The sequence below is a fragment of the Diceros bicornis genome, chromosome 11, assembly GCF_020826845.1.
Source record: "Diceros bicornis minor isolate mBicDic1 chromosome 11, mDicBic1.mat.cur, whole genome shotgun sequence".
NCBI lineage: Eukaryota > Metazoa > Chordata > Mammalia > Perissodactyla > Rhinocerotidae > Diceros > Diceros bicornis.
The window spans coordinates 63,701,118-63,772,423 of NC_080750.1; the positions used below are offsets into that span (position 1 = coordinate 63,701,118).

At 49.4% G+C, this 71,306-nt stretch overlaps 1 protein-coding gene across 1 annotated transcript; it reads left to right on the plus strand.

Annotated features, from left to right (window-relative positions):
* The first annotated feature begins 27,545 nt into the window (after positions 1-27,545).
* RP1L1 (RP1 like 1) lies at positions 27,546-39,430 on the plus strand. The gene is made up of 3 exons (XM_058549798.1): positions 27,546-28,154; positions 32,512-32,653; positions 34,212-39,430. The coding sequence occupies exons 1-3, from the start codon at positions 27,546-27,548 to the stop codon at positions 39,428-39,430; spliced, it is 5,970 nt and encodes a 1,989-aa protein (XP_058405781.1).
* Positions 39,431-71,306: the final 31,876 nt, after the last annotated feature.

Genomic DNA, 71,306 nt, shown 5'->3' on the forward strand with positions numbered 1-71,306 from the left:
GTTCCAACATGCAGCCAGGTTTGAGAACTGCTGCCACAGCATCGCCAGAGCTCTCCTGGTCACCAGCTTCATGGCATCCTCGGGGAGTCTGTGAAGTAGGCCAGGATTCTGTTTTTATTTTATCGATGGAAAAGGACGATGAGGCTGAGGCCCAGAGAGGTGAGTGGACCAACAGCTAGAGAGGGAAAGGGCTGGTTTCACGTCTCTGTTCATGGACGTTGTAACCGTACCCTGATCCGGTCAACTCACAGTTCCCCGTAGAGCTGAGAGCAGGGCTGCCTCAGACCTGTGTGGCCTCGTGTGCACCTTCAAAGGGCAGGGGTGCGACAGGGATGTATAGGCGTGGGCTGTCCTACTCTGGCAGCTGCAATTCAGGAGAGATGCTGGCTTCCTGTAGAATCACAGAATTTCAGGATGGACAGCTTCTTCAGGGGCCACTTTGTCCAGCCTCCTCACTTTTCGGAGAAGAAATCAGAAGCCTAGAGATGTAGTGTGAAATTGCTGAGTCCCCAGTGCCCCAGTGAGACAGCATCCGGGTCCCCTGGCCCCAGTCCCGATCACTCCTAAGATACCAGTTGCCTGGTCCTTGAACGGATCTTGGGGCCTCCTGGGTAAGAGGGCCAGGGAGCAGCCACAAGCTTTCCCAGAAGGCAGAATTGGGTTGGATGCTCTCAGGACCCAAGAGGGCCTCCTTACATCTCAAACAGTCCCTGGCAACATACCCCCTTGTTGACAGATGCTGGAAGGTTCTGCTACCCTCCTTGACCACCTCCCAATCTCCTTCCACCCACCCCTGGCCATGTTTGCCAGACTGACACAGACTGCACCCAGTTTTATTGCTCTGGTCTTGTAAATCAGTTTCTCATAACATTCCAGTTGCTTCTAGTCTCTGAATTTCTGTGGATCTATCAACACGTTCCTAGAACTGAACGCTCTGCCGCGCACCACCACCTGCCCAGGTGAGCGGTAGCCAGCAAGCCCCCCGGCGAGGAAGGAGCATTTTTCCAGCACCCACATTAGGTTGCAAACTGAACCAAGATCTTCTCTTTCCTGGTGCAGGGATTAGCTTTCCTCTTCCAGGCAGGAAGGACCACATTCCAGCTTTTTCCAGACTCTTCGTTACCTGGCAAAAGAGACAGAAGGGAAGACAGCATTCTCCCCGCCACCCCAAGACATTACTATAAATGCATTTACCTCCTTTCTGAGAAGCTGAGAATGTGTCTCGCTGATCCCCAAGTGTCACTGGTCCCCAAATCTTTCAGGCAGCTCACAGCAGATTGGCTGTCCTGTGGAAGAAGTTGGATTAGGAGCGGTCAGAAGAGGGGAAGAACTAACGTTGAGCGCCTACTGTATGTCAGGCATCGTCACATACGTGCTCTTCTTGTAGAACGTGGGATCGTTTTTATTTTCTTTTGCAGATGAGGAAACTGAGGGTTGGGGTACTAGTTAACTTACCCCAAATTACATAACAGGTAAGCGGGGAAAGAACAAAATTTTACTGGGGCTGTGCAACTCTAAGCTTCATTGTGCCTTGTTTGAAGCTCTGCATTAAAAAAAAAGGAGAAAAAAAACCTCCCTGACTTTCCTCTTAAAGACTATTTTTTGTACTTTTTGAAAGTGGACCACAGTTTTGCTAGAGCAGAAGGTCTGCTCACGCCTTCTAAAAGCATCCTGCTTTCTTGTTATCTTCACTTAAGTTATTGAGCACCTAGCTCGGGAGCCCCTGAGTTCACAGACGATTCTTGTGTAACCCAAATAAACCTGGGCTGCCTGGTGGCGCGTCTCAGCATGCTGTCAGAATCACAGAAACACTGTTCTGATATTTAAAAACATTTTTAAAAGTCAAATCTTTATTGAAACCTCCCTAAAATGCTTTAAGGGAGTAATTTCATAGCAAAACATCCAATAGATCTTCTTCATCAATCTTCCCCCCCCCATTTTGCTAGAAGCTTCTCAAAAATTTTCTTCTCTGAATCTTAGCCAGTATTATTCATTATTCTCTCCTCTTTTCCTTCACTTTCAACTTGCCAATTATTTTTGTTCCTCTTAAGTTTATTGAGAACTTTCTAACGTAAATGAATCAAGGCCTTCTCTGCTCTTTTAACTCTGCAGACTTACTTATTGTCCCTTAAGTGCAACTAGAAGCACAACAATCACCTTTCCTCTGTGTGTGGGAGGATGGTTGGGACTGGGCAAGGAGAGATGAGGCAGAGAGAAATGTGGTGAATTAAATGGTAACAAATTAGGATTAGGTTTCACTGCAGGTAATGGAAAATCAGATTTCAGAGGCTCATATGAGAAACTCAGAGGTAGTCCAGGGCTGGGATGATCTCTCCATGGCCATTGGCATCTAAGCTCCTCCTATCTTTTATCCTTAGTACTGAATTCCATTGCGGTGGTAAAATGGTGTCTGTAGCTCCAGCCATTGTGTACCTGCTCCAGTCATCTGTAAGGAGAAAAGAGCAAGGGGAAAAGGGTTTTAGCAACCTTGAAAGAGGTTTCCTAGAAGCCCTTCAAACGACTTCTGCTTAAAACTCCTTGGTCATTCCCATTAGAAAGGAATTTGGGAAATGTAGTTTTATTAACTGGATATATTGCAGCCTCCAATATATGGGACTTCTGTGAGTAAGAACAAAAGGGAGAATGGATATTAACAGTCCTTGCCACATATGGTAATAATTTTTATCTCTGTCACTCGTGGGACTTTTTTTAAAAACTTTTAAAAAAAAATTTAACCTTTTATTTTGAGATATGTAGTTGTAGATTTATATGCAGTGTAAGAAATAATACAGAGAGACATACCACACCATTTACTCAGGTTCCCCCCATGGTAACATCTCAGAAAACTACAGTACAGTATCACAGCCAAGACATTGACGTTGATACAGTCAAGATACAGAACATTTCTTTCACCACAAGGATCTCTCATTTTGCTCTTTTACAGCCACACCTCCCTCCCTCTTTAACCCCGGCAACCATTCACCTGTTGTCCGTTTCCATAATTTTGTCATTTCAAGAATGTTATGTGAATGGAATCATACAGTATGCAACATTTCGCGTAACACTTTGTTGTGTGCATCAATAGTTTGTTCCTTTTCATTGCTGAGTAGTATTCCATTGTATGGATGTCCCATGGTTTGTTTAAACATTCAGTCACTGAAGGACATCTGGGTTGTTTCCAGTCTTTGGCTAATGTGAATAAAGCTGCCACGAACACTTGTGTATGGTTTTTGTGTTTTAAGCTTTCACTTCTCTGGGATAAATGTCCTGTAGCACAATTGCTGGGTTGTAGGGTAGTTGCATGTTTAGTTTTATAGGAAACTGCCAAACTGTTTTCCAAAGTGGCTGAACCATTTTACATGTCCACCCGCAATGTGTGAGTTACCCAGCTCCTCCACATCCTCACCAGCATTTGGATGGGTCACTATTTTTTATTTTAGCCATTCTGATAAGTAGGTAAAGATATCTCATTGTGATTTTAATTTGAATTTCCCAATGGCTGATAATGATGAACATCTTTTCATGTGCTTATTTGCTATCCATATCTCCTCTTTGAAGCATCTCTTTGCCCATTTTCTAATTGGATTCTCTGTTCCCTGTTGAGTCTTGAGATTTCTTTATATATTGTAGATACCAATTCCTTGTTGGATATGTGGTTTGTAAATATTTTCTCCCACTCTGTCACTTCTCTTTTCATCCTCTTAACAGGGACTTCTGCAGAACAAAAGTTTTAGATTTTGATAAGGTCCAATTTAATCAATTTTTCTTTTGCTGGATCATGTGTTTGAATCTAAGAACTTCCAGCTAGCCCTAGATCCTGATGATTTTCTCCTATTTTTTTCCCTAAAATTTTTATTTTTTTACGTTCTATGTTTAAGTCTGTGATTCATTTTGTGTTAATTTTTGCATACGATACGAGGCTCAGGTTAAGGTTGAATTGTTTTCTGACTGTGGATGTCCAGTTGCTCCAGCACCATTTGTTGAAAAGCTATCCTCTCTCATTTTGCATCTTTGTCAAAATCAGTTGAACATATTTCTGTGGGTCTTTTTTTGGGGGGTTCTCTAGTCTGTTCCACTCATCTCTGTGTCTATGCCTCCAACAATAACTTTTGGGGCTTTTAAGAGAAAACTATTTTTTCCATTCAGAGTAATATATTGCATTATAGAATATTGAAAATATACAAAAAAGTTTTTATTTTTTTTAAACTACCTGTAGGTACCATCATATAATAACAGAATTATAAACATTTTGGAGTGTTTTCTCCATGCATCTTTTAAAAATGTGCATTTTTATTTTTGTCCTTCTCATGTTTATATTATGTATTAGTGTGGATAGGCCAGGTTACGCTGCAGTGACAAATCTCAGCAGCTTAATCCAACAAAGTTTATTTCTCATTTATGCAGGATCGTTGTCTATCCAGGCCACTCTCTGGGGCTATCCTGTAAGTGGTGACTGAGGGACCCAAGCTGCTTTGATTGGCTCTGCTGTCCCAATTCAATGCCTCCATACTCACCAGCTTGGCAGAGTAATGACACACGTCATGTCTGTTCACATTTCATTGGCAAGAGCTGGTCACAGGACCCACCTAACCACAAGGCACTGGAAGTGTGGTCATATACTTGAAAGGAGGAATACGACACAGGATTGGATGAGCCATGGCATTGCATCTGCTACATGCTGCGTGAAAAATGTTGCATTTTATTTCAGAGGTTAACGTTATAACAGTCTCTTTCCCACCTACAAATTTTTCAAAAAATTTTTAGAATGATTTACAGCATAGAAAAAATTTTCATATTTTATGAAGTAAAACTTTTGTGACCTGGAACATTGATTTATGTAAAATGGCTCATTCTCCAACTATGTGAGATCTACGAGGTTTCATTGTCAGAACAGTATCATCACTAAGACATGAGGGACAGAATTGAGCATTTAGATCATGCAGCTTTACTTCCTGGCCCAGTCTAAGGCTCCTGTCAATCTCACTCTAAAATCTTTCAGTTTCCATACTTTCTTCTCTATGACTGGTATCATTCCAAGGTATTTATTTTTTGTTTTGTTTTTAACTAAAGACAAACAAAAAAACCCTTTAATAAATACATCCCATGCAATATTCTGCCGACACCATCCCCTATAAGGAGGGAAATGCCACAGGGCCTTTGCCCATGCTGTCCCTTCTACTTGAAATGCTTTTCACTCCATCTTTGCTAAGTTGAATGCCATTCATCTTTCAGATGTGTTGTGTGGGGGGTGTCTCGATGCATTGGTAGTCTAAGTACAGTTCAACCAAGCTTTCCCTGGGGTCATGAAACAGAAAGGCTCACAAGAAGATGCTCAAATAGCATGGTTTATTAAATAAATTGGAAACATCAGCAAGAAGCAAAGGGAAAGAGATGGGGCAGGTTAACACACTTAGGATAGAACTGCATTACCTGAATCCTGGGTTACACAAAGTCCGTGTGTCCTCTCTCTCTCTCTCTCCTGCATCACCTTTCCAGCTGAGGATGGGGTTACAAGGACCAGAACTGAGGGTGAGCAGAGGGCCTTAGCAGAAGTAATGCATGCTTGCTCTATCAGAGAGCAGAGGCAAGAACACGTGGCCCCAACTGCCCAGGTGTAGTGCCTCCGTTAATCAGTTGGGCAGCTAATGGTTTTCATCTGAGTCTTTCTCTCCAGACTCCTTTATTTGTCCTCAGCTCTGGTTCTAATAATTCCAACCCTCAAACAATTTGAGTAGAAATTTTTAATCTAATTTTGTAAGGAAAAAAAGTCAAGGGAATGAATTATTGCAATTCTTCCTTCAATTTATTTTTCGTGTGAAACTGTCTCAAATTCCTGTTTAAGTCCCCAGCATCCCTGGGAAGTTCCTGTTTCATCTTTCCATTTATACTTTTATCATCAAGGCTAACCAAATGGATTTACGATTCGGTGAGACCTGGATGGGAATCACAAGCGCCTGTGGATAAATGAAAATGGGTTTGGGACCAGCCCCGAGGCATAGTGGTTAAGTGCGTGCGCTCCACTGCTGGCGGCCCGGGTTCGGATCCTGGGCGTGCACTGATGCACTGCTTGCCAGGCCATGCTGTGGCGGCGTCCCATATAAAGTGGAGGAAGATGGGCACAGATGTTAGCCCAGGGCCAGTCTTCCTCATCAAAAAGAGGAGGATTGGCATGGATGTTAGCTCAGGGCTGATCATCCTCACAAAAAAAAAAAAAAAAGAAAATGGGTTTGATTGGGTGTTTAACTTGCATAGGCAAGCTTAGCCAATATTTTTGTGTTTACATGTGTAATCGACATAAGCCAAACCTGAAACTAACAAAATATTACAAAGCAGGGTATTTTCCAATTGTTCTTTCCTAACGTGGACTTAGGCATGTTCTCTGGGTCTGTCCGTACCTCCTAAGCTGCTCTGGCCTCTCAGGCCACCAGCTCCAGGAGTGGGTGCCACTGCCTGCTCTTGCTGTAAAGGGGACCTGGTCCTGGGGTTGCAGACAGGAGGGTGGGGCCATCCCAAGAATTCGTTCCTTATCAGGAGGATACAGAGTCCTGAAAATCCCCCCACCCCCGGCTTGTATTTCCTTTTGGATCTCTGAGCATCTTTTGATCTTGAAACTAATCCACTTTTCCTCTCTCTCTTCCTATATCCCCCCCTCTCTTTCCCCTCCTGTCTCAACCAACTTAGGGAAATACGCGCCAAGGTGGGAGATAAGTTACCACAAATAACAGCTACATTAACTATTTCCTTGCAGGAAATCTCAGCTGAGTTGTTATTAATTGGAGCATCTAGTACACATCAAGTGGGTTGGCTGACTAAAGAGTTCTTTTGACTGTATTCTTTATTGATATGTTTATTCCTCCATTTAATGCCAAAAAGACCTAGAAAAGTCTTCTGATCTCCACATAACATCACACACAGTAAGTGCTCATTAAATTTATCACCTAATTGGCTTGATTTCAGTGCATTAGGGAAGTACTGACGGAGATCGGGGCTCTACTCAGGGGCGAGAGGGCCCTGTCACTCAGCAGATTCCATGACAAGCCTGGAGGTTGGGGAATGCGAAGCTGATGCCTCTGACTGTGCGAGCATTCAGTTTGGGTTTAGAATATGACCCAGGAGGTCTGCTCTCTCCTGACCTGCTCTGTGGGCCCTGAGCAGGACTTGCTCCTCTCTGCGCCTCATCATCTTTTGCTCTAAATGCTCTACATGTTTGTCTCCCTCACAAGGCTGCTGTAAGGGTCAGCTGAGAGTAGGTGAAAGGGCTTTGTAAAGAGCTTCCCCAAATAGGGCCATTTTTCATGGCCACAGGTCCCCAGGCTGGGCCAGCCTGGGAGCTGTCTCAGGGATCAGGACAGGCTGACCCTCACCCTGTTCACTCCAGCTCCATCTGGGTGTGTGGCAGCTTCCTGAGGGGCATCTGTGCCCAGGCAGCCTCCGTGATGGCGAGGATGGGTTGGTTCTGACCTGCTGCGGGCATCAGGCCCAGCTTTGAATTACCTAATCCCAGCTAAGAGCATTTCTGATTGCTTGACCGCTGACCTCCTGCAGCTGGATTATCAGATGTGGCTTTGGGGAATAGCCTTGTTTATAATGCCCTAGACAAAGGGAGGAAACGCAGAGCAGTTAAAACAACAGTCCTTCCTGTTGCCCCAGCGCCTTTCATCCAAGGAGGTCATTCCGAAGCAGGCTCCTCGGGGCTGGCGGGCCCTAGATGCGACTGGGGGGAAGGGGAAGAAGGAAGGCGTTGACCGCGCGGGAAGGGCTCAGGCAATCCCCCACAGCCCTGCAGGGCAGGCGTTGATGTCTCCACTTTACACAGGAGTAGTGACCAGGCTCAGACAGGTTCATTCTTTCATCCGGGTTCAAGGCTTTACAGCTGCTAAAGGGTAACACTGGGACTTTGAGGGGATCTGGCTGACTCCAAAACGGCTTCTCTTTCCTTTGCCTCATGTTGCCGTGTTCATGCTGGACAAAGCAAGCCTTAACCTGCCCCAAATGCCCCCAGCACCCCCTTTCAAGGTCCAAAATGAGGTGTCCTGGAGCCCTGGTTACAGCCTCAGAAAAGCCCAGAGAGGAGCAGCAACTCAGCCACATCCACAACAGCACTCAACACCGTACCTGGCAGAAGGCAGGTCATCCAGAGAGAGTTGTTGAATCAGTGATGGAATTAGTGGCGGAGCTGGACACCAGGCCACGCCCCATCTCGCAGTCTAGCTCTCTCAGCCTATGCTGCCCTCTTTAGGGGAAAAGTTTTGTCCGCAGGTCAATGTGGTGGCCTGACCTGGGGGTTGGTGCCTGCTGCCTCCAAGCATTCCACCTGCTGGCTTCCGCTGATACTGAGTCCCCACTACTCGTGCTTTTTAAGTAACCACTATTTATTTTGAAGTAGTTCCAAACCTATGAAAAGTGGCAAGAACAGTACAAAGAGCTCCCACATCCTCCACCATCTCCACAAGCACCCATCACCCTCACCCACTGTTTCCTTGACCACCAGCTCTGTGCCAGGAGGGGAAGGGAAGATAGGAGAGGAGGAGATGGGAAGCACTTAGTGTAGTTGAAATCAAAGGCTTTTCCCTTTCTCAGCTTCATAGTTGCCTGGAGAGAACCCTGTCCTGAGAAGCCTTATTTCTTGACAGTGCCCAGGACTTAGTAAATATCAGTAGGTAATTGTGGAATGAATTGGTTTCATATGATAACATGAGTTTTATTAGTTATGTTTCTTTAGGACACTCAAGAGAGAACAGAGAGTATGTGAGGCGTTGGTTCTCTAGGGAGGGGTTGGGGATAACAAGGCATGACAGGGTGAAGAGGACCAGAGGTTAACGTGCGGGAGTTGCTGGATGCCCAGAAGGGTCTCTTTTGGAAGAGGTAATGAAATTACGGGCTCCTAAAGCTCTGGGGTCACTTAGAAAGCACCTGGGCCTCCATCTCCTGCCCAACTTTTCCCGGTGAGGCAAAGCGTCTTCCTTAAGGACGAGCATCGGTCCATGGCATAATTAGGATGAAGACCTAGTCTTCTGACTCCCAAGCCTTTGCTTGTCTCTCCTCCTCCCCAGTTCAATTGCTCTGTGCCTTTATGATTTTTGGCCCATGTTAATGTAGCAAAGAGGAGACAAAAAGCTTACAACACTCTGCATACTTTCACCCAAGCATGGCAGGAAAAAAGTGACTAAGAAGGCCCAACAGTGCCTAGGGCCTGGGTGGCTGCATTCCTGAAGGAGGTGGGCCCCTAATTCCTGGTGAAGAGGGTCCCAAGAAGATTGGAGAAGCCATGCCTATGGGTGTCCCTTGAGGAGGGGGAATCCCAGTTGGGGTTGGGTGGGCTCATACCAAGTGGAAGAACCATAATGCCTGGAGGCAGATTTGCCTTGCCCACAGATAGGGTGGGGTCTTTGGCCTGGTGGGTTCTATGTGGGGTCTCTAGTAATGCTGGAAGTAGCAGCAACTGCAGCAGCTGCCACCATGCCTGTAGATTCGATTCCTGTTGGGATGTCCCATAAGCCCTTGGATGACCCTCTAATCAAGCAAGAGCCCAGAGACTTAGTACTCTTCTGCCAGCCACTCTGCCAAACGCAGAACCTCCTTCAGCCCCAGCACGTGGTACCTGAGCAATTCCAATAGCTTTAGGGGTGGGCCTGGACTTGGGACTGGTCGGGAACCAAGTTCTCCCCATGCAGCAACACCAGACCCAACACCCACCTTCTAGGCTCTGGCTGTTTTGCTTTCTTTGATTTGATCTTCCTTAACTTGTCACAATCCCGAGGATCAGTTCATATGCTTGTAGAAGCCTCAAAGACGCCAATGAAGATGGAGTCATCCTGTAGGGTATATCTCATCCTGTGGTTCATGTGCTGAGCATCTTGCTGGTCTTGCCCCACAGCCGTGGTTGCTGCTCTTTCGTGGATCCAAGGAGAGCAGCATGCATTCTGAACTGTTTGCAGAAGACAGGAGTAGATGTGTGGTTGAGCTCCTGTAGGCAATGAGTGAGTGGGGTGGTGTCAGAGAGGAGCTGAGGGTACCTTCCCCTCTCGGTAGGTGCTCAGTGGCATGAGCACTCCACACCATTTCGTGTACCCATCACCTCTCTTCCTGCTCAGACGGGTGTGGTGTCGTCCAGCCTGACCCTCTGAGCCCTGTCTGTTCTGCTTCAGGAGCCTGAGGCCGCCTCAGGCCTGCAGTTGGGGAGTAGGGTGAATTTGGGACACTGGTCAGGCCCTCAGCCACCCTTCTTCACAGGCAAAGAGAGGGCAAGGTTTCTAGAGTCATGAAGGTTGGGTTCCCTTCACATCTGTTAATCAATTTTCTCATCTGAAAAATTGTGGGGAGGGTGGAAAGGGATATTAGCTCTTGCATCTCTGATGGGACTATGTGGGGATTTAATATGAAAATGTCTCATAAACAGTGACCCACCATGAATTAGTGGTTAGTGAAGTACATCTGATCTTGATGTAGGTCTGAAGAACTTTCTGAGGTAACTTGGGTCACAGTCCGGAGGTTTGGAGCCCCTCCTGATGCTCTAGGTTGACACCAGATTCAAGAAGGATAAAAAACATGACACTGCTTCTCTCCCAGGACTGTGGGCTCCTGCGGGCAGGCTTATGACTCCCCACTCCTCCCCAGTATGTGGCACATAGGAGGGTGGTGGGAGGTATTTATGGAGCTGAAATGCACTCAAGGTCTCAGCGATGCTACTGGTGCCCCTGACCAGGGTTTCCTTTTGCTGGAAGCTGGTCTTATTTGGGGTGTTTGGCTTGTTAAATCTCCGTCTGCCCCTCCAGATCTATTCTTAGTCCTTTGACCTAGGAGTTTCACCTCCATAGATTGCCTCATGGGCTCCTGTGCCCTCTGGCTTCTGGTTGGTTTTGGCCAGTGGGAGGCACCAGTGGGAGATCAGAGGGTGAGAGGAGAGAGGTCGGGGTATTTGTTTCCCCGTCCCCTGCCAGGCCATAACTTTGGCAATATCTGCATTCCTCTGTTCAAGGCCATCGGGTGGCTGCTCTGTAGCTTCAGCTCTCACTGGTGCAGCAATGCTATTTCTTCCCCTCACCCCTTCAGGCACAGGGGCAGTCATAGCTTCCCACCGTTGCTGTCTCCTAGGCACATCTCTGTCCTTGTTTGATACAGAATGTTGGACACTCTATCCATGTTTCTTCCCTAAACTCTCTTCAATTAACCCTTTGACTGTGCCCTGTGTTTCCCACAGGGATCCTGACTGACACAGGTGGGTACCAGCTGATGCTGACTCTCGCTCTCAGAATGACTCGTGGCGTTCAGTGGCTCCAGGCCCTGAGCTTCTAGGGGGCCCAGCATAATAGAGACAAGCAAGGGCAGTGGCTGGGATACCACTCATTATACATCACAGTCTCAGCCTAAGGACGGGTGAGTAGAGACTGGTGACTCTGATGGATGGGCTAAGCAGTTTCAAAGGGTAGGTCACTCTTGGCTCTAAATAGTGTCAGAACCATGAAAGGGTCCTTAAATGCTTTTAAATCCTAATATTGACCTCATTTATCCTATATCAGGTCAACCTCATAGTGTGAATCATATGGCCATTCGGTTCAATGAATGTTCATCCAGGCACTCAGCAAACATTTCCTAAGCATTACTATGTGCTGTTCACTGTTCCATGTACTGGGGACCCCGAAATAAATGGCCTAGTTGTCACCCACGACCATCTCCTAGTGTAGTAGGAGCAATAAGCTGTGACACATGACAAATATGTAGTCAGCACGAGAATGAGACAGGAAGAGGTAAAGTGCTGTAGGAGTTCGGGGGGGAAAGAGGAAATCAGGATGAGATAGGGCACCGTCTCCTCTGAATTTTGTGGACAGAACCGCATAAATCAATAAATTAGATTGTATAGCCAGGAGCTGATGGTTTACCAATATGCTAAACCAAAAAGGAGACCTAATCTTTACTGATGTCCTATTATGTGCCAGGTGCTCCATAACCATCATCTCAAACCTCCTGGTAAACACTCTTATCCCCACTGTGCAGGGAAGGAAACAACTTTGAAGGTTGGATGGTTGCCAGCAAGCTCCAGATTCAAGGTCTATCTCTCTGCAGTCTCTTCTATATCCATACGTTAAAGACAGATTTCTTCCATCCATTTCCCGGAGGAGAAAAGGCTGAAGTGGAATGTTCTATCTCCATCCCAATGAAGGGTCATCGAGTAGAGTGCTAGCCAGTTGCAACTAAACCTGAGCAGGGAACACAGGGATTTCCCGCTGTTCTGGCATCCCGCGGTTGCCCCACGTTATTTTACCTCATGAGTTTGAACCAATGTGTGATGGTTAATTTTACGTATCAACTTGACTGGGCTAAGGGATGCCCAGATAGATGGTAAAACATTATTTCGGGGTGTGTCCATGAGGGCGTTTCCAGAAGAGATTAGCATTTGAGCTGGTAGACTGAGCAAAGCAGGTGGACCTCAGCAATACCAGTGGCGTCACCCAATCACTGAGGGCCTGAAGAGAAAAAGGAGGCGGAGGAAGGAAGAAGCCTTGCTCTCCTTCAGCTGGGACCACCATCTTCTCCTTCCCTCAGATGTCGGTGCTGCTGTTTCTTGGGCCTTCAGACTCTACTGGGACTTATACCATTGGCTTCCCTGGTTCTCAGGCCTTGAAATTTGAGCAGAAGTACACCCCCGGCTCTCCTGAGCCTCCAGCTTACAGATGGCGCCTTCGCAGCCTCCACAATCGAGTGCATGGATCCCTCATGATAAATGTCTATGTATCTACACATATCCTATTGGTTCTGGTTCTCTGGAGAACCCTGACTAGCACACAGGGACAGAACTGTGAAAACAGAGCCCTCTCAACCTACACCCCTAAGCCTCCTCCTCAGGCTAGGTCTGTCCCCATCTTTTCTCTCTTTCCTTCCTCGATAGGTCCTGTCCTCTGGTGGCCCCTCACAGGCCCCCACCCCCACGGTCTCCCACTGTGTGAAGCATGATGACAAAATGACAAAAACATTCTCAAGGAAATGAGCTGCCCTCGCTCACGGAGGCCACCGTAAGTGTCAGAGAAAGCAGGATTTGGAGTTATTCATTCTACTTCCATGGAATCATTCCAAATCTGCTCTGTGCCGGTTTCCCCCTTCCTGTTTTTGAATCCAGACACTTGTGGTCGCGGTACCTTCCCCGCGGTGCAGAATCTTTAAGGGCTGGTTGTCCTTGGTTTTCATTTCATCCAGAATGGACTGCTTCTCTTCTGCCTTCAACTGGCCCTCATCAACGCACTGAGGCAGCGCTGGGGGAGGAGAGCGCCGTGTCTGCAGTCTGAAGGCCCGCTAAGCCCTGCCTCTGTCACTCACGACCCGGAGGCCGAGGGACAAACAAAGCCTGGAACTGTGCCAGCCCTCTGATTTCACCTTTGTTCTGGGGGGTTTCCCGGCCTCCCCTCTCCTTGTAGGTTACTGCAGGAACAGTGAGATCATACTTATGTGTATATATATATATATTTATATTTATATTATATAAATACTATATTTATATAGTTTTTAAATATACTTATATATGCATAACTACTAATTTATATATGTATTTATATAATATTTATATATATAATCACTTTGTAAACTGAAAAGAGCTTTACACATGTTGGCTTAAAGGGTTCTTTTTTAAAAAAATTTTCTGTTTGCTGGGTGTTTATTTCAGTGTTGTGTATGATAACTACAGTGGGAAATGCCTACCCATAGGGAATGTATTTGACGAATCTATTCAATGGAATATCATGAAGCTTTTTTTTTTTTTTTTTTTTTTTTTTTTGTGAGGAGATCAGCCCTGAGCTAACATCCGCCAATCCTCCTCTTTTTTTGCTGAGGAAGACGGCCCTGGGCTAACATCGGTGCCTATCTTCCTCCACTTTATATGGGACGCCGCCACAGCATGGCTTACCAAGCAGTACTTCGGTGCGCGCCCGGGATCCGAACCAGCGAACCCCGGGCCGCCGCAGCGGAGCGCGCGCACTTAACCGCTTGCGCCACCGGGCCGGCCCCTATCATGAAGCTTTTTTAAAAAATTAAGCTGTATTTTTATTGAAGTATAATGTACAGACAAAAAAGCATATGAATCAGGACTGTAGAGCCAGATGAGTGATCACTAAGTGAACAAATAAACCACTACAGGTCAAGAAACAGAAGAGCACCAGCGCTCCAGAGCCATCCTCAAGCGCACTGCCAGTCTTGAATTGCTCTCGCTCCCGTGAACAGAACGCCTGTCCTCTCCTCTAACAGCGTAGATTCATTACACCTGCTTTGAACATGGAAGATTACATACTGTATGATTTCTTATGTATAGTTAAGGATTCTTTAGGCTCTGTGAACTCTTGCTGATCTGGGGTTGTACATTCATTATGTGTTTTAAAGAAGTGCCCCCTTCCCATTGTGTGTGTGTGTGTGTGTGTGTATGTGTATGTGTGTAGGCACTGTTGCCACGACAATAGCCCCACCTGGGGCTTACTCCCCATAGGCCCTCCAATCCACCCTGCTGGTTGACCTTGGGTGATCACCACTTTCGTAACATCATGCCCCTGCTCAGAAGTCCACCATGGCTCCGGACTGTGGTGGCTGCTTTATACTCAGCCCCTCGAGTCTTACACGAGGCAATGCCCTTCACTCCTGAGAGTGGGTGTTCACTCCATCAAGCAAGGCCCCTCTCACCAAGTTGCTGCAGGCCTTGTCCTGCTCTGTCATATGCATCTTCCCATCCCCCAAAGGCCTACCGGGAAGTCTCAGTCACATTCTCTGGCTGCGATGACAGTCTCTCCTCTTATGAACCTCTGTTGTACTTAGACTTAACATCATGTGGGTTGTCACGCAACCTGCATCCGATTGTGTCTGGGTGTTACTTTAGCTCAGTGGTTTGCAACACTGGCTGAGAATCAGCTGGGGAACTTTTTTGAAAAAAAGAAACTGAAAACCTTTTAAATACTAAAAAACTGGGGGCCAGTCCCATGGCGTAGCAGTTAAGTGCATGCACTCTGCTGCTGGCGGCCCGGGTTCGGAGCCCGGGCGTGCATAGAGGCACCATTTGTTGGGCCATGCTGTGGCGGCGTCCCATATAAAGTGGAGGAAGATAGGCACAGATGTTAGCCCAGGGCCCGTCTTCCTCAGCAAAAAGAGGAGGATTGGCATGGATGTTAGCTCAGGGCTGATCTTCTTCACACACACACAAAAAAATGGTATGGGCCTCAGGCTCTAAGTCTCCGAATGTGGAGTCTGTGTGTCAGTACTTTCAAAAGCTTTCCAGGAGTTATGGACTGAATTGTGTCCCCGCCGCACCCCCTCCCCTGCCACATTCCTATGTCGAAGTCCTAACCCCCAGTGCCTCAGCATGTGACTGTATTTGGAGACAGGGCCTTGAAAGAGGTGATTAAGTTAAATGAGGTAATTAATTACTGTGGGCCCTCATCCAATATGACCGTGTCTGAATAAGAAGAGGCAGTAAAGGCACAGACACACACAGAGGAAAGACCATGTGAGGACACAGGGAGAAGATGGCCGTCTACAAGCCAAAGAGAGAGGCCTCAGAAGAAACCAACCCTGCTGCCACCTTGATCTTGGAATCCTAGCCTCTAGAACTGTGAGGACACAAACTTCTGTTGTTGAAGCCGCCCAGTCTGTGGTACTTTGTTATGGCGGCCTGAGCACCTATGTGCTAAGGTGCTAAAACACTAAGGTGATTCTGCTGCACCAGGTCATTCTAAGACACCAGGTGATTCTACTGCATATCCAGGTGCAGGCCTTCTGCTAGTCACACTGATCTCCCCCAACCCCACCTCCCCAGCTGGTCATAATCTCCCTGAGGCCAGGATGGAGCTGTACCTTTTGATTCTCTTGATATATATCTGGCTATTGACCCATCAGTAACTAACAGCTTATTATGCCATAGGACGTGGCATCCACGTGCTGCTCTCCACGGTCCTTTACTTCTTATGCCCCCACCGTACTTGAAGATGCTTTGGACTTTTATTTTTCCCACATTGTCTCTATGCTTATTATCTTGGCCAGTTGTACATCATAAACAACTTCTATCATTTTCTGTTTAAAGGCCTTTTTCTATTCCAGAGATCCTGACCTTTGTTGATATGTTTCATATTTTCTCTTATTTTGGGGAAACATCTGACTCCTCTGACCCTCTTTATGTTCTATGCTTGGCCCACGGGCACTAGATAATTGCCACTTCCACCAACGACTTATTCCTGGTAGGATTTTAAGTCTTATTCGGTGCAGCCACTGGCCTTGCCGCTCTCCCATCTCTCTGGGTCATCATTCTGCTCACTTCTCCCCATTGTGCACGTGAGAGAACCTTGCCAAAAGGCCCAGCCAACTCCACACGCCTTGTGTGGCTCAAGACCATCACGCCCAGGAAAACTCCTCTTTTCAGAAACTGGACTGCATTGAAAATCACTAGATTTGGGGTTTGGAAGTGAACTTGGAGGTCATTTTACTGACGGGAAACTCAGGCCCAGAGGAGGAAAGTGATTTGCCCACGATCATAGAGCCAGGCAGTGGCCAAGCCTGTGTTGGAGGCTGCCTGCCAGATAGTGAGAGCTCTGTTCTCTGACCCACATTGCTATGCTGTAGATGGGATTTCTTTTCCTGGGAGACAGTGTGGGCGTAAAGTGAAAGCAAACCCTCCATTCTCCAGAATTTGTCTTGAACTTTTCTCTCAATCTGTCCTTCATAGCCCTCAAACTTCATGCCACTTTCTCTTTTCTCCACATGAATGCCAACAATGGCCAGAGTGGTCATCACTGCCATACCTCATCTCCCTGCCTGCTGCTGGCATCATTTCCAGCTCCCTGTGCAGAAAGCCATGGCCACATAAGTAAGTTCTGCAGTGGGATGGGGGAAGAAGCTCTTAGATGAAAGTTTCAGGTCAACTTTCCTCTCAGTAAGTTCAATAACTCAGTAAGTGCCTCTGCCTCCCCACCATTCCTCTGGCCCGAAATGTGGATGGGTGGCAAAGAGAAGGACGGCTCAGAGCTGGAAGAAAGCAAGACAGTGTTCTGATTCCCAGGTCTCCACTCTCGACTGCCAGCTTGGAGTCAAGTAGGGGAGTACTGGTGGTGGGGGAGAAACATCTGGATCAGGTGAGAGACACTCCAACAGCAAAGGACTTTTGTCCAGCCAAACTCATGACTGAGCTCTAAAGAAGACCCCTTTTGGACCCCCCTTCCCACTCCCACTTGGGACAGGGCCTCATCCAGGTATGTTTGGAGGAATGAATTGGAGGAGACTGACTTTTAGCTTTCCTGAGCTACTTGGGTGCCATGGGGTATGGACAGGACCATGCAGGAGCTCAGGGGCTGGCTGTGAAGCTGTGGAAGGTGGTCTTCGTAAGCACGAAGTCTGAGGAGGCAGGCCATTAGTGCCAGATTGAATGGATCCCAGTCAAACTCAGGGCACTTAGCAGCCATCTTATGACTATGAGGAAACTTGAAGAGGAAAATCAGCAGTAAGGCTAACAGGGCAGAAATATGGAAGGTGCCAGAAATATTGATGGCATCTTGGAGCTTCTGTATGAGCTTGAGTGTGTCTATCTCTAAACTTCTTTTATGTGGTAGAAAAATAAATTTCTACCTGGTTTAAGTCATTTTGGGAGGAGGCTCTTTGTTACTTATAGTCAAAGGCCATTTCTGATAGAGCAGTCATCTTGGGATCACTCCAGTTGTTTTAAGAGTCATTTCCTGAGTTGAGCTGAGGTCTGCCTCAGGGCCCTGGCCATTCTTAACTTCCAGTTCTGCCCCCTAGGGTCACCCCAAAGAAATCCAGTCCCTTTCTTCTCTCCAGCATCTCCCCGGTTCCTTCCTATTGACTTTTTCCTCTTGATGTTCTTTACTCCATCTCTTTTACCTGCAATTGTGTGTTTGTTGGAAAACAGGCCCCTTTTGTTGCTTTCTCAGCTGCTCAGGGCCATGGGCAGCCCAAGGGTGTGCATCCTGTCTGTGCGCTTCACAGACCCTCCCAACTACCTCCAGCCCATGGCAGCTATTGGATTTGCATTTTCCTTGGCTGTTTATATGTTCCCTCCATGCACTGGCCCATGGTCGGGCAAGAGAGCTTTCTGCCCTTGGGCTATCCTGCCCCATTTTATTATTGTCTTATTCTTTGCTCACTGTGCTCCTCACCACATTCTTACCACTCCATGGTCTCTCAAGCATCATTTATTCTGCAAACGTTTGTCAAGTGCTTATGATGTGCCAAGCACTGCCCGGGGCAGCAGGGACAGAACCAGAAGCACCTCCTGCCTTCAAGGAGCTCAGACATCCCACTGTGCACTTTGCATTTTAAGCCCTGTAAACCTAGGCCATCTCATTAGCCTGCTTCCCTTGTTGACAAGCTGTCCAGAGAATATTAGCAAGTGTGTGGGGGTGCCAGGAAGATGCTCTAATGCTGTTCTTTTTTTTAGATAGTTTCCAAGAATTTTACTTCCTGTGTCAATATCAGGGATCTTAGAGTCCTAAGTCTCTTTTCCTGAGCTGTCATAGCTGTGTCCTTCCTCTGTCACCAGGAAGAAAGGGAACCATTTTTGGGAAAACTTTTCCAGTAACTACAGGTTGAACGAAAGAGTCTATATTCACAAACACAGTGTCTTTCCTTCTTTCTAAGTCACACTATCAGCATATGCTGGTCAGCCCAGAGCGCCATGGGCTTTCTCTCTATTGTCCCTCCTCCCCTCAGTTTCCTCATCTTCAAGGGCTACATCATATGTTTTTGTGGTTGTTGTTGACAACATTTAAGTTCTACTCTCTTAGCAAATTTCCATTACACAATACAGTGTTACCTACTATAGTCACCACGTTTTACATTACATTACATCCTCAGTCCTAGGTCAAAGTTCTTAACCTGGGCTTCAGGGATCCTTGGAAGGCTTCTATGGGTGAGATTCAGAGACCCATGAAGTCATATGCAATATTTTGTGCCTATGGGAATGTGCTCATTTTTCTGGAGGCGGGTGTTATTCGAGGTATTCACATCACAGTTTTGAAAGGGGAGGGTATTACCCGGAAAATTTTAAGAACTAATGCCTCTGATATTTTCTCAAGAGGTCTTCCAGATTCAAGGGTAATCATTTGTAGTGCAGCATCATGTGCTATCTTTTCCTACAAACTCCTAGTGTAACCTCAGTGGCAATTGAGTTTAGCACCTTCGTTTTATGATTAAAGTAACTGAAGCTCAGAGAAGTCAAGTAGCTTGCCCACAGCCATCAGCTAGTTACTGGCAGAGCCAAGGTAGGCTCTTGGGCCTGGGGCCCTCCAGAAGCAGCAGGGACATTCATGTGCCAAAGGATGAGGAGTCAGGTGCAGAAGTTCTGTCTTCTTTCCTGGATTATAAATTCCGTGAGGCATGAGCCCATCTCATTACGTTGTGCCTCATTCTCTGTGTCTCATCAAATGTCGGGCACATAGTAGGTCTCAGTGTTTGCTGCTCCATTGCTTTACACCTATGAGTCAAAAGTCCTTCTCTCATTAGACCCTCTTTCCCTCTCACTCTGTTCGTTCTCCTCCTGAATCCACCACTCAGAGCCTTGAGCACAGGGAGTTCTGCTGCATGGAGTCAGCATGGTTCTGCCCACACTCCTCACTGCCTTGGCACCGGATTTGGGAAGTCTTCACCCACTAATCGCCTTTCTTAAAGGACAATTCATCCCACCCCCTCCTTTTTTATTTTTCCATTATTTTATTTTATGTTCTTTACTGTGGTAAAATATACATAACATAAAATTTACCATTTTAACCATTTTTAAGTTTACAGTTTAGTGGCATTAAGTTCATTCACATTGCTATGCAACCATCACCACTAACCATCTCTGGAACTTTTTCTATCTTCCCAAACTGAAACCCTGTCCCCATTAAACACTAACTCCCCATTCCCCCTTCCCCCAGCCCCTGGCAACCACCATTCTCCTTTCTGTCTCTACAAATTTAATCACTCTAGGAGTCTCATGTAATTGGAATCTTACAGTATTTCTTCCTTTGTGACTGACTTATTTCACTTTGCACGACGTCTTTAAGGTTCATTGATGTTATAGCATGTGTCAGAATTTCCTTCCTTCCTATCCAAATATTCATTTGTATGGATAGACCACATTTGGTTTATCCATTCACCAATCAATGGACACTTGGGTTTCTTTCACCTTTTGGCTGTTAGGGATAATGCTGCTATGAACATAGGTGCACAAATATCTGTTCAAATCTCTGCTTTTAATTCTTCTGGGTATATACCCAGAAGTGAAATTCCTGGATCATATAGTAATTGTACATCTAATTTTCTGAGGAACTACCGAACTGTTCTCCACAGTGGCTGTGTCATTTTTTATGCCCACCAGCAAAATCTCCACATCCTTGTCAACACTTGTTGTTTTCCATTTTTTTGATAATAGGCATCCTAATGGCTGTGAAGTGGTATCTCACTGTGGTCCCCCTTTTCTCTATGAGTCACACTTACGCATCTGATCGTCATGGCATGACCATCAGATTGTAGCACACTGCCTCCCTGATGCTGTCATCACCCAAAAGTCAGTTGAAATCAAACTAGAATAAGTGCCGTGGCTTTTTCATGGATATGTGTACAACCTATGCTTAGCTCTTTGTCATATTGTATTTCACTGACTTAAATACACACAGATTCCACCCCCCGCCCCGTGTTTTAATATCTCTGAAATCAGGATGCATCTTGCAGTTAATAGCATATCTTTGTCTTAGTTTGCCACCATATTTTTCTTTCTTTCTCCTTGGCAAATTGGAGTCACTGAAAGATGGTGTTGAAAATGGCTCTAGACCCCACCCAGCCTGTGTAGACCCGTGTGACAGTGGAGGAGCCTACGAAAGGCTCAGCTGCCTGCTGAGTGACAGCGGTGCCTGCTCTCTCTGAAGGCTCCGTGCTGTAAGCGTTTTCCTCTTGGGACGTGTACTGTTCACCTCACAGTTGCGTCTTTCAGCTTTTACGTGTGCTATCAATCAACCCTTCAGGGTTTCAGCCACAGCAGCCCCCTCTTTGCACACTTCTTCTTAGGTCTAGCTTTGGTGTCATTGCCACCTGCAGCTTCTCTTCTGCAAAGCCCAGCCTGCATCCTGCCAGCGGACTTCTCTCCCTTTATTTGTTCTCTTCCGGAATCAGTCACTCTTGCTGCCTGCTCCCCCTCCAGCCCCTCGCCCTGGTCTAGCCCGCTGCCAGGACCTCCGACAAAACTGTTTCCTCCCTGGCAGGCCCACCCTGCCCAATTCCTCCACCAGAGCTGTCACCTTTTTGAGCATTTCCTGTGACTTCTATTTTTTTCCCCTTTTGCCCCTTAATCTGTTTTTCTTTGCTTCCCTCCCCCACCCACACACAGCTGGAATGCCTCCTCTGCTTTCTTGCCTTGCTTCCTCCTGAAATCCCCTGGCACCCCTCCCCCAAACTTTGCTGCCCTAAACCAGTCCCACAGTTGCTCAGCCTGGTGCTGTGGGCTCTGGGGTTTGCTGAGACCCGTTTTGCACTAGTGATTCGCTCCCCAGTCTCTGTGCTCACCAAGACCACCTACCACAGCTTGACAGCCAGCCCCTGAGCTCCTGCATGGTCCTGGCCACATCCCATGGCACCCAGGTGGCTCAGGAAAGCTGAACATCGGAGCCTCCTACAGTCCACTCTGCCTGTCCCGAGGGGGTGGGGTGGGGAACCAGACAGGAGGTCTCCCTTAGAGCTCAGCCATGTGCTGGCCGTGGCTGCGCAACAGCCCTCTGCTGCTGGAGTGTCTCTCACTTCATCTAGATTCCCCCCCACCCAGTGCTCCCCACTTGACTCCCAGCTGGGAGTGGAGAGTGCAGAGCTGGGAACCAGACCTTATTGGCTGCCCTCCAGCTCTGCACCCTATTTCTCTTTGCCCCTTCTCCCTAACAGTTCCTCGCCCCCAGAAGGGTAAGGCTCCTCCCTTCCTTCCTACCCACCTCTTGCTACCCTCATCCTCTTGTGAGCGTTAATGGGAGAGGACTGTCTTTTCTCCGCTGTGAGGGAGGTTTGTGATCATGTGGCAAAGAGGAGCTAATAAACTCAGGACACCCTCTCTCTGGGCCAGGTCTGGTATCCCATCTAGTTTGTCTTGTTAAAGAGGTCAAGTCCTTTCCTGATCCTGCTTAGGGAGAGAAACTTCATGATTTTAAAAGCAGGAAAGCAGTGAGGGAAAAATCAATATATGCAACTTTATGTATCAGCTGACCATTAATCCTTTGTCCCACATCCGAGGGCCCATATTATATTCTCTCCCCCTTATACCCTCACTGACATGTACGGATGGGACAGTTGTCTCCTATCGGGGACAAAATGGGAAGACCTGGCAGGGACCTCAGAGCTGCCCCCCCAACACCCCTCCAGGGGCCTTCCTAACTCAGAAATCCAGCTTCGTCATTCCAGAAAGGCAGGACACTCAGGGTGCTGCTCCCTGGCGGGTCCAGTTCACTTTCTGTTTCAAATGACAGAAACCCCAACTCAGTTCCACTCAGCTAAGAAGAGGATTGTTGGCTCACGTACTGGAGAGTCCGGTTTTCCAGGTGGGTTCTGGTTTCAGGCCTTACAGCATCCAGGGGCTCAGCCAGGTCATCAGGACTTCGTTTCCCTTCCTTCGTGCTGGCATCTTTTTCTGGCTCCACTAGGCAACCCCTGGCAGTGCCAGCTCATCTCAGCCTCACTGCCAGCAGGGCCAGTGCCAGAAAGAGGCCACCTGATCCCAGGAACCGGTCCGGGCCCCACGCTGAAGGCAGCAGCCTGACAGGGTGACCAGCCGTCCCAGTCAGCTGGGGACAGGAGATGGCGGGGGAGTGTTGGGTCCCGGCATGGGGGACTTTCAGTGCTAAAACTGGGGCAGTCCCGGGTAAACTGGGACTGCGGCCCACCTTAGCCCACAATGACGCCTGCTTCTTGTTTCTTGTCTCATTTTTGCCAGCCTCTGTTGCCATCCCCCTCCTCTTTATTTACCTGTTCTTCGATCTAATGTAGGAACACCCTGTGTTCGCTTTTGCCAAGCTGTTCGCCTCTCAGACTTCAGTGGGGAAGGGCTTTGGTTCTGCTGCTGAGGGATCTGGGGCCAGAGCTGATCTTACGGTGTCTGTGCTGTTTCATCCTCGCGGGGTGTCCATCAGCTCCCTTAATAAAGCCGTGTCAGATGCACTCGTGTGCAGAGCCTGCTCTTGAGAGAGGACGGCCCTTCCCACCGCTGCCTCACCCCTCCGTCCAAAACTTCTCCTCCTTCTGCTCCCTCACTGGGTGAGTAGAGAGTGCCACCTCCCACTCAGGTCCAGAGCCTGAAACCGGAGAACCAGGCAGGACCTCGCCCTCCTGCGCAGCTCCCCCCATAGCGCATTGGTCAGTCGATCACCCAGTCCTGCTGGTCCCTTCTTCTCAGCCTCTGCTGGATCAGTCCCTGTGTCATTCCCCTGCTGTTGCCCTCATTCACCAATAACTTTCCCAGCTCTCCCAGCCCATTTTCCCTTCCACTGCCAAAGGGCTCTTTCTAGAATATCAGGATGACATCCACGGAAGGACCTACCTGAAGGCCCAAATTTTCTTCCTCCATGTCCTTTTGAGCATACTCCTCCGCCTAGAACACTCTGAGCAGAGCAGGGATGGCAAGTGTCTGGCTCTTGTCTGGCCCTTCTCTGCTCTGATGCTGTGGCAGCATTGCTAGCTGATCACAGATACAGGAAGCCTGGGCACCTTCTCCTCTCGTCCTTCCAGCCACCCACCCCACTGGGTCAGAGTTGGCACTAGGCCATATTTATTTGCCTTGCTGGTCCCAACTTCTTCTCTGGCTAATCCCCAAGTTGTCGTTTAGGTCTCAGCTCAGGAGGCTCTACGTCATCTCCTCCAGAAAGTCTTCCCTGACTTGCCATTCCTCTTAATCTGCTTTCAGTCATACCCTGTGTGTATTATATACACATAGAACACTCCGGATGCTGCATTTTAATAATGTACCTGCTTGCCACACTAGAACATGAAGTTTGTAGATGAGCGCTATGTCTTAGTAATCTTTGTATTCCCAGGACCCAGCGTAGAGCCTGGTATACCATAGATGCTCAGAGATCTTTGTTGTATACACAAATGAGTGATTGAGTGAATGAATGACCTGGTGGGACCAGGTTGTTTTGAAGGTGAAAGAATCAAAATTCATCACGCCTCTTTGAAAAAGAAAATAGATTTGCTTCTCCCTTGCCTGTGGCTCAAGGGTCATACTTCTCAGTGATTCGCCGTGGAGAAGAAACTGACCCTGTGTGTTTTACTGATGAGGCTGGAGAGCAGGCAGGCGCCTCATCTTCCTGGAGGAGTGGCCTGATGTTTGAGTCTTATGTGCCCTCACCTTTCAGTCCACAGGGCCAGGCCACCCTTGCTTCTTCAGCTCATTCTCCTGGGTCTTAACTTTTTTCTAACTTCTGTGTGTGTGTGTGTGTGTGTGTGTACACGTGTGTTTGTATATGTGTGTGTGGGCCCCGAATATGTGTGTGTATGTCTGTGTGTGTGTTTATGCGTGTGTACGAGCCACCTGAAGTTACATGCAGGATCTTGTCAGTTATATGAGTGCATATGGATGACCAATAGTCTCCCTCAGCTTCCCTGGGGGCCGAGTGCTTGGTCTCCTGTAGGGAAGGAGCCTTCGTGGTGAACTCCGACTGCTCTCAGCCTGATCTTTGGTACTTAGGATCCCTTGAGTCACATTTCTCTTTATATTTCAAAAATCAAGTTAGATTGAGAATTCCAGTTCAGAAGAGGTTATTTTCTAGAATATCTTCTGGTTATTTGCCAGAAGATAGGGGCAGTCAGGCGCTTGAGCGTATGTTGTGATGTCACACTTTTGCCTGGGTCCTCCAGGAGCCACTGGATGGTCTTTGCCTTTGCTCCAGGCCAGGTTCCTGCTTTCCCCTTGAACGCACACCTTTGCCTGCAGGGCTGCTATCCAGAGCTCTCGAGAGGCCCTCTCTGCCCAGAAATGGGCTGCAAGGAGCAGACGCCCTTGGAGGCAGTGGGGATGCTGTGGGGACATGGCAATGCTGGAAGACACAGTGACACTGGGGGACATGGTGACACTGGAGGACACAGTGACATTGGAGGACATGATGACACTGGGGGACCTGGTGACACTGGGGGACATGGTGAAATTGGGAGACACAGTGACATTGGGGGACATAGTGACACTGAGGGACATGGTAACATTGGGAACATGGTAATCCTGGGGGACATGGTGACTCTAAGGGAAACAGTGACCCCTCCTTCCCCTCTTGGTCCCTGGGTGAGGGCCAAGAAGGATGCTCATTGTCACAAGTGAAAATGAAAATCAAGTGGGAAGATATGTCAGTCCTTCGGAAAGGCAGGCCCGAGGAACAGCCTACAGCAGCTGTAGGGATGTTAGCGGGAGGTCTAAGAAAGCAGCTTACAGGGATTAGTTGGGAGGGGGGAGTCTGAAGAAGCTAATTATAAAATTTGTGCCAGAGACGAGAGAAGATTATAAGGCCTCTTTGTGCACCAAGATTTTGAAAATGGGAGAAGAATTCCTTCCTCTAAAATGAATGGAGATAATTGGAGAGAACAGGTAAGAAAGGGAGATGTGGGCCTGGCTGAACCGTAAAGAGGGATTACCGGCCGGCAGGGAAGACCACGGTTACCTGCAGTGCATACATTAACGAGGGTCCCGCTATGGTCTGAACCACATGTAAGCGCGGAAGACTCCTCACCTGATCGTAATTGCTCAAGTGTCAGCTTATTGGCAGGCCTGGGCTCTGTTATAAGGCTCTGTGAAATGTGGGTGTCATTCTTCAGTACTTGTTTCCTGGGCCCCTGCTCTGTGTCAAGCTTGGGACTCAGCGTTCTGAGGAGCACATGTTCTGCCTCCCAGGCCTTGGAGTAATTGGCCAGGAAGGACATAGGCCTGGAATGTGGGAAATATCAGGGCAGCCGTGCTGAAAGTGGGGGTTGCCCTGGATTGGGGGGCTGGGGAAGGCCTTACAAAGGAGGGAAACCAAGGCAGGATGCAGAAGGATGGGGGCTGCCATGCAGGGAGAGCCACCTCCGAGTCAGGCAGCCTGATGAGAGCGGAGAATTCCAACAAGCAGGAGCTGAGGCTCGAGGAGCTGAGGCTCGAGGGGGTGAGGCTCCAGGAGGTGAGGCTCGAGGGGGTGAGTCTCGAGGAGCTGAGGCTCGAGGGGGTGAGGTTCGAGGGGGTGAGCCTCGAGGGGGTGAGCCTCGAGGCGGTGAGTCTCGAGGAGCTGAGGCTTGAGGGTGTGAGGCTCGAGGGTGTGAGGCTCGAAGGGGTGAGGCTCGAGGGGGTGAGGCTTGAGGAGGTGAGGCTCAAGGAGGTGAGGCTTGAGGGTGTGGCGGGGAACAAGATTGAGAGGCCCTTGAATTGTGGGATAAAGGGCCTGGGCTTTTCTGCAGACACTGAGAACCACTTAAAGGGCTTGGAACACAGAAGATGTCCTAGTGAAAACTGGGTTTCAGGTCAGCTTGGACAGCAGGTGCATAGAAGAAAGCATGGGGCAGTGACCTGGACAGGGACAGCCTGCGAGAGGCTTTTGCAAGAATCCTGGGTGAGGCAATGGGGTGGTGGCATCCTCTGAGTTACAAGTCTTGTGGTCTGCACTCCTGTCCCTGAGGGGTTTGGGACCAGAGGCTTCTGCTCCGGCCCTCTAATCTGGCAGCTGGAGAATTGAGTGCAGAGAGCTGGGAGTCCCCCAGGTCACACATGAGACTTTGCACTGAGAGTGGGCAGGGTACCCAGGTCTTCTGACTGCTTGTCCAGTGTTCTTTTTTTTTTTTTTTTTTGGTGAAGAAGATCAGCCCTGAGCTAACATCTGCCAATCCTCCTCTTTTTGCTGAAGACGACTGGCCCTGGGCTAACATCCATGCCCATCTTCTTCTACTTTATATGGGACGGCGCCACAGCACAGCTTGACAAGCAGTGCGTCAGTGCGCAGTGCGCACCCAGGATCTGAACCGGCGAACCCCGGGCCGCCGCAGCAGAGCGAAAGCACTTAACCGCTTGCGCCACTGGGCCGGGCCCTTGTCCAGTGTTCTTAATGTCACATTACATGGTCTTCTTTTTATTTACCTACATCTTTAGGAGATAAACTCTAAAGTATTCAAAGGAGATCAAGGTGGTAGAAGAGGGTAAGAGAAACAGCCAGAGGAAAGAAAGGAATAAAGATTTATTGATGCTTGCTCTGTGCCAGGTACTCCATATGTGTAACTCGTTTACTCATTATACCCACAATGCAGAGTGGCTGCATTTTACAGGTGGGGTCCATCAAAACACAGATTACATCATTAACCTTCTGGGTCATACAGGTAGTAAGTGGTGGCAGGTGAGACTTGAACTCAGATCTGTTCGATGCCAAATCTTTGGCCTTCCTTCTATTCCATCAAAATGGATTAACCTGCCTCTACATAGCTGAGTGGAGCAAACTTGGGGTGAGCAGGAAGCACCTCTATAACGAAGAGGAGAGAGAAATGCAAAATCCCACGGACTGCTCTCTGACTCTCCTCTTTCTTTGATCGCTTTCAGCTGCCTGGGCCTCCACACCATGAACAGCCCCACAAGAGATGCCCAGGCCCGGAGCCACCGTGAGTGCCTCCTGCCTTCCGTGGCCCGGACCCCCTCTGTCACCCAGATCACACCAGCCAAGAAGATAACCTTCCTCAAGCGAGGGGACCCCCAGTTTTCCGGGGTTCGCCTGGCTGTTCACCAGCGCAACTTCAAGAGCTTCGGTGCTCTGATGGATGAGCTGTCTCAGCGTGTGCCTCTCTCCTTTGGGGTGCGCTCTGTCACCACTCCCCGGGGCCTGCATGGCCTCAGTGCCCTGGAGCAGCTTGAAGACGGTGGCTGCTACCTCTGCTCTGATAAAAAGCCCCCCAAGACCCCTAATGGGCCAGGCCAGCCACAGGGGAGACGCCCCTCTTCTCAGCAGTCACGGGATTATCAAGGCCGGTGTGAGGCTCCGGGAACGTCTTCTTCCTGCAGAGGTCTTAAGGCCCCAAGGAGGATAATGCTGGTTAAGAATGGGGACCCTCTAGTCCAGCAGACAGTGGTTCTCAGTCACAGAAATACGAGGAACCTAACGGCTTTTCTCAGCAAAGCCTCAGATCTTCTGCGCTTTCCTGTGAAGCAGGTGTACACAACCAGTGGGAAAAAGGTAGGCTGTCGGGGTATATTTCCTTAAAAAAGTTCTCTGCACCTCAGATCAAAATACCCATGGAATAGGGAGGTTTTTCTTTAAAAAGAGGTGCTGATTGCCCTGCTACTCATTAGAGGTGAACAGAGTGGAGACATTCGGCCAGTTAATCAAACAAGCCATTGTTTTTATTTTTAGTTCCCATTTAGTGAGCACTTAGTAAGTGCCAGACACTGGGCCTTGTATATTTTCATTATTTCTTATTGAATCCTCTTAATAACCTATCTCAGTGAGAGTTTAGTGCAGGAAACAGAAACTGCTTGAAGTACCTTAGGCAGAAAGTTTAATACAGGGCATTAGGGGGCCTCCAAATCTTTGGAAAGCTGGAGGAAAGGCTCCCAGCATCCTGCAGAAAGCTATACCTCTGCTTGAAGCTACTGTGAGTATGTCAAGAACGCTTCTGTAGTGGCATCTGGGTCTAGCCACTGCTGCCTGAACTGCCACCGCCTCCTGATACCCACACACTTACTTCGCAGAGACAACAGCCGGAAGCAAGAGGAGCTGCTGTCTGCCTCACTTATCTTCCCAGTCTTGACCAAGTGCATCTAATTGATGGAGAACCCAATCTGCAGCCAGCCCCACTGTAAAGAAGGCCTGTGAATGCAATTTTTGCCTTCCCAGGTTCTGCAGAACGTGAACGTACACCATAGGTGGGCAGGATGGAGGATGGGGTTGATTGATTTAACCCACAGTCTCCCCCTAATCTAATCCTATGGCTGTTTAACACCTGTTTACACCATTCTACCAATACTTAAATTTACAAACAGCAGCTGCAGCAGCATTTTCCCACCTAATAACATAGCTATCCCTCCTACCATCAAAACTTATTCACCTTCTCCCCCAAAGTCACATCAGCACTGTACCATCTGTCTTCTAGTTCATTCACAATCCCACCTTGATAGCCTCTGTCTTAAGATGTAACTCTCAAGTCCATGACCACTAAAATACCTTGTGAAAGTAGTAGAGGAAAGCAAAGACAGAGCATAGGAAATTGGTTCATATATACGCCTAGCAGAGCTGTGAGGAAAACTAGGCTTTCTATCGCAAGGCCATTGTTGGTATTAAGTTTCCTTCTACTGTCCATTCCGTGTTCCCTCTGCCCTCTGGCAGCACCTTAGCTGATGGGGTTATGGACCTGGTAGAGTGACTGGACCATTTCCACCATCTAAAGTATGGTGCATTTACCACGTACTGGCATGTGCTACATCATACCTGTGGGCTCTGAGCCCCTGGAGGTCCTTCCTGAGCTGCTGTGGTCTTGTGTTAACTTTTACCACTGAACATGGCAGCCGTAGAAAGCACCCAAGGGGTTCTCTGGGCAATAGATGACTTCCACCCTGACCCCGTTGCATAACGGCGGCCCTATTTCCCCTTGATAATCAGAACCAATCACCCCATCCAACACAGAAACCCCCTTGTCGCGTGTTGGTTCATTGTCACAAGGAGCCCCATATGGCCAAATGACCATCTAAACTTTCAGCTCCACTGACCCACTGTTGTGTCTCCTGGTGGGAACATTTTCCCTAGGATCCTGAGACCTCCAAACTGTAAGAGCCCAAAGTTGCTGGGATGGGAAGCAAAATGTTTGCAGCTAGGTCATGGGTGTAATAGTGAGAGGAGCCACTCTTGTTTCCACCCCTTAATTCCCAGGTATCTGTTGTCTATGGAGAAACAGCACCAAATGTTGGTTGCCAGTTTGGAGCACATATCACATCCTGCAAGACAACACCTCAACATCATAAAGTGATGCCTTCCGTGTCCTCTGGCTATTCTTGAACTAAGAGTTTAGACTTTGAGCTTGCCATTTTCTTTAAGTCAGAGAAGCCAGCCTAATCGATAGTTCTTGTAGTTCTCATCCTCATTTTAAGAGTCTATCATGGCAGCCAGTGATGGTCAAAGACCTGCTCTCAGTAAGCACTGCATTCTACTATCAGAGACGATCATTCAAAACCTGTTTCATCACTTTGAGCCACTGGCTACCAGTGTCCCATTGTAACTAGGTTATCACTGCCTTCAAACCCAACCAGCTCAGATAACTAATCCCAAATTCCCATCCTTGAGGGTCTATTGCCTGCAATCACCTCTGATACCATGCACTGTATAAGTCACGATTCAGTACAGGAAATAGGAACCTTTCCAGGTGTCTTAAGCATGAGGGAATTATACACAGAGAGTTTCATGCTTCAAGATTCATTGAAAGGAGGAGCATATGCTGGGTTCCTGGAAATGATTCCCGGAACATCACAGAATTGACCTATCTGGGTAGATACCTCTAATACATCAAGAAAGTGGGTTGTTGGGGGAATGTCACTGGGATGATGGAGTTCGGTATCACCCCACCATTGCTGTGATCCAGAATGAGGAAGGTGATGTGCCACTACTGTCTGTTGATATCCAGGAAGCCGGTGACTGGGTACTGGAACAATGCCGTGGCTTTTTCCATCTCAGCTGCACCTGCCCCTTTGCACCTTAGACCTTTTTCACTTGTGGCAACAGTAAAAGCAAAAGGAAGAGGGCCTTTCCTTCACTGTCATTTTCCATATCTTATGCAAGTGCATCTAACTGGTGGAAACTATTTCACGGTTAGAACTCTAGCTGCAAGGGAGTCTAGGGAATGTATTTAGAGCTTTCTAAGCTCTGCAGTACTGGAAAGCACACCAGAAAGAGAGTAGAATAGAGGTTGATTAATCTAGGGCACAGCATCCACCACAGAAACTCATGAGGCAGTTAATATGATTATCCCCTCTGTATAGATAAGAAAACTGAGGCACAGAGGTTAAGTAATTTGCTCATAGTTGCATGGTTGGCAAATGATAGAGCCAGCATTAATGATTTCAGACTCATAAGGCAAGAATGCTTATAAATTATGGTGCGTTTACATGTACTAGCATGTGCTACAAGCAGAGTATACAGACAAATAAGACTAGGTCCCTACCTTCCATTAGCTAGTTTAGTGGGTGTGGTGAGAGGGAGAGTGTGGGTACAAAATAAGTTAATTGGAGAAAAAATATTAGCATATTTTCGTATAGACTGACTGCAGTGCTATTAGAGTTTCTGTAAACAAAATGATCTCATTGCTCCCCAGGACAGGCTGTGCCATGATTATCAGTTTGCAGATCCTCAGCTAGATGGACACTCTCAATAATGCTCTTTTTCCCATGGATCCTAGACCTCTGCCTCTTTCTAGGATGGGAGTGTCATTTAGCCTTCAATTCTTTTTTCTTCCTTGGAAAGGTCTGCCTTCCTAGAAGCATGGCTACATCTATAAATTGATAGACTTTGGTCGTGTTTGTATTTTTGCTATGGACTGGAGACCTAAATCAAACAGAAATGCACCTAGTAGTTTGAAACAAACTTCTGATTAACTGGGTTGAAAGATTTGGTGTACAGCAAATTTAATGTTATTATGTGGGGAGAAGATGCAAGAGTTCTCTCCTTTTTCCTTTTCTTGTTAATGAACATACCCTCCTAATTTGAGAAAATGAGAAAGAACAGATTCAGCGCTTTGAAGAAGGAACTAAAGCCCCAAGACTGCTAATTCCAATGCAATGCTATAAATACTGCAAACCCTCAGTATGCAGGGGCCTCGGGGACAGGTGAGATTTCTCTAGAAGCAGGGACCTGTTTCCCAGAACGCAATCCAGCACTGATGTTGCCTGCTCATTTCTCAGCCCAGGATGTCCTGCTGGTGGGCATGGAGATGGCTGGGGAGAAGATGACAGGAGCATCTTGGCAGGAGCCTAGAGAACCATTGGAAGAGACTAGGGGGGAAGGGCCACCTGTGGAGAGAATGGTGCTTTGCCCTTCTCTGCTCCACTAGGGGCAGAAGCAGAGGCAATGGGCTAGGACTGTACTGGAAAACACAGATCACACCCAAGAGAGGACTCTGCCTGGGAAAAGGGCAAGATAGTGAATCAGGTCTCCATATGCAAGCTGGAGGACTGTCTATTCTGGTTGCTTTAAAAAACACATATTCTGGAGGGTGCAAGTGTAGGCAAGAAAGCAGATCAAAGGTTTCTTCAAGTCTTTTCTACCTGACGCATCCAGAATAACCTCTAAACCACAGGCCTCAGACCAGGTGGAGGGAGGAGTGTAGGTAGAGAGGAAGATCATGGTGGTAGGACCTCAGTCCCCAGCTAGTTAAGGAGATATTATGGGAAGTGGGTGGGATCCTTCCCTTGGCTCAGAAATCTGGGGTAAGATGTGCAAACATCAAGAAAGAGCTGGAGTGAGTGGATTCTTCCTCTACCTGTGTCTCCCTGGGCAGGAGGAGGGTTCTGCAGACCAGGCCTGCTGACTCAACACTCTCCTTCTTCAGGTGGACTCTCTGAAGGGTCTGCTGTGTGGCTCCTCAGTGCTAGTGTGTGCTGGTCATGAGTCCTTCAGACCTCTGGCAATGGAAGATGCCAGAAGAAATGGGACTGAAACTTTATCTGGGCAGACTTTAAGGAACAAAAATGGTGAGTTGGTTTTGGAGTCTCCCCAATCTTATTTACACTGGATAGTGGTTCAGCAGGGCTGGGTAGATAACCTTTCTAGATAATTTAGGAAACCTGCCTTGGCCCCGATTCTTGGGCATCCCCGGTGTTTTGGATCTCTCTTGCTTCTTCCTCCTCCTTCTCATCATCACCAACCTTAACTAGGTTGAACATCTGACTGAGTGTGAGAGAGAGGAGTCTGGTATTTAAAGAGAACAGGGATTAGGAGATCTTGACCTCCAAGTTTCTAGGATCTAAAATAAGCTTTATTAAGGACCACGGTGGGCATGACATTATGGAGGCAATGAACCGTGAGTATGTGTCATTTACCTCTTTCAAGAGTCATGACTCTCTTAGGCAACAGTGGGGGCCAAATGGACTGAAAGTAGTGATAATCATCCATCCATCAGTCTCTACATCCAACCGTATATCCATCCAAAAGTCCTACTATGTACCAGGGTATAGGCTTTATTTAAAAATATATATTATTTTAAAAGCACAGTTAACAATTGCAGGATAAATTTTCAGCCAAATTATTGGATTGACAATGTGCAAATTTTGGTAAGCAAATAAAATAATATCCTTTGTGAAAAGCTGTTAAGAAACAACAATGATGATTTCGGTGATTGCTGCACACCAGGTGCTGGAGGTACAAAGACCTATAAGTCACAAAGACCGCCCCCAGGCTCGTTTGGTGCTCATCGAAGAGCCGAGCTTGGCAAAACCTTCTCCTGCCCAGATGGACTCTGGGGGTCTGCTGCTTTACTGACCATAGGCTCAGCCTCCACTAGCGCCTTCCTCTTCCAAAGGGTTAGCTCAGGAGATGAAATGAGAGAGTACTAGGGGCTTCATTCTTTCTTGGGTCCCTTCTGTCTATCCCCAGTGGCCTTTTCATCTCTTTTTCACAGAGAAAAAGAGGGTGCAGGCTTGACTCTCAGGACCTGCTATTGTGTCCAGGTCCTTCCTTACAATCATGTGTCAACCCCAAAGCTTGATAAGTGTTAGGATAATAAATCACCCCTAATAATTGCAAAGCATTTTACAGTTCACAATCAGGGGCATATGCAGCAGCTCATTGATTTTGCTGCCTGTGCTGGGGGTGGGCGTAAGCAGGGCTAGGAGTTAGCTGTGGGTACTGCTGCTCTGCCCACCAACCCTGCTGTCTATCGAGAACCTACTTTGTGCTAGCAACTCCACAGGAAGTTGTATATGCACTGCCATGCATCGTCAAAACAAACCTACCAAATAGATATCATTATTATTATTTTACAGCTCAGAGAAGAGGCTCTGCCAAAAGCTACACAGCTAGGAAATGGCAGAGTTGAGATTAAATTCAGACTTCAAGTTCACCTCACTAGCTGGTTCACAAGCTGCAGACTGTGCATGTTCACTCTAACATGGTTCTGCCCTTACTGTGTGGTTTTGGGGGCGGCAGGGGTGTTTAGGTGGCGAAAGGCTCATGACCAACCTTTATTCTCCTGAAGCTCCCCGGGAGCTCACTGTCTTTTCCTCTTTTCTCTTACTCTTCATTGTGCGCCAGGGAGCTGGGGGCCAAAGGCCAAGCAGAGCGTGATCCACTCGAGGTCCAGGTCGGGCGGCAGGCGATTTTCCTTGCTGTCAGAGAAGTCTGGTCTCGGCGACACCCCGGTGTCCCTGCCTCATACTTGGATGGGCCCTGCTCCTGACAGGCACCCTCAGGACGCGCCTGCCCAGCTTGGCCCGTTGGTGGCGGGTGATGACGTGGAGAAGAAGGTCCACGTGAATGAGGATGGCAGCCTGTCTGTGGAGATGAAAGTGTGCTTCCACCTGCTCGGGGAGGACGTGCTCCAGTGGTCCAGGAGGGTCGGGAGAGCCAGTCCCCTCATGGCAGCCAGAGGGGAGGGCCCTGTCCTGGGGGAGGCAGACTCCCTTCACCGTGTGTGGGAGGGCCACCCTGGGGGCTCCTCAGAACCTGGGGCACGGGGACTAGGGCCCTGCGAGGCAGCATGCCAGGAAACCTCTGACAGAGGCCAGTGGCAGCCAGGGTCCAGATATGAGATCTGGACGAACCCTCTGTACACCTCGCTGGGAGAGGGGGTGGCCTCTCGGAGGAGGACGGGGCTGACCCAGCATTACCACTCCAGGAGCCCCTGGAGCCAGGGGGGCGCCGGCAGGAAAAGAAGCAGCAGGGACAGCATCAGCCTTGCCTCCAGCGACAGGCCCCCCGAAGTCTCTGAGCCAAACTCCTGCTGCTCCAGCTCCCTGGAGGGCAGCGAGGGCAGCTGCGGCCTGCATCCGGCCTCCGGGCCTGCCTCCCAGAGAGGAGCAGGGCGGGAAGCCGGCAGCACACCCCAGGCTGGTGAGGGCCCGGGAGAGGGAGCTGGCCCCGGTCCAGAGGAAGCAGGGCCGGGCCGCAGGGAGCACCATGGCTGCCTGAAACCCAGGACCCAAGGTACTGCAGGGGCTCTTTCTGACTCCTCACCGAGAGCTGGGTCTCACGAGGAGTCCAGTGAGAAGGGTGAGCAGCACCAAGGCCACCCAAGCAGGACGAAGGCCATGACTTCCCGGCGAAAGGCTACCCACGGGGGAGGCTCCTGTTCCCCCACTGTGAGTCCGTCGTCTTTGAGGAATGAGGACCCACAGGCAGAGGAGAGTGGACAGAGCACTGGGTACCCTCGGGCCAGGGGTGGGCCTGGGATGGGGCTGCCCCCAGTTCTAGGCCTTTCTGGCTCTGGGGAGGCTGCAGGAGGCTGTTCCCCACCTTCTCCCCGTGCCTCACCCCTGGGTGGGAGAAGAAAGCAGGAGAGTAGAGCCAGTGCTGTGTCCTCACCCAGCATTTCTGGCCTCAGCCGAGGGGCCCAGAGAGGCCGCCCCAGGCAGCATGGCAACTGCAGGGACACCCACTGCCCGCTCGACTCACCTGAGTCCAGGCAAGTGCCAGGGCCACCCAGCAAAGGCAGGACCTGCCCAGCTAGCCCAACACCACGCCTTTCTGAAAACGCGTCTAGCACCAGGAACCAGGCCTCCCGGGGCCCAGGGCCGCCCCTCTCTGCCTCTCTTCATTCCCAGGACACAAAAGGAGTCAGCAATGCCCCTATTACCCCTGTGAGCAATTCTGACTGTACTTCCAATTTCTACCCTCCATACTCTCCCTCTGCTGAGACTGAAGGGGACCCTGAATTCAGAGCGCATTCACCAGCACCCATACCTTCCAACACATCCGACTCTTTCAGCTCCCAAGCTGGTGAAGTGGGTGAAAAGGCAGGGGGCGACGTCCCCAAGCCTTCCTTGCCTTTGGTTCTGCCAGTCCAGCGGCCTGAGGGAGGGAAGCAGGGAGCCCACGGAGGCGGCTGCTGCTCACAAATCAGCATATCCCCGGTCCCCAGGACCCCCGGTGGTAAGACGCCGGCCCTGCAGGCCTCCCGGGCCCGGGGCCACCAGGGTCCCCTCTCTGAGGCCTGCTTGGTGTGCAGCAGGTACTGTCCCACTCCCCCGAGGGCACAGCCCTCTGTCAAGAAACACCCTACGCACAGCAGCAGCCACAGCGATGGTGACCACAGTGCTGACTGGGGGCCAGGTGGGGGCGAGCGGGGGGAGGAAAAGCTTGACTCGTGCCGCCCACGGCCCCCCAGCTCTCAGTCAGGGACTGCGAGAAGGGGCAGTCCTAGCCTAGGTCCCAGGCCTGGGAGAATGTTCCAAGGGAAGGTTGCTGGTGGAGGGGAATGCCTGGAGGAGCAAGAGGAAGGTGGCGGCATGATGCCGGTCGCTCTGCCTCAAGTCTCGCCAGAAGCTGTGGTCCGCGAATGGCTGAGCAACATCCCGCAGGAGCCCGTGCCCATGAAATACGAGATGGTGGGTGAGAGTACAGAAGTGGCTGCGGACGGCCTGGAAGGCCCCACGGAGGACACTGTTGACAAATGTTCCCCAGAACGCCAGGAAGGGCCAACTCAGGCTGGACAGCCACTCCTGGAAGAGGCCGCCAGTGAGAAAGCAGAACCGGACGGAGCCCTTCCAGTGACTGGAGATGCTGGTCCCGAGTCAGGAGAGGGTCTTCCTGGCAGCAGAGATTCAGAAGCCCCCAAAGAGCCTGGAGCAGGCAAAGGAGCGGCTGTGGACCGTGGTGTGGGCCAGTGTATGCTTCCCCGCAGGGTCTCCGCCTCCATACAGATCATGAAGGCTCTGATGGGCTCCAAGCAGGGCCGGCCCAGCAGCCTGCCCGAAGTGTCCAGCGGGATGGGCAGGAGGCTCAGCCACTCTGCCCAGACCCTCATCGCCTGTCTCGCCAGCCTCCACTTCTTTGATGAAGACGTTGGGTCTCCCGCAGGCAAAGTGAGGTTCATAGACTCACCACGGTACCAGGAGCTCCTGAGCACCTTCCGGGCCCTGTGCCCTGGGTGTGGCCTCCGGCCAGGTGAGCTGGACCCGGGCCTCCAGGAACTTGGCTGGTGCCAGGCTCTGCCGGGCCTCAGGTCCCACGCTGTGACTGAGGATTTCACACCAACGTCGTCATCTGGCGTGGATGTCGGCAGTGGCTCTGGAGGCTCAGGGGAGGGCAGCGGACCCGGTGCTGTGGACTGCGCCCTGGTTCCAGAGAGGACAGAGCTGCCCTTGAAAATCACCTCTGAGGATTTCAGAACCTCAGAGAACCCAGAGGATCTGGAAAACCAACAGCTGAGTGGTTCCAAGGCCTCCTCAAACTCCCAAGGATGGGCTTGTGCCACCAGGAAGGACGGGGGAGAAAGAAACAATGGGGAACAGACATTGGGCAGTAACCTGGACCGAGTAGTTCAAAGCACCATGCAAGAAGAGGGAGTGCAATCAGAGAAAATAAAAGAAGAAGAAGAAAGAGCAGAACTGCAAGAGGCTGTAGAAGGATTTCCAGAAGAGGGAAGAGTCATGGGACAAGAACTGTCAGGGGCTGGCTCTTGGGATGGGGAGGGGACAGGGGAAGATAAGAGCGTGCAGGAAGAGGAAGCAGGAAGAGACCCTGCCTCCGCAGTGCTGCACTCTCCAGAGGGGAGAGAGGAACCGACTGGGCCCCCTAGGAGATTCAGTGAGAGGGACCCAAATGCCAGTGGGAATCAGAGTGGCCCCATAGCTGAGCATGCTTTGGAGAAGCTGCCCAGAGAAGCTGAGGCAGGCCATGAGCAAACCCAGGCCAAGTTCACCCAGGGAGCTGGGGAGAAGGGCACTTCTACGGCCCACAGAGCATCTCTGGACCCCGACGCCCTCTGGGTGTCCACATTGTTGAGGAAGATGGAGATGGTCTTCCTGGGCCACCTCGCCAGTGCCACGGCTGAGCTCCGAGCCCGATGGAGCCTACAGAGCAATGACCTGCTGGACCAGATGGTGGCTGAGCTGCAGCAGGACATGGCCCAGCGGCTCCAAAACAGCACTGAAAAAGAGCTCCGGAAGATCCAGAGCCAGGCCGGGGGGAAGGCGCCGCGGCCGCACAGGGAAGCCATCAGGAGGGAGACGTCACTGCAGACGGAGCAGCGCAGGCATCGCCTCCAGGGCCTGCGCAACCTCTCAGCCTTCACCGAGCAGACCCGACGCTGGGGGCCCCCCTCCCTCTCCCTGGAGGACGTGCCAACCCTCAGCGGAGCCCTGGGGACCTGGCTGGGTAGGGAGGCCGCCGGGGAGGAGTTCTGTCCCTGCGAGGCCTGCATGAAGAAGAAAGTGATTCCTACATCCCCAAAGGACACCACGGGGGTAGCCAGCGCACCTATCAAAGAAGGCTTTGACCTGCAGCAAATTTTGCAGAAGAAGAAAGGAGGCTGTGCTGATGGGGAGACAGCAGAGGCGGCCCCTGAGAAGAGAGGGTTGGAGCCACTTCAGAGGGACCCCTCTGGGACCGGGACTGTCCAGAGAGCTGAGGGAGGCCTGGAGCTGGGGTTAGGCCAGGGCCCTGAGGCGGAGGAAGAGGAGGAGGGTGAGGGCAGCCAGACCCTCGGCAGAAATGAAGATCCCCCAGGAGGAGAAGAGGGTGCAGCTGCTCAGAAGGGAGAAGGGAAAACAGATTCCTGTGTAGGCAGCGACCCCGAGGGAGCAGGGTGGGAGGAGCAGGGCTCCCTCACTGGTGAGGTGAGTGAGAAGGAAGAAAACACGGAGGAGGGCTCTGGGGCTGAGGACTGTTTGGAGGGTGAAGCCTCAGGAGGAGATGACCGAAGTCCAGGAGGACAGCATGACGTTGCCGAAACCGCAGAGGCCCAGGAAGCTGAAGGAGAGGGACAGCCAGAGACAGGAGGAGGAAATCAAGGTGAGAAAGACGGGAGCCCACAGATTGGCCCGGAGCAGGGCCAGTTGGGTGAGGCTTCCGGAAACAGCAGCCCAGGCCAAGAGGGGAGGCCAACGCCACCCCCTGTCCCAGGTGCAGACATGCCCCGCCAAAGGTCAGGCCCCAAAACAGGCCTGTCCTCCTCCAGCACAGCGTCTCCGGGAAACTGCTCTCAGCTCTCTCAGAAAGGCTCTGAAGAAGAGCCTTCAAACGGAGTCATGAGAAGCATTGAAGACAAGTCCAAGAGGGACCCTTGTCCAGAGAGAAAAGTCACAGGCGTGTATCCAGAAAGCTCTACTTCTGAGCAAGAAGGGGCCACCTCGGGCTCAAGGACTCCAGAGCGAGGGACAGATGGAGGTCTGACTCCAAAGCCAGGGGCAGGCGAAGGCTCTGACTTGAAAGCCGAGAAGGTAGTGAAAAGTCTTGCTTTCACAGAGTTGAGGTTTAAAAACCTGACCGCGGACAGGACAGAGGGCTTTGGCCAAGACGACTTAGATTTCTAGACATCCAGCTGCGAGACAGTCATGAATCTGGACCTCTGTTTTTATTAATATTTTGTCTACAAATCTGAGCACTACAAACCTTAGTCCACCGGAGATGTGCAGAGAGCGTGGGAAAGAGCAAGGACTTGCCAAGGACACAGCCACCCCGCACTGTCCCTGAGTTCTCAATTCTGGAGCTTCAGAGGGCCCCGTCCCCTGCACTGCTTGAAGGAGGGTTATCTCAGATCTGCCCTGTTGTCAGAGGTCAGCTAGCCCTTCCACCTGCCTGCTGCACCCCAGAGCGTGGAACTGACTGGAAATGCTCCTGGGGCAGTTTTGTTTTTGTGTTTGCTTTTTGCGAGCAAGTGTTTCTCTCGCCTTTTGCCTATTGATCTCCTGTCATTTCTCTCCTTGGCCTCTCCTGGCACTCACCTCATTTGACTTTGAGGTGCTTTTTTCTAGTCTTGAGTATATTTGGTGACTCCGCAGATGTGAATACTTGGGAGAAGCAGATTAATTCAGGGTCATTGAACAGAGTTTGTTCTCAGCCCAAAACTCCAAGTGTGTTTCCTTAATTCATATATTTTTTTGTGTGTGGAAAAAATTTTTCCAATGGAAAAAATTGGAAAATGCAAAAAAAAGCCCGAAGAAGGAAAAGTAGCCATCCATAATCCCATCACTCAGGGATAACTCGTGTTGGCAATTTGATGTATGTCCTTCCCATCGTTTTTCTAACCATTTGAGAGTCAAGCTCATCTTTATATACTACATTTTTAAATTTAGCAATATAAAATTTTCCCTTAACTCAAAATCTTCATAAACCTATTTTTAATACCTGAATAATGTTCTTAATACATGAATAATGGATAATGGATAATCCATTGGATTAATAATAATGGATAATACATTACAAGAATATAAAATACTTGACTTCACCATTTCGCTGTTGTGGACCATTTAGATGGCTTCCATTATTTTTTTCTTAAAACTTTTTTCCCTTGAACTACAGATGATTTCTTAGGAGAGATTCCCAGGCATGGAATTACTGGGTCAAAGGATATCGACCTTTTTAAAGCTCTTGATATCTTGCTGCCAAATTGTTTTTCTAAAGGCCTGGGCTAATTTACATCACTTGGCCCACCACACCTCATCAGGGTTTAGAATTGGCATTAAAAACGAGACATCTTTTGCTAATTTTATGGGCAAAAAATAGTAGCTCATTTTCAAGTGGTACTATTTTAGATAAATTTGATTGCTAATGAGATTAAAGAGTTTTCTAGGTTTTTTAAAAAGCTATTTGCATATAAAATATGTGTAGACTTTTTGCCCATCTTTCTACTGAGATCCTAGCTTCTTTTGATGAATTAATTTACGTGTCCCTTATAATTTTTTAAAAATTTTGTTTATCATTTTTGAGATTTAAAAAATGCCCTTTCTCTGCATCCTTCTACAGCAGGCCTTGGCCTGGGCCCTGTCCTGGTGGGGAGCTCCTCGATGAGGCAAAACTTTGACTGGTTCTTACTGGCATTCCCACTCAGATACGACTGAAATACCACAAAATAGTGGTATTCAGAATTATTAAAATGGAAGTCTTTGCTACAAGATCTGGTATTGTTCACTGACTGTTTGAATGTAAATGTTAATAATAAAAAATAAATAAAAATTAAAAAATAAATAATAATTAAAAATAAAGCAAGTGTTGGATTTAAACTCTGTCTTCAGGCCTGCAGTCCACGGTTCTGCTCTGTTTCTGGGTGCTGGAGATGCTCTTAACAAAATTTGACACATTTTTAAAGTTTCCATGGAAGTGATTCTTTAAAGTTTTTACATTAAAAGTTTATATATATATATATATATATATATATATATATATATATATGAACTGGTATCTTAGCCAGAAGCCCCCAGTGGCACAGATTGCATCGTGACCTTCGTTTAGCTATGGTGATATGCAGGGTTGTCCAGAACTTGTCACTCTTAGTTGACATGGAACATCCACCGTGCACCTTTTCTGTGACTTGAGGTCCCCGGTCATCCCCTAAGAGATGTTCCAACCTCTTTGTTTCATAATCCGCTATCTCCTCAAATGACAGAGACAGCCCTCCCTGGCACCTACTGACCTGGCAATTCATTAAAATGGCACTATCCATCTCTGGTCAAGAGAATGCAATGGAAAGAGCATGGGATTTGAAGTTGGATGAAGTCTCAGTGATAGCACCTCAGTTTCAACATCTGTGAAACGGGCGAAGTAATGTTTTCCCCACTGCATTGTTGAGAAGTAGATGAGATAACATATGAAACTTCATTACACGTATGTTGGGAAAATAATTAGAACTGCTACGTGTTCAATGCCTATTATGTGTCAGGTACCGTATTAGACCTTCTTGATCTCATTTAATCTTGCCAACATGTCTGTGAAGTAGGCAAGTTGACATTGTTATCCCTGCTTCATAAATGAAGTAACTGCGGCAGAGAAGACTTACACAAACTTGTTCAAGCTCATGCAGCTAGTCAGGGGCAAAGCCAGGATTTAAACTCAGATATTTCAGACTCTAAAGTCCACGTCCTTTTCTATTGTATCATATTTTCTTCATTTCGATTCAGGCCCCATGAATAAATAACTAAAGGTGATCAACACTTTGTTGAATGAATTTACTGCAAAATAGTTCAGACTTAGGAAAGTCAACTGGATGGGGCTTTTGCTCAGCTGATTGCATTATGTCCTCAGCAATGTTCTACTTATGTACAGATATCAGAAGCTGGCGATAAACTGGTGTTATAAAGCTGGGAGTTAAACTGAAAAGTTATCTGTCTACAGGATTCTCCTTTTAGTTACAAACTCACCTGCTTTAAGACCCCAGATATTTCTGCCCCTTATATTAAAAAAATTTGCTGTTAATGGAAAACTCTGTGTTTTCTTCTGACTTGGAGATAAAGAACTTCAGGGCCATCAGCTAAGGTGGGGATTTTTGTGTCTCCTTCCCAATCCCACATCTCTAGAGCAACCACATTGTACAGCATTGCTCAGGCCCCTGAAACTCAGCAGCTTTTGAAAGTGTTGGCCTGTAGCCTCAGCCCATCTCTGATTCAAAAGTTGATTCGTTCGTCATTCAAAGTGTTGCCAAAGCACTTACAGTACCAGCGGTAATGCAAACGCTTTTCCCAGCGGGGTTTCTCCTTGAAGTAAGTGGGAGACAGAAGCGGGTGGTGGTGAAAAGAAACCAAGCTCTTCTCCTGTCCTTTTGTCCAGCTGGTGGGGATCAGAGTTTCCAGCTCCAATGAACCATCGTTCAGTGGCTGAGAACCAATGACCCGCATGTCCAGGTCCTGTGCCCAAAGGTTCCAACTATATTGGTCTAGTTAGGGCTCCAGTACAGCTGCCTCATTAAGCTCCTGGATGCATACACTGCTCAGTCAAGGTGGCCCATCACTGACTGGTCCAGCTTCCTTTTTCCAGGTGAAGAGGCTGAGCCCCATCTTGAAAATGTGATTGCCCAAACTCCACAGCTGGATAAGTGGCCCTGCTGAAACTAGATACTAGGTCTTTTCCCAGATCCCACTCCATATTCCCAGGTCCCAGAGCTGAGACAGGCCCCACAGAAGAAGGTAACAGGCAGCAAACCCGTTGCCTTGTAATCCAGACCCGTGCCCCTCGCCTGCATGCCCACCCCCTTCCTCTTCACCCCCGTTCCCTGCATCTGAGTCTGTCCCTGAGACCCAGGCTTAATCTCCAGGAGGGCCCTTCTAAAGCATCCCAGGGAGAAGGAACCCGTCCTAGTCCATGAAGCCCTCAATACAAACGTAGCTTGGAGGGGACACGTCCTGAGAGGTTTCCAAACAAATCATAGGCCAGAGGTTTTCCTTCAGTTTAGTGAACATGTAAACCACTCAGAAAGCTTCATTAAATGGACAGTTCACTCAGGAAATTCTGTTTCAGTGTGTCTGAGGGCGGGCCCAGAATGTGTATTTCAACAAGCACCTAGAAGAAACCAACACACCCACCCCCGGGGGCCTGCAATCTATAGTCCCACCATCCCACCAGGACTGGGGGTCCTCAGAGAGGCTCAGCACCTCTCACCAGCCCTACCTGCCCCACCCCAGATGCTTGCACACTCACACATGTGCACACACTCACACACACACGTAGTTAGCTTCCCTGCTCTCCCTCATTATGTAGTCTGCCCAAGGGACAGTGTGGGTCAGTCAGCATCAACCCCTCTCTCTGCCTCTCCCCTGAGAGGCAATTAGAGTGGGCAGAGAGAAATCTCCCTCCACTGGCCCTCTACCCACCCCCAGTGTCCAGAGGCACAGTGGGCAGCCTTGCCCCTGGTTGTCTATGGGACTCACTAGGCAGACAGAGACCTGGGCTGCACAGGCCCTAGAGCTCATGCCCTCTCCTAACGGAGCCATCCCAGGCAGTGACCCAAACCTGTTTCATGACTTCCACTGGAACGAGCCAAGCATGGCTTCTTGGAGTTATCGGCCCCGGGTGTCCCACCCTCCATCTGGCGTCCCTTCCTGGAGCTGAGCTCCAGCATGCAGGGGAAGAGGATGACTGCCTCTTGATGCTCTTCCTTTGGGCCAGGTGTCCACCCTCCTACTGCTTCCACACCCTCACTTGAGAGGCGCATCCAGACGCCCACCTGTGCCCTTACTCCAGAGGTGCTCTCCGACTCCCACCTATGCCTTTATTCCTAGCAGGGTTTACAGAACCCTACCTATGTCTTCCTGGGTTCTAAGTTTTTAGAGCTGTTTGGGTGTGTGATCATAGCTCAAGGCACCCAGTATGTTGATGAGAAGCGTGATCGAAGCCACAGCAGGTCAGGAAAATGCCCCCAGCTCCGCCCCTGTTGCCATGCATCCTCTACTTTCATCCATATCCCGCCTCCCATCTTGACTCACTGCCCCCCACCAACCTCTGGGCCCTAAAATCACCGCTGGCTGTCTATTTTCCCAACACTGGGACATTTTTTGGTCATCATTTCCCTGGATGTTGGTGGCCCGCACTCCTAATGACGCCCCTCTGATCTCCGCGACAATGTCTCCTCCTCATGCCCCTCACTGCTCAGCTCTGGCTATTTGTCCTTGGCCTGTACTTGGAACCTGAAACACTGGTGTCTCCTCATCCTCAGCCCATTGCTCTGCTCTCCTTTTCATCTCCCTGGATGATCTCATCCATTCTTGCTGTTTCTGCTCCTACTTTGGGGCTGATGATTTCCAAATGCAAGATGTCAGCCCAGGCCTCTCCCTGAGCTTCCAGCCACTACATTTTCCTCGGAGCAACATACTCAGAGCAGAAATTCTCCCATTTGCTCAGCCTGTTTCTCTCCCACACGCTTGGACCTGGCACCACCACCACCATCCATCCTAGACTCATCTCTCCCACACCACGCCCATCAATTCCTCTCCGTTTAATGGACTAAAACTGCCCCAGGCCTGGTGATTCAGTCCCCACCATTACCACCACCTGCCTCCTAAGGAGGTCTTCCCATTTCTAGCCTTGCTCTACTCAAGTTTATCCTCACCACAGCCACAGATCACCTATCTAAAAGATGAAACTTCATTGTGTTACTTCTAGTTACAACTAGTCAAGTGCTCCTCATCACCCAGAATCAAGGCCAAGCCCCTTGAACGGACTTAGAATGCAGCCCACAGACTTGGTTCTGCTCAGTTGCATTTCCTTCCTTCTCCCGCCTTCCCTCCCCTTCCACCTTCTTTCCTCTGTTCTCCCCTAACTCCTCCCTCCTTCCCTTCCTTCCTTATGCTCCAGCCTTTTAACAGCACCTGGGATACAGTTCTCAATCCTCAAGAAGCTCCCCCTCCAGCAGAGATGTTGGGGCTACAGGGCCTTTGCTTCACGTAGTATCCCAGCCTCTTCCAGGCTCAGCACTACCAGGCTCACGCCACCATCTTGGGGGTCAGAGCGGTGATTGCCCCTCATACTCCTGACCTGCTCACAAATCACCCTGCAGATCACAGACTTATCTGCCAAAGGCCTCTGTTAATGACTTGGAAAAATCCCAAGTTTTTACAAAATATTTTGCTGAAGCTTTGGGAAGAGACCATTGTCTTCCTAATTGCTTTTCCCAGGATTGTGGCCCCAGCACGTCCTTGCCTGGACTCTCCTGGAGGTGGCACTGGAGAAATGGCAGACAGAGCACAGTGGTTAGGGTCATGAGCTCTGGAGGTGAACCCGGGGGTTCCAACCTCTATCAACCATCAGCTGCCATTTACTTAACATCCTTCATCTGAAAAGCAAGGGAAATAGTACCTGCCTCCTAGAGTCGTTAGGTACTTCAGAGATAATGCACACGAAGCAATTAGGGTGCCTGCTTACCTAGCAAGTAGTCAATAAATATCAACAGCTGTTGTCGTCGTTTTGTTCTTTTTATTTAGCAGAGTCAGCTGTGTCCCTCAAAGAAAAACAACTTGCGTCATTTTTATTTGCGGGGTGAGGGTGCTTCCCCTAACACAGAGGCTGGCATGGTCCAGTTAGAGGCAAGCACGATGTGGATAAAACATTACAGACACTTGAAATGGGCAAAGGTCCCTTCCAGCTAGGCTGTCCAGGGAAGTGCCAGGCGGACAGCGCACTTGGCCTGGGTCTTGCAGAATGAGCTTTGGTGTGGGGAGATGAGGGAAAGTGTTCCAGGTGGAGGTGATGACAGGAACAAAGAGACAGAGAGGTTAGGCATGGGCTTGGATGGTGAACAGTGAATAGTCAAGGGCTCTGCAGCATATCAGAATCAAACTCACAGTGTGGCTGTGTCAACAGAGAGAGCGTGGACATGTACAGGGTCCCATCATGGAGGCCACTTGAGCCCCTGGGCTCCCAGACAGCCCTGACCTTTGGCCAGAGGCATTGAAACAACTATCGGATTAATTGGGTCTACTCTAGGTCTGCGTTCTGGTAACAGGACTGCTGCCTTTCTGCTGGGCTCGAGTCATTGCCTTGGGAATTCAGCTCTGTCTGAGGCACCCTTCCACGTATGGTCTACTTTGTTTTTGAAGGTGCAATTTCCCCATCTTCCCCAAGAAAACCACAATCCCTTATTGTACGCCTAATGTGTACCAAGAAGAGAATTTTATGTACATTGTCAACTTTAATCCTTGCCACAACCCTACAAGGTTGTCTTATCGTCACTCCGTTGATGAAGAAACAAGTTCAGAGATGAGTCACCCAAGGACGTATGGCTGGTAGATGCTGAAGCCAGGATTTCAACCCAAACCTGACTTTCCTAGGCCGGGGCTCCCTCTTCCACACAGCCCAGCCCCAAGCCCCACACTCTGAGAGTCCTCTTGCCTCACACCCCCTGGGCTGGGCTTCAAGCCCCGTCACCTCCCCTTGGAGCTCCATTGCCAGAAGCGACCGGGGTGGCTATGCTCTGCTGGGCTGCAGCTCTGGCCACATTGCAGTCCTGCCCTTGGTCTGCTGGGCAGAGCCTTCCAGCTTCTCACATCTTGTCTGAGCTGATGTCTCCCCACCCCAGGGCCCACCCTCCTGGGTGGCATCCCTGACACCCCCGCTGACCTGTCCCTGCTAAGGAACAGGGAACCTGTGGGCAGCCTTGGAAAAGCATTGGACGTTTTTGTCACAATGACTGGGGACACCAGTGATGTTTGGCGTGCAGGGGCCAGGATGCTGAATGCCCTGCAACACGTGAGCCAGTCCCTCACGAGGACAGGTAGTCCCGCTCCAAATGCCACAGGTATTATTGTTGATGCACTTTACAGTTGAGGACACTGAAGTTCGGGAGCACAGTGACTTCCCCAGAGGCACAGGGCTGGGAACGGACGGGTATCCCTCTCCTGATTTCCGACACTTCCCACCTCAGAGGGAATGAGATCGCTTCCCAACATTCCAGGTTGGCTTGGGAGCACTCTGCCTCAAGGCAAAGGGATGACCTGTGTGAACTTTCAAAGCTCCATCAATCACAGTAGTTCTGGGAAAGAACAAACCGAGGCAGACACCCCCTGGGCGCACTGGATGGAAGTGGGGGAAGAGCGAGAGTTGGAAAGTGACTCATTTTCTTGGAAACGGCTGAGCCCCACATCCTATTTTGTTCTGCCCCAGCACGGTGAGCTTTTCCTTGCCCTCTGGAAGACAGGCCCAGACAGGATAGGCAGCTCCAGAAAATGTTGGGGACCCAGGGGTAAAGAGCTTTACAGCTCTTTTGTTCTGCCGTCAAGGAGCAATTATCTCTCTTCCCCTCTTTGACGTCAGCCTTCGAAGCACACTTGACCTTCCCAAATGCATATCAAAATCAAACCCCCAGAAAGTTCTGAATTGAAGGGAGGAGGGTGAGGAAATAAAATGTCCACAGGGTAAACCGAGTCTTTTTCCTCTGGGGTCCAGGCTCTTCACCCCTACTACGAAGGTGGGTGGTGTCCGTTCATCCCGGTCCTGCAGATGGAGACTAGGATTTCCGCCAGTGGGGTCATTGCAATCGGATGTCACAGCAGCACCGTGAACGCTCGTTATGATAAGGTTTCCCTGCAGGACTTGAACTTGCCTTTGAGGGTACACTACATGCCAGGATGATTGACATTTGTTAGTTCTTTCATCCAACACATATCAAGCAGCTTTTCCACGCCAGGCCACGTGCCAGCTGCTGAGGATGCAGAGAAACCACAGCCCTCGATGTGCCCCACTCCCTGTTCCTGCCTGTGTGGCCCCTCCCTGGGGTTCACTGGTCAGTGGTGCTACCCTCCTGATGCATAAGTGGAATAACAGAGCAGTGTTCCTGCTCCATGTGCCCACTGGTGGCAGTGACAGCAGAAAAGCCAGACAGTGGCTGAGAAAACAGGGAGGTGCAGTGGAAGTGGCCTCAAAGACAACCACAGCAGGGAAAAGGCCAGGTCGCGGGTGTCATTTTGACTGGTGGCTGTGGTGGCCTGAGTATTCCCCAGGCAGAAAGGACTGGGGCTAGGAGGGGGTAAGTTTGTCATGAGCTGAGGTTGGGGTCAGGAGGCTGTAGAATGGGGGTGACAGCAATTAGGAGAAACCTCAGGGAATCATATGGTGTGGGGGTGGTCTGTGGGTACTGGGTATAGGGCAAAGAGGAAGCTGAGAGCCACAGAAATGCTGCCTCGTTGAAAAGGGGGCCCTGATGACCCCCAGGCCGGTGACCTGAGGGACACCCATTCTGGAAGGCAAAAGAGTTTCGTTAGACTGGAAGAGGGTGGGAATGGGAATTTTGGAACCTCCTCAGGCACTTTCAAAGAAATAGGGTGGAATTTTGGCCAAAGTGAGGGCAGGCCTCTTCCTGGGCCTCGAGGAGGACCAGGCTTCAGCCAGCCCAGCTAGTGGCCCAAAGACCCACGCGGCCACCAGGTCCCCAAAATACAGACGCAGGAAGGAGTGACTGAGCATCTGAGAGAGGTGAGCATGCTGATGGGCTGGCGAGCAGCCAGAGGACGCAGAGAGAAGCCAGACTATCAGGACCACTGGGTTCCTGGTCGGGGGGGGGCCAGGCCACCACGGGGGGTGTGGTCTTCTCTATTCCGGGTGTTTCTGCCTGGGGCCGTGCACTCTGACAGTCAAGATGGGCTTCCTCACTGTGTTTGGCTTCTAGTCCTGGCTCTGCCCCTAAGCAGCAGAATGACCCAGGGCACCCAGGTCCTTGGAGGGTCCGGCCATCCCTTCCCAGCTTGGGGAGCCTAGGATTCATGGGGTCTGCCCTGTGGTTAGCATCTGCAACAGAGGAGCCAGAACCAGAAAGGATGATGTCCCATCTTACCTAGAGACACTTGGCTTCTAGGGCTGGTGACAGTGAGCTGTCGGAAAAGCACTGCCGTTTTCCCACTCTCTCTGTCAGAGAAGCATGCGACTTTCAGACCAGGAGAACCATATACCTGCTACGTCTTGGCTCTGCCATTTATATCTCTGTGTCCCTGGAGCTTGTGTAGCCCAGCGGCCTCGTTTGATGGATAAGAGCACAAAGGTCCAGAGAGGTCGCGCCCTGGCCCGAGGTCACACAGCAAGTCAACATAGAGTCAAGCCTAGAAACTGGGTTCTCTGATTTGCAGGCCTGCTTTGGCTCCACAGCCCGAGAGCCTAAGCCTCAGAGCCAGGGCTGCCTCCTCTGCTCGTGGGCGGACAGTGCGGGCAGGGAGGGCAGTGTCCCAGCCTAATTAGAAGCTGTAGAGGAGTGGGAACGTGGGGGGGCCGTGCTCGTAGATTAGTGCCCCCTCCACAGATCATAGGCACGCTGAGGACATAATAAATAATCCGCCCAAAGGTTTTAAAGGTAAAAATCAGCAAACCATTAATAACGTCACGGGCACCATACATCACACTGAAATCCTCCCATTACGCCGCCCCTTGAGCCGATTCGTGTTTTCTAGGCTGTTTATTTCCCTTCCCTTTCCAGTGTGTTCTGCCACAGCTTTGAAGCCCCTCCCCCACAGCCTGCTGAGCTGAGAGGGATGGGAGTGTGAGACCTTTTTGGATTTACCGTGGAGGTTTTATTCAGGCGTGTGGAGGGACAAGCAAAGGGGAGCGAAACGATCAGCCCACTTCCCTTTCTTGGGACCCCATGTTTCTGCTGCCACCTTTCCCTTTAATGGATGGGATGGAGTTTACACACCTCTTCCCCACCCCCAGCTCTCGGTAGGAATAACTCTGAGAGGCCAAGAAGGTTTAATTAATTAGTGAAACAGGGTCACTTTAAATAAGAACAGTGCTGATGGCTGCACTTTCCTGTCCCTAGTGTCCCTGTGCTCTGCAGGAGGTCACAGGGGAGGCAGCAGGGAGCTCGGGGCCCAGGCTCTAATATTTGGGTGCATTGGAAGCATTTTATAATTTGAGGGTAACCTTTGGTACCAAGCGAATCAAGAGCTAGGATGAGGAAAATTAGGGAGAGAGAAACTAAGCCAGCAGACTGATGGGCTGTGACGTGGGCCAGCACGGGATGTGGTGACAACGTGGCAGAGAGCCAGGGAATTGCACTTGAGTCTCCTCTCCAGCACGAGTGTGAAGCAGTGGCTGCGACACCCCCACTTGGCCTCAGCTGCCTCAGCTTTTAAGCCGGTGGATTAGAAAAGACAGGCCCTTGCAGTGGCTACATGCCACCCTCCACGAATTCTTTGAAGGACATGTGGATTGAGTAGCTCCTAAAACTGCCACAATTAAGTGGTTTCTTAGATGCAGGACCTACACTGAAGACAGAAGAACTCTGTGCTAGCTAACTACTGCCTTTGAGGGAGGTCCCCCTAGAAGGAGACCCTACGGGACCACCAGTGGGGGCTCTCCTGTCAGCGTGGGGAAGGAGGCTCCCGTCTCAACTCTTTCGTCATGAGCTGGGTGACCTTAGGCCAGCCCCTTCATTCCTCTGGGCCTGTTTCCTCTCCTGCAACATTCCTGAGTCCCTTCTAGCTCTGAAGTACTGGGCTGAGTCACCTCCCTGGATTTCCCATCGTAGACCCAGGGCCACATGCTGGTGGGTCTGCAAAACCTCTTGAGTGGTTCTGGGTTAGGGCCTGGGATCCACCAGACTCAGCCTTTTTCAACCTTTGCCAAGACATGTAGCTCTCCAGGGCTCAGAGTTCTGTTCCTGTCCCCCTAACTCCACAAAGTAGATAGTAGGAATCCACTGCACCACACCTCATGTGTGAGTGCACTGCACATTTCACAAAGCACAGCCTGGTTTCCTTTGGCCCTCAGAACCACCCAGTAAGGTCTGCTATACTCGTTTGATGGATAGGGAAACTAATACGGAAGGATAAACAGGAGGATTGGGGAAAACCCCCGGTAAAGGCCTCTATGGAGAGAACCTCAGGCGGCTCAGCCAGCAGTGTGGGGTTCTGAGAGCCTGAGGAGACTCAGGCCTGCTAGACAAAGACGGTCCGTCTCCGTGGATGAAGTATCTTTCCCTAGAGCATCTTGGGGTTTGGCGCAAACCATACACACTGTGAGCCAGCTCTCAACTGGGAATGACATTTTACAAGAAAGACTCAAATTCCCTAGACCTGCGAGTGCCGTCTCCAGTCAACTCCTCAGGGGTGACTTGAAGCAGAGCCCCAGCAACCAGAGAGGAGACTGGGCCCCACGACCACCACACATGTGCTGGCTTTTCTCTCCCCTGGCAGGCACTCCTGACAGCCCAGTGTCCTCCTGAGGCTGGGGGGACTTCCCAGGCCCAGATCATCTCAGCCACCTGTGTCCTGAGGGAAGTCTCCATCTAGTGCAGGGTCCCCAAGGGCACATGGGTAGACCTTGAAGGCTCTGCTGGCAGACCCCCTCTGTCATGCCTTCCTTCATACCTGCTCTTGGCCTATCTGCCACACTCTACTTACCAACCCTGTGATTTGGGGCAAGTTAGCATGTCTCCGAGCCTCAGTTTACGCATCTATCAAAATGGGCCTAATACCCACGTCACTAAGTGGTTGTGAGAATTAAATGGTGCAATAGATGTGAACGTGCGATAGTAAATATTTAATAAACTAGTTATGAAGTGTGACAAGTTGGAAATTATTTGCTTTAAGAGATATGAAATGCACTTGGAGTTTAGCCAGGGGAGAGAAAGCACGTTCAAATTGGAGGGAGTGAATTGGGAAGAGATAGCATTAGATCGGCACTTTGAAGAAAGAGCAGGGTTTTGACAGAGGAGCTGGGAGCTGGGTTGGGAGAGATTCCAGGGGAGGGGACAGAACAGTCAAAAGCCCAGAGATTTAGGAGGCAGGGAGGGTCCAGACACAGGCGTGGGGGGCGGGTTGGGCATTTCCACCTGGATGCCTGGCTCTGAAAGGCCACATCCCTCACATCGGGCTGGGTTCCACTGCCGAGGTGTCAATTCTGATGATAGAATGCACTTTGCCAACCAGCTGTCCTGAGAGACTCTGGCCTTCCTTAATGCGCTGTCACTGTGACACACCCTGGGCCACCTCAGGCCTTGATGGATGGCCCCCGCACTGGATTTCATACATCTCCGTCTTCCCCAGAAGCTGTGACATGAGTAATTGGTGTCACCTTTGTTGATTGCATGCCAAGTGCTGACAAAACAGTCCATAACAGGGAGCTCCGGTGTGCTGCCCTTGATTATGTGGGCAAGGAACCTGCCGGTAACTGACCCAGCACGGCCCCCAAGCTCTCTGGGGGTAACCCAGGGAGAGGCAGCCGGCCCAGCTGGACCAGTTGGAATGAAATGCAGAGGTATTCTGGCTGCAACCTGGAGAATGTGCTGGAATCCTTCTAAAGTGATGCAGCTTGGTGTTTGGGATCTGTGATTCGCCCCCAAGGCTGCACCTGGTGTCTGCCGCACACTCTGATCAATGCAGTCCATGGCTGCCCTGCATCCTGGGGACGTGGAGGTGGACCCCTTGAGAGATCTCCTGGCTGTTGCCAGCAAAGCTGCTCTCCTTCCCCTGCACAGATGATGCATCTAAGCTTAAATGAGTTTCACCTACAAATACAGATGGAGGTGTTGACGAGGGAAACTGTTGGGGTGCGGGTGGGCTTTGGTGGGTAAAAGCCAGGTTACCTGCTCACAACCAGGTAGACCTTGCGTCAGGCTGGACTCAATGTGGCCATGCTGGGGCCTTGGCCTCTCTGACCTCCAGGGAGGAAAGGGGTGGAGTGGCCTCTCAAACATCTCATCTTTCACAAGATGATGACAGCCCCACCCACTGCACACAGCTTAGCAGAGAGGCCTGCGCTGAACCAGGCGCACATACGAGGGTCCTCCCACGTGTCACCAGGGAGAAACACCTCGTACTCCGTGCTACCTGATCCCTAAGCAGAGCTCAAGTGAAAGAAACATGTTGAGGACTGTTTGGGGGCGGTGTGAAATGTCCACTTCTCTCCATACACTAGAATTGGCCTCTTAAAATTTTGCCTTAAAATTAAGCTGAAACAGCAGACAGCTGGATACTGGGCCATATCACAAGGGCCTCCTTCTGGGGCCTGTCATGACTGGCCTCCGCCTGACATTGAAGGAAGCTCTGAGAAGCAGGATTCCTGCACTGAGAAGGTGTCTGTTGCCTTCCTTGGAGTTCTCTCCGTGAGGACTTTGGGCAAGAATTGGTCTTTGGCTTTAGTATCAGAAATAACATTTTGGTGTTTTGTTTAGTATTTTTGCTCCTCCCAAACAACAGCTTGTGACAGACCACGTTCCTCTCTCAGGTGACTGCCGCATTTGTGGCTCCGCTAGCCAGCGTGCTGGACTCCACGGCGAGCACCGTTATGGACGTACCCTCTCTCCCGGCTCCATTTTACCTCCCCTCCCTTGTTTCTTTTTCCCTCAACTTTCTTTATTACTTTATTTTATCCTGTTACATTGTCTGCATCGTATAGGCTGCTTTACGTCCTTTTCAGAACAAGCTGGGGCAGTGAATAAATAGATGCGGTCTCTGTACCCATGGTCTGGATGTTGTACAGGAAAGAGCCGAATAACCCTCCAGGCTCATCATTTATTCCCTGGACCACCCCACTATGGTCTCCAATTCTGGCCTGGGGGATTTGATTATATATTCAACACACATTTGCTCCATTCCTACCACATGCCATGAGCCATAGACAAAGTGGCGGCAGCACTCTGGACATCTCAGCAGCCGCTCCCGGCTGTGAGCAGAGGCAGCTCCTCTTGGGATTACTTCGTCAGCACCTTCGGGCACTCAGCCATCAAGACAACTTTGGCTAATGTTTGCCAAAGCCCTGAGATATTTGTCTATCTGCTTCTCTCATGGCTAGTCTACCTCAGTGATTGGCAGGCCTGCCTGGGTGTCCTGTGTGTGTACCCAGCCGCTCTGCACAGGCTGGGGTTGTTGAAGAGCCCTCCTGCTGGGCGTGAGACAGGCAGGAGAGCAGGAGAGTAAGTTCGAGGTCACGGGGCCTCCTGAGGTCAGAGCCGTGGTCATCCTGCGAGCCACTCTCTCCTGTTCCAACTGTGTGACACTTGCCATCCTGCCTGGGGAAGGCTGGAAGGTCCCTTCTCTGGTTAATGATTCCCTGTCTACACCTGCCCCACCCACAGAGAGAGGGGTCTCTTGGGGACTGGAGCAATGCCATAGGCTGCCCTGAGGAGGGACGGCCGCCCCTCAGCTCTATCCGGGGCTCTGGACGTCCCCCTAACCGCCACAGTCTCCGGCCTGGCCCCTGGGACCTGCAGATCCTTCCTCGATCCCGCCTGGCCTGGGAGAGTCCCTGCGGCCGGCTCATTGTCCCACTCCTGCCACTTTTCCTCTGCCTCATTGTTCCCGTTATCAGCATCCTACACCCTGCAGCGGCTGCACAGGAAAGCGTGGCTGCCGCTGAGGCTGCTGCGGAGGCTGGCTGACGGGGCCCAGGTGTCCTGCCTGCGGGGGCTGCCTGCACAATCGGGTCCCCCCAGGCTTGTCCCAGAGTTCTGGCCGTCTGCCGGGGTGGTGGAGCACATGGCACATGGCCATGCTCTCTTTAGTATCTTGGTTCTTGGTGCTTGGGGGGGGTGGGGCAGCAGACTCTGGGCCCAGATCCCCCACTTTCCAGCTGCAATGTTGGGAGGCACACGCAGTATCTCCAAGTCTTTCCATCATGGCTGATGTTCTGCATAAGTCAGAATCTCTGTGTGTCAATTTCCTTTCCCGCCCATTTTATTGACAGGACCAAATAAGGCCCAGGAAATGAAAGTGTGAAGGGCACTCTGCCCACAATTCCTGGGCCCTGAGGTGAGGGGGTTATATTAGAGTGGGCCTAACAAAGCAGCTCCTATCCAGAGTTTTTGGGGAGAATAGGATGGGGGAAGAGAGAAGGAATCCTACTTTTGGTCTGCATTGGGCTAGAATATTCTAGGTCTCCCAGGAGAGCTGGGTGCTACAGATTTAGCAAATAAAAAGAAAGGACACCTAATTCAATTTGAATTTCAGATAAATAAAGAATGGTTTGTAAAATATAAGTATGCCCCAGGCAGTATTTGGGACATACTCATACTGAAAAATTATTCTTTGTTTATCATTCAAATCGAATTGGGTGTCCTGTATTTTATATGGCAACTCTACACAAGACCCCCTTGCGGGGAAGTCTTTAGGATCGTCAAAAAGGACTGGAAAGATGGGTAAGGGATCTTCCAGATTATGTGTCATTCCCTAGAATTTCTGTGGAGCACCTTTTCCAGAATCCTCTAGACGAGACCTGCAGCTTTTCTGTGGCTTTTCAGGGCACACAATGCCCCAAGTTTCAGGACTCCAGAACAGCCCAGGCCAGACATTCGGGTCCAGGGCTCCTTGCAGCCTCCTCAGGTGCGGCCACCTCCTCAGAGGGCTGTGGGCGCGTAGTGGGAAGTCTGCAGAGCCGGCCTGGAAATCGAGGTGGACCGAGAGCCCTAGCTGTGGAGCCGGCTTCTTTCCTGCCAGCAGGGTTGTCTTGCCCTCTGCTGGCAAACGCAGAAAAAGAAACGCAGCGTTTCTTTTTCAGGGATGGTCACTGGAAGAACTAGCAGATAAGAACTAGCAGATAATTTATGGCTTATCTTCGACTCTTCTTTATCTGCCTTAGGAGAATCAGAATTGTGGCTTTTCTGTGAAGAAAAGTTCACCCTCATGAACCTTTGTTGTCCAAAAATCCCATTTCTTTCACTCTAGCCAAGCAGGAACTTGGAAAAAACAAAATACAAAGTTCACTAATTTTGTCTCTCAGAAGGAGTGAACTTGGAAACTTCTAGAATCAAAAAAGTACACAACAGTCTGTGAGGTAATGTCTCTCAGTGTCATAATAGCAGTGGGAGCATCAGGACAAGATGACCGTGCTGAAGGGCCTCCTAGCTCCTCTTGACCCAGCTCACCAGGGCAGGAGGCCAGGAACTCAGTTCTAAGGTCGCTGGCTCATGCAGTTCATATTTGCTGTTCCCCTCTATTGACATGGATAATTAGATGCTTCCTATGATCCCCTTCTGTTTTAGCTCAAGACACCTCCAAGTGACCAGAAATCACAGGACAAAATTCTCTACACTCTACTCAACAGGCTAGTAACACAATTCCTACAGGTAACAGCCAATAGAGCGCAATGCAAGGGGTCGATTAACTCCAGTCAATGAATAGTTTTACTTCACTCACTGAAAAACAGGAAACAGTAGATGCTTTTTCACCGTCAAGATATTTACAATCTGAATGGAAAAACAACATAGTTATGAGGTGTGAACTAATGCAGCTGCAAGGATTTGCTTCATATAAACAGAGTAGCCCCAAGTTTTGTGGGGGCTTCAACAATTTGGAGGCCTCTTAAAGAAACAATACAAGATTGTGAATGCATAATTAGTCTCAAAAGTGAATATTTATTTGGAATGAGTAAATGAATCACAACAAATAGCATATTTTAAAAATAATAGACTTTATTTTTTAGAGCAGTTTTAGATTCACAATGAAATAGAGCAGAAGGGGCAGAGATTTCCCATCTACCCCCTGCCCCCACACATGCACAGCCTCCCACACTATCAACATCCCCCACCAGAGTGTTACCTTGCTACAATTGATGAACCTACATTGACACATCATAATCACCCAAAGTCCATAGTTTACATTAGGGTTCACTCTTGTATAGTCTATGGATTTGGACAAATGAATAATGTTGTACATTCCATAAACACAGAATGTTGTATATTCTACGGATTTGGACAAATGTATAATGACATGTATCCACCATTGTAGTATCATGCAGAGTAGTTTCACTGCCCTAAAAACCCTCTGTGCTCTGCCTATTCAATCCTCCCTTCCCCACAACCCCTGGCAAACCATTGATCTTTTTACTTTCTCCATAGTGTTGTCCAAGTAGTGTTTTTTAAAAAGATGAAAACCTCCATGAATATCATGAAAACAGAAAAATAATCCAGGCTAGCTTCTGGCTCTGTATATTTCAAACTGTGTGTCTTCTCTGCTTAGTACATACTTCCAGGCTGGGAAGTACCTCACTTTTGCATGTTTCACAAAAACGTAAGGCCGTGTGAATACGTTAGGGAGCTTTGGCTAGCAATAAGGGGCCCGAGGCTTAACCTTATAAAGACCAGGGCCAAATCGCAACACAAATAAAGTTAACGTTATCCACAAAAATGTGGCTAATATTTAGAGAACACTATGGACATCTGGTTATTTTCAGTGTTTCAAGTGTCAAGTGTTTTCCAAGAAACATAGCCCTGTAAGAGTGATTTTGATTTTTGCATGTGTTGTATAGAAAACAAGTTTCTGAATTGTAAGCCCAATAAATAATCAAATGCTTTTCATTTACCGTTTATAAGATCTAGCTGTATCCCAACCTCAGACAATGTTAAATTTAATCTGCCAATGTTCAAATTAGGCCCAGTTGTACTGACCCAACTCTACCCTGTGCCCCACCCCAAGGACATTAACATGGTAGCAAATGCCAGGTAAACAAGAATAATGGAGGGAAGGCATCTTGGGGAAGTAATTCGATCTGCTGCAATATGACCACGAGTTTCAAAGTCAGTGGAACAGAACAAGAGGAAATGTGACACAATGGGTGCAGGTTGGTTTAAGGATTTCTTGACAAGGACTGCTACAAAAGAACTGAGTTCCCGAGTCAGACGGTGGCGCTTTGTGAACTTATGACCTTCTCATCTATTGGGCTGGTTGGGACATGGTTTGGAGGCGACCAGAGAACCAGTTAGATGACCGCTCTTAGGGTGTCAGAATTCTAACTTTTCTATCGTCCTAGGTTCGTGCTTGGATTTTAGGTAAACAACGCCCTCTGCTGCTAAATAGCTTTCATGATAGCTGGCAGGGCCACAGCTTTCCCAAGGAGGCTCTATCTACAGGGAATCCCCAAAGGGCGTTGACCCGTAAGACACCCAGAGCCTTTAACGGAAACAAATTTAGATTCAAGCATCCATTTGAGGTTGGACTGCATGGCCCTTAGGACTCTATCAGCTCCAAGACACAAGAATATTCACATTTGTTTGGATAATTTTAAAAAACCCAAACAAACACTTTTTCTGCCTCTTTGGATCCGATGGATTGGCTAGTGTCTATGTCTCACCAGACCGGTTCTTTGCAAGCAGAATGGAAGGCTTTGTAAATTTAGAGTTTATTCTAAGAATCAAGAGTTAAGCACTCAAGAGTTAAACATCTGTCTTCCCCTGGGACTTCCAATTTTACTTAATTGAAGAGAGGTCAAGACCATTGACTCCATGCTTTATATAACTTGAAATATCTCCCTGGGAAACCTGAATTTTCTTCTAAAGACATTTGGAGGCTACAATGTACATAGTGATCTAAAATAACGCCGGGCTCAGGCATCTGAGACAAAGCCCTGTGTCCACATTCTGTGCCTTGGTTTTCTGGGTTGCATGCTGCCACTCCCTTCTCACCTGGGCTTTTGAGGGGAACTCTCACTCTCTCTGCCGCCCCTCACTGTGGCCTGGGGAGTAGGCCATTGACCAGCAGCTTGACCTCAAGCACTTTGCTTGACTTTCTCATCCTCACTCCTCTCCTGTCGAGTGAAGAAATGAGCTGAACTAGGTGATGTCTACAATATCTGCCAGCTCCCTCTGGGACCCAACACTCCCACTTGTTTCTCCCTCAAGCTTCCGCCGGGCTCCTTCTGGGTAGACCAGTTGCCCTGGGAAGTGGAGAAAGGGTCCCAGAGTGTTTGTCTGATAGCGGATAGCCTCTGTAACCTGAGTATCTACTACTCTTTCTGCAATCTGTGCTTTAATATCACAGCGGCCGGAAGCTACCTACCCCTTCCCAGTATGAGAATGAATGATATTATGGAAAGCCCTTAATGCTCTGTGGAAAAAAGGAACATTATGCACACACTCATTTAACCATTATGGGTGATTCGACAAGTTGTTTCATTGGCTTCATTGGTTATATCAGGCAAAACATCTAAACTCGTCTGTGTTTATAATATTTTCAAGGTTTAAAGATAACCGGGAGACCCTACCCCTAAGGGATCCAGGCTCTTTTTCCGTCTAGAACTGCATCCGAAGGGACTGCACGCTCATAGGGGTCCTTAAAAGTTCAAGTTGGCAGGCACTCACCCCACCAGGGATGAGGCTGAGGAGGCCTATGCCCTCCAGGAGCTCCCAGCCATGCTCTAAACACCTGATTCTCTGATGTGCCAAGTCTCTCTTCTGAAGGAGGCAGCTCTCCATGGAGATCTCAGACTCTTCCAACCGTGCTCCATTTGATTTCTTCTCTAAGCTCCTTGGCAGCTGAGGACGGGAGGGGGGAACCCGATAAAATCAAAAATGAATCCATATTTAACCAGGTGCCTGGAGGGATTCTTGAAAACTCCCATGGGCATGGGAACCACCTTAGAAGATAATAAATAATAGTAACAGAGAGAAATGAGGGCTGAATGCTTCCCCTTTGATCCTCTGTTTCCTCCATATGGGTCTTGGTGCCTGGGTACGACGTTGACTTGAGCGTTTTGTTCTACTGTCTGTGCCTCAGTATGAAAACACAAATGCCAACTTCCTTCTGAATGCAAGGCAACCCAAGGAAAACCAGGAGGAAGCTCTGCAGGGACAGGGTCCCACCTGACCCTCCACCTCCAACTTTAGTAGGTCTACGTGGGGGAGTCTGGATGCTAATCTACACTGAGGTTCAGGTGGAGAATTTGGAAAGTGAAAAGCCAGGCTTAATAACCTGTGTATGAGCCTGCGCTCATGCACACACACACACACACACACACACACACACACACTCACACAGCCCTCTCACTGTAAATACAGGATTCAGCCTATAAAAGAAACAATAAGAGCTGGATTCAATGAGGTTCCCCTGGCAAATGGAGTGTTTAGGGTTTTGTTGGGATTCTATTGTGTAGACTGGAGTTTCTTAACACAGTAAGACAGCAAGCAGCTTCCTGTTATGGAAACAGCCAAACCCTGACATTCAGAAAGTCAATCTATACAGCAACTGGATAAACAACCAAGATAATGATCAGCCATAATCGACACAATAGCCAAAATGGGATTGCTTGGAGAAAAAGGGCTGGCGCAGACCCAAGCAGTACAGATGAATACAAGCCATCTCCTGCTTAACAATCCCCATCACTGCGCCCTGGGCTTGTGCACACCACCCTGTACACAGCAGCCGGGAGTGTGCAGGTACGGATCCCAACGCTATTTATAGGTGGCTTGCCAGGAGCAGTGTGTCTGGCTCCCTGCTGATCTTCTGAAGGCCTGGGGCACTGTGCCAGGATAGGTGTCCCCTGTCTTTGCCAGAACTGAGATTGTGTCATACTCGTGGTCCTGTCACTCATGGGGGTGAGCTCATCCAAGCCAGTCCTTGAATCTGGGTCTTAGTTTCCCCATCTGTAAAGGGCCATCTTAATAACGTGTTCAGACTATTTTGCTCTGTTTCCTCTGAGGGCTGCACAGATGACAGTGCCCTTGGATTACAGAGGAAGGGACAGCAGAAGTGGCTTTGTGTCATAAAGTGTCTGAGTACTGGGCTCAGCCCTTGGCAATTCCAAGACTGGGTGCAGTGAGACCCGTCTTCTGTCCTCCAAATGGCTCTGTCACTGAGGGGATCCTGGTCCCCCATCAGCCCTACTCAACACAAATCCCACTAGTTAACCTGCCCTGAGCATCATCCAACCACCACAGAGAACAACAGTCCCTCTATCTAGGTGGACTTGGTAATCACCCATGTGTCCTGACCCGGAGGGCCCTGGAGGGTCTTGCAGACCCCCTGAATCTTTCACTTATCTGCCAACTTCTATCTGAAAAGAAGTTCCCATCATTTGACTCACTTCTTTGGGTTAAACTAAAAGTTGGGGTGCACTGTAAGTGGGGACATTATGTCAGGAGAGCCCCTATCAGCATAATCATAGCCTGAGAGGGAGCTCTAGGGCTATTGGGGTAGCCCATGGCTTTCTCCCTAAATCTCTTTGTTTGAGAAGAGAGAGCAGGTCAAACAAGGCCCAGGAGATCAGAGGGTGGTGTGGGGCAGTGCCAGGGCCTACGTAGGACATTCCAGTGTGGGGAGGGACAGAGAGGGCGAGCCTGGGGTGATAGGGATTCTTGGAATTATTTAGTGGAACAAAGGGGAGAACGAAAACTAATCAACAGATTTCCTGCCTGTAGCATTGAATTCTGAGCTCTGAGAGCCAAGAGGTTGCAATACTTTTAGAGTTTTCGAATGGCAGAAATTTACATTTCAGAGCTAGTATTTCAGAGCTGGCAAGGATCTTAGAGGTCATTCCAGGCCAAAAACAGAGTCTCAGAGGCAGAGTGTGACTTGTCCAAGGTCGCAGAACAGGTGAAGGGCAGGGCTGGAGTGAGAACCCCAGGTCTCCGAGTTTTCCTCTTTCCACCACATCTCCCTGATTCCATCCCAGCGACCCTGCTATGGTGGCTGACGCCCTGTGACCTGCTGGCTTTTCAACCTTAGAGAGAGGCCTGACCAAGGGACCTGCTTAGGAGTCCTGCATTCAGGATTCTCCCAACCCCCCTGGCGTTTCCTGCTGTCGAGTAGGGAGGAGGGGAGCCAGCTCCCTGGTGCTCCCTCCCATCCCTGCCTGAGAGCAAGACCTGCCCTGGGTCTGGGGAGCCCGTGACATGCACCACACTTCACTCCTGGCAGCTCCACCTTCCCTCCAGCCAGGGAGAATAGGGAGACAACAGCGAAGGCCAACGGATGACGACTTTGAGCAAGAGAGTCTTCAGGTCAAGAAAATCAATCCTAGAACCCAAAAAGCATAACACTTCTCATTTCTGCAGCACTTTATATGTATATGAAGCACTTTCACGTCCATATCCCTTTCAACCTGGACAACTTCCCTATGTTCATAGTATCCCATTATCCCATTTTACACAGGAGAAAAACCAATGCCCATGGGGCTGAGTAACTTACCCAAAACCATGTCCCCAGTGAGTCCTGTGGTCAGGATTCCATCAGGCCCTTTGACTCCAAGCCCAGTGCTCATTCCACTAAATCTCCCCAAACCTGAATCCACAGAGCCTCCACCTAAACACTGCATGGTATCTAATGACACCAGGGGTGATGTTTATTTTGTTTACCTATATTCATTACAACGGGTAACTTTCACACTTATATTAGATGCCATCATTCAGGTGCTGTGGGTTTAGACTGAAATCTGTGGTCCTATTAATCTAAAGTCCTTGAGAGTAAAAGAAAAGTCTGTGCTGTCTCGATTCTCAAACAAGGTGAATTTGGCATGGCCCGCTGTGGTCCACATTTCTCCATGGTGGAGAAGTCAGCTGCCTTCAACTATATAGAATAATAAAGACATGGTCTGAGCAAGGGGCCAGAGGAAAAGGAAGCCCCTCTGTCCACGCACCCCTCCCCAAGCTGGACCTCATCTTCTAACTTCGTGTTGACCACACTCAGCTCTGTGATTTGGAAGACAAAGCAAGTAGCTTCTGCCCTAGAACCGGGTGTCACAGTCCTATTCTTTCTTTCCTTATAGGGCTTTTGGCCAGGACCCCACACCTGTGCCATCTTCCTTGCTCTTGCTGATCATAGACCTTGGATTCCAGTTTTCCGTCTGGCCTGTGTTTTCTTCTGTGATGTTCATATTCGGTGTTTAAATGTAGTGCCTCCTCAGGCAGGCACCTAGGTGTGTTGATGAGCTTCTCATAACAGCCCTGAGAGGGGATATCATTGTTATGCAGAGCAGCAAGTTAAGGCTCATAAAGGCTTCCTTTTGTACCCTGATTCCATAGCTAACCAGTGTCCAGAACAGAAGTTGAACTCTGGGTTGTGGGCCTCCAGGTCTGATGCTCTCTCTAGCACACTATGTGGCCCAATCCCATGGTCTTGACCCAAGGAAGTTCGTGGCACTTCCAGTTCAGCCAGACCTCTGGCCTGACCTTCTCCTGCCTGCTGGCCTTTGGTACTCACCTCTCAGAATGACCATATCATATATTTCTACCCTAACTAAAGAGACTCCGTTAGCTCACTCTTCATAACCATTCTCTGCACATTCTCGGGGGCACAACTTTCAGTGACTTTGTCTGCCTTTCTCTGCTTTCCTTGGCATTGACAATGTGGTAGGAATAATGAGAAAAAAATCCCAGCGAGCCAAGTTCATGTCCAAGCTACACATACCTGTAGGTTGGCGTGAACGAACATGAGACAACCCCGGGATCCTTACTCACTCTGCCAAGAATGGATCCCCCATTGCAGCTGCTGCAGGTGGGATCTCGGTCTTCCCAGAAACCATAGCATGACCTGCAGCATCATGAGTCATTTCCAACACAGGCCAAGAGGCTCAGGTGGCCTCCTTGTCCCACAAACCTTCCATGGTACCTTTTGCCTACAAAGAAGAGTCCTGCCTGCCTGGAGGCAAGGCCTCCATGATCTGGCTCCCCGATTCCCTCTGACCGGCTGCTATCCCCCTCTCTCCCTTTCCCCCATTGCCCTGAAGCCATCCTCCATCACGGCCTCTCTCATCCTCTCCATTTCTCCCAATCTTATTCATTCTTCTAGGCTGAATTCACATGGGCTTCTAGGCTCCTTTGTAAAACCTTTCCTTATGACCCTATTTTGCAAATGAGGAAATGAGAGATCAGTGGAATTAAATAACTTGCCCAAACTTATGCACCTAGCGAGTGGTGAAATACAGATTTCAAACCAGACCCATCAGACTCTAAGATCAAGGATCTTTCTACTAAACCCTCCCTCCGGTGAGGAGCACATGGGATGACATACTTAGCGCACTCCCACGTGAGAGGCACCAAAGCTCTGTGAGTTTCCCTTCCCCCACCTGCCTGAGGACAGGAAGCACAGGCTGTGGATAGGGCCATGGCCGTGTTGGGTGTCCCCTCAGTAGAGACCACAGTATTGATTGATGACAATAGATGTCATTCACTGTCTGTACCAATGACAGTAGCTGCCATTTACTGAGACCCCACTATGTATGGGGGTCTCATCCCATTAAATCCTCACCCCCACCTCACAAGGTAGGTATTATTTTTTCTGTTTTCAGAAGAAGACTCTGTGTGTAGAAAACCCATTCGAGCTAGGCATTTCCCCACTAGTTCTCATAACAACCATGTGAGTTATGGATGGTTATTTCTATGTTATAGTTCGCAAAATTGGGGCACAAAGAATTTCAGCCACCGGCCGTTGTACATGGCAGAGCTGGATGACAGCCCAGCCCTGATAACTGTTCCCACGGGGCCGTGCTGCCTCGATTGATGGAAAATGACATGGAGACCCTCCAGACAGGTGCTCTGCACTGGCCTGATGTGCATCAGTAACTGTGGCCTTTGTATGACCTGAGTGGGGACTCCACTGTTTAACTGAGCTGAGGGAAGGAGGTGGGAGATGAGGAAGGGCACAGTGCCTTCTTGTAAGAAGAGAGAACAAGAGGACAGCAAGTTCTGAAGGAAGATCCCATGAGGAGCAGCAGTTAGAGACAAGTCTGCATAGGCCCAGGGACCCAGGCTCTGTTGATCAGGGTTATGGAGTACGCTGGAGGGAGAGAGGCTGGTGGAGAAGGAGGCATTCCCTCAGCTAGGAACTTTCACCAAGTTCTGCTTTCAAGCTTGATATGTAAAAGTTGGGGTCCTGACTGGACCCCAGCAACTAATCTCTAGCCTCTACTGCCTGGAAAGAGAGACGATCTTGAGAAAGGAAGTCTTCTCTCTGCACCTCTCTTAGAGTCGGTGTTAACTCTGCAGAAAAGTGGGAACTTGGTTGTCAAGGGAAATAGGCCCAGGGTAGGACCAGCTGAAGATCCCCTCCATAAGGAACCTACGAGGCAGGAGGGGCAGCAATAAAGGAAGCAGAAGATTTGGTTCAATTCCACCAGGTACTGAGCCTGCTCTAGGAACTGTGGTGGTTGGAGGATGGGAGAGACACAGACCCTGCCCTAAGTTGTTGACTCTCAGAGAGGGTCAGTGAGTGAGCCACAGCTGGGCTCAATTGAAGAAAATCTATCCAGTACTCCATATATGTGCGTTGACCTCAGCAAATATTTATTAAACTGGACTCCAAAGTAGAGAAGAAAACAAAATGGTGAGTACCTAACTAAAATAAAGGGCATCAGTGGTATATACTAAGCCTCAAGAGTGGTGTGAACTTCTTGACTCTTTTAGGCTCAGGAAAGCTGAGAAAGCTTCCAAGAGGAGAAGGCATCTGACATGGGCTTGTCACTGGTTTCAGGGACAATGAAGCAAGTAGCATGATGCATGAGATGGTTAATTGATTAAGGGTCCCAAGAATTGGGATGGGGTCTTGCCTCTGTTACTAGCTGTGTTGTGGGCAAGTAATAACTTCTCTGAGCCTCCATTTCCTTTAACTATAACTTGGGGACAATGATAACAAGGGTTTATTTTTTCATTCACCAAATCATTTATTGAGTGCCAACTGGTACCCTTCTAGGCTCTGAGAACACAGAGGCAGACACAACAAATGAGGGCCTGCTCTCATGGAGTTTTCTTCCTAGTGACAAGAAGCAGAAAGTGAAACAGTGAAGGAATAATAAACAAGATCCTTTCAAGTGGTGATAAGTTGATAACTGTTAAGGAGAATATGAACGGAGTGGAGAGAAAGGGAGAGAGAATGGTGTGAGTCTGTCTCTACTGACTCTGTCCTCTGCCCTGGCAGGAGCCAGGCCAGAACTCTTTCTCAACCGTACCATTGTAATGAGTTATTTGCCTCTTTGTGTTCTCCCAAAATTCATGTGTTGAAATCTTAACCCCGCAATGGGATGGTATTGGGGGGGGCCTTTGGGAGATGATTAGGTCTTGAGGGTGAAGGCCTCATTAACTGGATTAGTGCCTTTATAAGAAGAGACACAAAAGAGGCTGCTTCTTCTCTCTCTGCTCCCCTCCGTGTGAGGATACAATAAGAAAAGGGCCATCTGCAAACCAGGAAGTGGGCCCTCACCAGACATAGGATCTGCCAGCACCTCCATCTTGGACTTCCCAGCCTCCAGGACTGGGAGAAATACATTTTGCTGTTTAAGCCCTCAGGTCTATGGTACTTTGCTATAGCAGCCAAAACTGCCTAAGACACTGTGTTTCTTCTGTCTACTCTTTCCTCCTGCCCTGAAGGCATGAAAGCAGTGGTCTTGCTGGAGGTTGTGTTCTTGTCCTCCTTCCAAGGGGATTCCATGACTGAAATTTCAGCCCTAGGGATGGCTGTGTTGTTGCTGGTTCAGCCACCTCGCAGGCCTGGCAGAAATCACAAGCCAAATCAGAAACCCAGGTGCAAAACTACAATGTCTACGTGAACCCACGGTGCCCCCAACCCGCCAGTTCGCCCCACCTCCCAACCTGCACTCTTCCAAAAACATGAGGATCAGAAAGAAGTCCACACCAACATAACCATTCCCGAAGTGTGGAAAGTACTAGGATAAGTGAGCTTAGAGGAGTGGAGGGCGGGGCTGTCCTGGTTTGGGCCTGTGGAGCTTTCTGGAAAGTGAGAGTCTGAGGTCAGCTTGGAAGATGCAAAAAGTTCAAGCGATGTGGTTTGGCAGTAGAAAGGGTGAGGAAGGCAGTGTCCTGGGGGTAGGATGGAGAGCTGGGGCCGGCAGGGATATGGGGGGTGAGGAAGGCCAGGCCGTGGCTGCTGAGTTTGCTGTTTCACTCCAGAGTCTGGACCTGCAGGGCGTCTGGGACGTGGATGGCTAGAGCAGATGGGAAAAACCTCTACCTGGAGCAGCACCTGCTCTTGCTCTCAGGTTTCTCTTCTTTCAGGTAAGGGAATGGCATCTTAGCAGCCTCACTGAGTGGACTTCTGGAAGGTGCAAGTGGTCTCCAAAGGGCACTGGACCCACTGTAGAACCACTCAATAATAAAACTGGGAGAAATGCAAGAGAGTATCTAATTTAATTCCCTCATTTTATGACTGAGAAAACTGAAGGCCAGAGGGGAAGATGTTCGCCTAGGACCACACAGCTAGTAAGTGGCTGCCTTGTAATTTGACACTGATGTTTTGGCCCCTAGCTTGGCACTCTTTTTCCTACCACATCTCTCATCTGCTTTGTGCCTGGTGGTCCAGCGCCCAGCATTAGTGTGCAGACTGAAGGATGGAGAAAGGAGGGCATTATTGCCATCCTTCAAAGTCTAGCAGGGCTCTGGGCCCACTTAGCTACCCAAGAAGTTGGAGGAGGACCAGGGTTTCCACATTTGTTGTAAGAAAAACTAACGTCATCCAGTCCTGGGGTATTCCAGAGACCAGCTGAATTTTTCCCAGTGTGGACAAAATTCATGCCACTTAGCATCTTTTGGGTAATGCTGCTGTGGTAGACAGTGTTTTGCAAACTTAACTCTCTTGGCTGAGGGAACAAAAGATTGTCTCTGTCACTTACTACTTATGAGACCTCTGACGCACACAGACTCACATGTTTCTATGAGCCTCAAAGCTCTTACCTGTACAATAATATAGACCCTTCTTACATCAGGTAGGTTCTAGACCCAAAATAAAATGTATGATATGAACAGCATATAGCTCTGTATTCACGCTGAAGCGGTTTATCTATGTACCATCAACATCACCATTACCATTATCACCTTCACCTGGAGGAACAGAAGATGTACATTATCTTGAATGTTGTGATGCGTAACTCTAATTACTAATTACCAAAGGCCTTAGGCGACTAATAAAGATATCTGATTGATATCTTTATTAGTCAGAACTTGCTCTCCAAACAACGGCAAGCAGAGGGCTGCTCTCCTCCCAGGAGGTTCTTGGTACCTGTTCATTGCCTGGCTCACCAACCTGTCCTGCAGATGGAACCAAGAAAGGCCAGAAGTGGTCGGCTAGAATGACAGGCTTCTGGAGGAGGTGGGCCTTCTTACTTGTGAGGGAGGACCGACTGATTCCCTGTGCAGGGTCAGGGCCACGGCTCATCCAAGATCTCTTCTCTATCTAGCTGGTGTGTGTTGTAAACCATCTACTGTGTAAAGAGCCATCATTTATGCTATATTTTCTACGTCAAGAGAATAAATCCCCCCCATTTCAGAACAACAAAGCCCCCCCCCCCTTGCTGTGGCAGCATATCTATGAATCTGCTCGATTAAAATGGTTCAAGTGCAGCCTCGCCATCCCAGCGATCACCTCCGCATCTGGTCACAGGAAGGCTGCCTTGGCGGGATTCCTCCCCTGGCTGTGGGCAGGTGTGTGTTTTGTGGCCTGCGTCGTGTTGGAACACATGGACACGGCAGGTGGACTCCTGTCCCCCACGGTCCCGCTTCTTACACCAGGCCGACCTCAATCGTCTGTACTCCTGTCCGATTCATGTGGGCATTTGAGACTAGAGCCTCCTTTTCCCTTTTGGTTAGAAGCATTTCTGTCTTACAGTCTGATTTCAGGTTAGGGAAGGGAACACTGGATGGGCAGCGTGTTCCAACTTTCTCGTTTGGGAGTTAAGGGACAGGCTTGATGAAGCAGTGACACGTTCAAGGTTGTGGGCAAGTTAATGGCAGACCCCAGGGGAGTCCTCCGGGTTTCAATATGTATCTTGTGTTGACATGTCTCAGCCCTCCCTCATGGATGGGTCTCCTTCTCAGCTCCTAACCCCCATCCTCCCTGATGCTGGGGATCTCCTGGCTCCTGGCCCGAGTCCCTGACCATGTCTCTGTCACCCGTAGCTCATGACCACCTGTCCCCATCTGCACCTGCATTCCTTCTCATGAGCTTCTCTTATCAAACTGGGCGAGGGGCTGTAATCTGGTTGACCCCTCCTCTCTCCAACCCCTTGTCCTCTCCTTTACTCTAGAACAAATCCCACAGAGTTGGGGCCCCAAGGGTGAGAACATGCCCATCACAGAGTCCCAGGAGTCTGGGACCAAGTGTTCTCTAGTGGATGCAGTGAGGTCGGGAGAGTGGAGCAAGGGGCTGGGGTCAGGGCTGGGGAAGATCTGGCACCATCCCCAAGCCTGAATGAATACAAGTCCCGGCGGAAACACCTGGTGGTAACGGAAATCCAGGACAACTTTTATTATCCCTGTTCACAGGTCCATTCAGACTACATTGGGGGCTTCCTATTTCCTCTGCTGGCACTTCACACTCATTCATAACAAGAAAAGCCATTGTGCTCCTGAGTTATGGGCTGAGGATCCCCACGGGGCGGGCATTAAATGCAATGGCCGGGAGGCTTATTTTTAAAATTGTATTCCCTACTGAATTGCAGGTTCTTATTTTTTCCTCCTCCCACAAAGAAAACTTGAGAGGGTGGTTTTCTCCCAACTGTGAAGGTGAAAAATAACTGTGAGATCCATTTCTGAGTCCTTTCGATGACGATCATGTGGGATCCCGCTAATTGGAAAGGGAGCTCCCCTTAGCTCCAGTTCTAGATTCTAATCCTGGCTTAGCTCACACATTCGCTGGTCGGCCTTGGGTGAGGGATTTAACCAAGGGTTTGGTTACAAACTGTCAAATGAGGGTGTGGGCCAGCTACCTGGGGTCTCTTTTAGTTCCCAAGTGCTGTGAATACAAAGAGCACACACCAGAGACTCAACTCTTCCTCTTGCGTGTGGCCCGTGGAGGGGAGTCTTTGTTTAGAGAGGGCAAGACCAGTCCGACACATGGAGTTGTTCATGCCCACTGGGGACAATCAGAGCTCCAGATATCAAAGATTCCACAAAGTCCCTTGGCCACCACCCCATGATAGGAGGAGATTGTCAGAGGGTGAGGCTGGCCATGAGCTCGGGCTCCATTTTTGAGTCAGATCCTCAATAAAGAAGTACCCAACTTTGGTAGCTGTTGACAGAGTGGTGGCCGCACTCTGCTACCCAAATGATGCCTGGACCTGCTGGGACTTCTGTCCATGCCTCTTAGATTCTTCTCCCCGAAAGGAAAATCCAACAGCCTCAGATATTCCACCCAGCCACAACTCTGTGTATTGCTGACTATCCTCGTGATTATTCCCCAAAGTTGGCCAGCTCCACAGCTCCTAAAACTCATATGCAAACACCTGTATTCAACAAAGCCACCCTAACAGAGCAGATATTTGTGTCTGTTTGCTTTTAATATTACCTGTTAAAGGAAAAATTATTCAGACATTTGTTAAAACAGTAAGGAAGACTTTACTCAGGACTTTCCTGATAGGTGTCAAGACTATTGTGATAGGGGAGAGATGGGGCTCCACTGTGAATATGACAAGGACAAGTGGGGATTTATAGCAAGGAGCAGGGAGGGTGGGTCAGTAGATGGAAATTACTAAGAGGACACGACCCAAGAGGATTCTTGCTGAAGGCAGGCCAGGGTGATCAGATATCACCTGGGAGAGGGTGGAAGATGAGGAACCTGATCAGATATTGAGGATAATCGCAAACCGAGGGTGGAGGACTCTCTCTGAACTGACTTAGCAGGACTCTTGCTAAAAGTGGACTCTGAAAGGATGGACACAGAAGCTCAGAGATGAGGTCTAGTTGAAAAGAGGGCTCAGAGAAGCCTGTCTAAAGTTGATCAAGGAGAGACTCTTTGTCACACCCCTGCCCCAAACATGGGAATTGGGTTTGCCAATGTGGCTTTCTCTCCTGGGTCTCAATGACCTGCCTCCCAGGGCACGCTGTCGACGAGTTCTTCTCTCCTATCTTCTGGTGGGAGAGGAGCCCTGCCTCAGGTGGGAGTCAGGTCTAAATCCTGACTCAGTTGCCTTCTGATTCCGAGTCCAGGATTGGAGAAGTGCTTTGGGAATGACATAGAGGGCTTCTGGGTACACCTAGGGCAGCAGCTTGCGGGAACTCAGCCTTTCTCTGTTCTTCACCTTTTTCATCTCATTTATGCAGTTGCTTGTACCCTGGGTGGGGGGCATGGACTGTCAACTCTGGGAGAACTGGGAGAGTGTGGGGTTTGTTCTCCACCATGTGCCAGGGCCTTGTTGCTTATCCCCATAACTGATGAATGAATGCCTGAGTTGAATGCCTGAGGGGCGACACAAGGGGTAGAGGGAAGGGGAGAAGTGAGGCCATTTGTGGCCTGAGCTGCTGCTTGGCAGATCCCTGGGGAGGTGAATCTCTGTGAGTTTGGAGAACCCTCA

Bases quoted from the DNA above. Each gene is read 5' to 3' on its own strand.
- RP1L1 (XM_058549798.1), top strand. From the start codon at position 27,546: ATGAACAGCCCCACAAGAGATGCCCAGGCCCGGAGCCACCGTGAGTGC. The intron at 28,155-32,511 runs GTAGGCTGTCGG...CTCCTTCTTCAG, and splicing joins ACACAACCAGTGGGAAAAAG to GTGGACTCTCTGAAGGGTCT. The intron at 32,654-34,211 runs GTGAGTTGGTTT...ATTGTGCGCCAG, and splicing joins GACTTTAAGGAACAAAAATG to GGAGCTGGGGGCCAAAGGCC.